The sequence below is a fragment of the Drosophila sechellia genome, chromosome X (genome assembly GCF_004382195.2).
Source record: "Drosophila sechellia strain sech25 chromosome X, ASM438219v1, whole genome shotgun sequence".
NCBI classification, from domain to species: Eukaryota; Metazoa; Arthropoda; class Insecta; order Diptera; family Drosophilidae; genus Drosophila; species Drosophila sechellia.
Window position 1 is genome coordinate 20,664,766 of NC_045954.1, and position 69,576 is coordinate 20,734,341.

At 42.7% G+C, this 69,576-nt stretch overlaps 6 protein-coding genes and 1 long non-coding RNA gene across 11 annotated transcripts; 4 read left to right on the forward strand and 3 right to left on the reverse strand.

The window, feature by feature from the left end:
* Nucleotides 1–3,214: 3,214 nt before the first annotated feature.
* LOC6615150 (probable cytochrome P450 6v1) lies at nt 3,215–7,346 on the forward strand. Its single transcript, XM_032724859.1, has 3 exons — nt 3,215–4,870; nt 5,776–6,594; nt 6,929–7,346. Exons 1-3 carry the CDS (start codon nt 4,403–4,405, stop codon nt 7,202–7,204), a joined length of 1,563 nt encoding a protein of 520 aa, XP_032580750.1. The 5' UTR covers nt 3,215–4,402; the 3' UTR covers nt 7,205–7,346.
* A 6,757-nt stretch (nt 7,347–14,103) lies between these two features.
* On the forward strand, nt 14,104–20,358 carry LOC116802079. Its single transcript, XM_032725174.1, has 5 exons — nt 14,104–14,366; nt 14,969–15,076; nt 15,182–15,286; nt 20,078–20,194; nt 20,259–20,358. The coding sequence occupies exons 1-5, from the start codon at nt 14,306–14,308 to the stop codon at nt 20,339–20,341; spliced, it is 474 nt and encodes a 157-aa protein (XP_032581065.1). The 5' UTR covers nt 14,104–14,305; the 3' UTR covers nt 20,342–20,358.
* LOC6621191 lies at nt 15,355–18,083 on the reverse strand. Of its 2 annotated transcripts, none has more exons than XM_032724865.1 (4): nt 17,273–17,395; nt 16,697–16,938; nt 16,249–16,623; nt 15,355–16,130 (listed from the first exon to the last, which is right to left on the reverse strand). In XM_032724865.1, the coding sequence occupies exons 1-4, from the start codon at nt 17,298–17,300 to the stop codon at nt 15,933–15,935; spliced, it is 843 nt and encodes a 280-aa protein (XP_032580756.1). In that variant the 5' UTR covers nt 17,301–17,395; the 3' UTR covers nt 15,355–15,932. The 2 variants fall into 2 exon arrangements, with proteins under 2 accessions (XP_032580756.1, XP_032580755.1); XM_032724864.1 differs by lacking the exon at nt 17,273–17,395 and adding an exon at nt 17,956–18,083 and having other exon boundaries at nt 15,356–16,130.
* Nucleotides 20,359–20,450: 92 nt separating the features above from the next.
* LOC116802018 lies at nt 20,451–23,160 on the reverse strand. 2 transcript variants are annotated; one of them, XM_032724860.1, is made up of 4 exons: nt 23,035–23,160; nt 21,776–22,017; nt 21,328–21,702; nt 20,451–21,209 (listed from the first exon to the last, which is right to left on the reverse strand). In XM_032724860.1, the coding sequence occupies exons 1-4, from the start codon at nt 23,060–23,062 to the stop codon at nt 21,012–21,014; spliced, it is 843 nt and encodes a 280-aa protein (XP_032580751.1). In that variant the 5' UTR covers nt 23,063–23,160; the 3' UTR covers nt 20,451–21,011. The 2 variants fall into 2 exon arrangements, with proteins under 2 accessions (XP_032580751.1, XP_032580752.1); XM_032724861.1 differs by lacking the exon at nt 23,035–23,160 and adding an exon at nt 22,352–22,474.
* Nucleotides 23,161–25,274: 2,114 nt separating this feature from the next.
* On the reverse strand, nt 25,275–27,526 carry LOC6615152. Of its 2 annotated transcripts, none has more exons than XM_032724862.1 (4): nt 27,411–27,526; nt 26,138–26,379; nt 25,690–26,064; nt 25,275–25,571 (listed from the first exon to the last, which is right to left on the reverse strand). In XM_032724862.1, exons 1-4 carry the CDS (start codon nt 27,436–27,438, stop codon nt 25,374–25,376), a joined length of 843 nt encoding a protein of 280 aa, XP_032580753.1. In that variant the 5' UTR covers nt 27,439–27,526; the 3' UTR covers nt 25,275–25,373. The 2 variants fall into 2 exon arrangements, with proteins under 2 accessions (XP_032580753.1, XP_032580754.1); XM_032724863.1 differs by lacking the exon at nt 27,411–27,526 and adding an exon at nt 26,714–26,824.
* A 13,487-nt stretch (nt 27,527–41,013) lies between these two features.
* LOC116802194 lies at nt 41,014–44,430 on the forward strand. The gene is made up of 3 exons (XR_004362559.1): nt 41,014–41,273; nt 43,692–44,001; nt 44,285–44,430. It is a non-coding gene; the product is annotated as an uncharacterized LOC116802194 (long non-coding RNA).
* Nucleotides 44,431–44,615: 185 nt separating this feature from the next.
* On the forward strand, nt 44,616–47,486 carry LOC6615154 (segmentation protein Runt). 2 transcript variants are annotated; one of them, XM_002039534.2, is made up of 2 exons: nt 44,616–45,570; nt 45,976–47,486. In XM_002039534.2, exons 1-2 carry the CDS (start codon nt 44,862–44,864, stop codon nt 46,797–46,799), a joined length of 1,533 nt encoding a protein of 510 aa, XP_002039570.1. In that variant the 5' UTR covers nt 44,616–44,861; the 3' UTR covers nt 46,800–47,486. The 2 variants fall into 2 exon arrangements, with proteins under 2 accessions (XP_002039570.1, XP_032581661.1); XM_032725770.1 differs by having other exon boundaries at nt 44,616–45,561.
* Nucleotides 47,487–69,576: the final 22,090 nt, after the last annotated feature.

The following is a 69,576-nucleotide window of genomic DNA, read 5'->3' on the forward strand; positions in this document are numbered from 1 at the left end:
AGGTGGAGGAATGTGTATCTCATAGATACGGATTCTGATGCAAGTACGGTAGCCCACCGATGTGTGCAATTGCTTTGGCTAATGAGGCGTTCAGGCGCATATCTGGGAAATCTCGAAGGATATGTGCATATGCACATACATATGTAGATGTGGAAAATGTATTTGGAAAATGATGCAAAAAGACAACGGCAGAAAAAATGGGGAAATGCTATGCAAATATTTAAAGTTGAAACAATTCTCCTATATTCAAAACTCGTTTGTCTTTGAATAAATCATAAGATATTGTAGAGAAAAAACCAATATATCAGTAACGTCAAGTAGCTTGGCTCGACTACCAGATACCCGTTACTCGCATTGATTTGCAGACAGCAATGAGTTATTAACTAAGGAAATTATGACCTTTCCACCTTTTTATACATTTTTCGTACTTACCCATCAAATTTAAACACAAGCTTACAGTAAGCGGGAAAGTTCAAGGAGCGCCATAATGAGACCGGGCAAATCGACCTTTTCCCCAAAGAATAAATATCGACATTAATCCCCGGAAAAGTACGCCACCTGACGCAACTCCCACAAGCGGAAAATCAGGGGCGGGAAAACTACTTTTCCGAAGGCGTGGATGCGTGACAATAATTAAAAGATCTCCAATGCAAACAGCGCAAATGGAATGAAAACAAGGTCGCAGGCCGAAAACTAATAGCTAAAGCAAATTCAGCCACCCTCCCTCCTCCCATCGCTTCAACCTGCCACCCCAACCTGCCACGCCCACCGCTTAACCCACTGCAGCCAGCGCCTTGAAATGCGCACGCAAATCTTTGTATGTTTGTCTGTTTGTCTGTTTGACTGTTTGCCTGTCTATTTGTTTGTTTGTTGATTGAGACGGCTTTGATTTGCGCTGAGCTGATTTTGATGGGTGGACGAGGGGGTGCTGGGCTGCGCTGGGCGGGATGGGATGGGTGGGTTTTTGGGTTGGTTAAGACAAGTGCGCTGGTGTTTGCAGAGCCGTTGTGTGCATAAGCAACGGCGATTATTGACACACCGCCGAGCGATGCCACAGCTACAGTGAGCCCTCGCATTGGGCGCCTTAGAACATAAAGAGCAGCGCAAGCTCTGTAAAATCATAACTGAATAGCATTTTATCATCAATTAATTATTACACCGACACTCTGCAGCTCGCAGGTGTTGCATTCGCAGAGGTTTCACCGTACGTCCCACCCTGGAAAAACGCAAATCGAACTGCAGCGCGTGATTTTCGGAAGGTAAGGCCCCGGAAAGTCTCGAAATCGAAATCGCCCGCCCGCCCAGAGCCACGCCCCTTCGTCAGTTGGCGGAAAACCCTTTCTGTGCGGTCGTGCGTGAAATTTAATCAAAGCAAGACTTAACCCCACGACGCCCCCAAACCAATCGGCCGGCGTCCCCTTAACCCCCATGTGAGCCATCAATGTGGCCAACAGTTTTCGGTGTCCCAAAAGTAGACGACATACAAACAACCGGAAATGTTGCACATTTGTAACTTCAGCACACTTTTCCAGAAGGAGTTGAGCGTGTGGGGAAAGTGGGAAAACTGCTCAACAGAGGACTGAGGAGTGGACGTGAAAGTTTTCCATCCGCAGCAAGTGCAAATTTCTGTCAATTGTTGTAAATGGAGTTTCCTTTCTCCACCGAGCGGCAATTTGTGTGGTAGTGTTTCTTTTTTTTTAACAAAAAACAAGGGAAAGTGGTTCAGTACTGGCCTCATAACCAACTGTTTTTGGAATCAATTTTACGAAAATTCAAAGGTTTAATTTTGGATAAGTCGAGATCAACATTTTTGGTTGTTTTCGTTTGTTATAAAAGAAATTTCAGGCAATAACAAGCAAAAGATACAAGCACACGAATTTACATAAAAGCTCTTATTAACTTTAGTATTCTTTATAATATACTTTACATGATGTCCATGTGGTTTTTATTAGATGTAAAATGCCACATGCAAATGCATATCCAAGCTGCTTTGCTTACTCACGAAAAAGTTGTTAAGTTTTTTCGCCTATTAGGTAGATATGTTATATCAAAACCTATCCATATTCAGCATTTATTTAATTTTGTGCCAGCTTTTTGATTTGGCGCCCACATTGCGCAGAGATGCCTCCTTCGTTGGTTATCGATATCCCCAGCTGCAAACAGAAGAATACGCGAAAATCAAATCAGCTGAACCGCAACAACAAATGCACGTAACAGAGAAAGAAGCGAAAAGCAGAGGCAACGAAAGGCAGGGGACAGCCAAAACGTTTATTTATAAATCGTCGCAGGCGACACAAAATAAGAAATCGAAAAGAACACAATAAAAGCTACAATGAAAAGCCCAAACAACGAGAACTGACCATTGTCTTTGTCTTGTACTGCACCCGCTAACAAAAACAAATTTCCGCTCTCTTCGCTCTCTTTGTTTTCATCGAAAGATTCGCGGTCACCGTCGCGTCACGTCATTGTTGTTGTTTTGCAGTTTCGCTTTTAATCGTCACTTTTATTTGCGGTCTACTTTGCGCTTTGGCATCTCTCTGTCACCAACAGTGGGACAAACCGAAACCGCTGGCACACACGTTGAATACAAATATATGAAGTTTTTCTGAATAAGACTAAAACACAACACAAATTTCAATAAATTAAGAATTTAATGTATAAATAAAATGAAATATACGTACATATATATTTTTTCAATTGTTTTAATAGGCATTCCAGCTAAACGTTAGAACTACAAAATAGATGTTTTTATAATGGATTGCTGTGGGATGTGATTGATTGGAGAAATCACATTTGACCATCACATCACATCAAATTTTAATTATTTTTAGAATTTTTAAAATTAATATTAAAAAATATGGGTTTTAGTCTTGTGTGATGGGTTGCTGTGCATTTGGTTACCTAGACAAAACCGCATTTGAGCACCACTCGCTAAAATGCGTTTCACTGTGCGAACCAGAACATGTGCCTCATGACATGACTGTTCAAATTCTTCGCAAAGCTCTCTTTTTGCGCTCTCTTCTGTATCTGTGTACTATCCGGCCGAAAGATCTCTCCCTCTCTCTTTTGTCTCCCGCAAACTTGCGGTTAATAAAATAAAGCACAAAAGAACAACATACGTTGATGGGGGCGTCGTCGCCGCTCTGTCGGCGTCTCTGTCGACGTCGCTGCCTTCGTGGGGCTTTGGTCGTTGACGTCGCGTCAGTTAAAAAGCGTCGCTTGGTGGAGCTAGCAAGCGATTTTATTTATATTTTTAGACTTATTTTTTGTAATTCGTTGTTTGTAAATTGTATTCGCGGTTTTTCGCATTTCTTTTGCGACTTTTGTCTCTCTCTATCCCTCTCTCTGTGTCTTTCTGCGCGGTGCTCTTCTTCTTTCCGTTCGGCGTGGCTGTTTCTTCTTCTTTCGCCTCTCCCATTTGTTGTTGACGTCGCGTTGTTGTGCATTTAATTCTTCATTGTGGTCTTTTTTAGTCATTTTTTTTAAATATTTTTTTTGTAGTTGTCGTTTTAAATGTGATATAATTAGTTAAGTATTTATTTATAAAACACGCGACGCGACTGAGAAAAGCAAGAAAGCCCGATAAAGGGACATTGAGGATTGCTAACGAAACAACAACTACAACGATTGGCGGAAAAGAGAGCAACGCAAAGGAGCTGCGAAAGCAAAAAAGGCAAAGAGAATCAACAAATAACGGCAAAGCCCCACGCGGAGGAGCGCCAAAAAAGATAAGAAAAAAAGTAAAGCTAAAGCAAAAGCAGAAACAAAAACAACCATAAAACAACGGAAAATGCAGAATATCATTAAAGCGCGCAGATAAAATAAAATTTGTCAACCATTATTTGAAAGCTAAATAAATTGGAAACAAGACTTGAAGAAAGACTACCGGACGATCTTCGAAGAAGAAATATTGCTGGGAAAATAGAACGCTCTTTGGAGAAATGAAAGCAGAAAAGTTTAAAAAGATTTTCAACAGAAGTTAAAAATGAATCGGATGAATTGAAGATCTCTGTGCAACTTAAAAAAACACACCAGAAATACGAAGAAATCAAAGAATCATTACAAAGAAAATACAATTGAATTTTCTCTTAATAAAAACCCTTAAAAGCTCTTTAGTAATTTAAATATATATCAAATCAAAGAACAACTAATAGCTATAGCCTGAAAAATCAACTTTTACAACATAGCAAATTAACTACGGTCGTATAACAAATACCTTCTCCGAAGTCATTGTTGCTTACAACAAACAGACGATCAAAACAAAAGCGAAGAGGTCACAACTGCTGGAACGCACGCTCCCCAGAATAATCTAAGATCTAAGATCGGTCTATCCAAGGCACTATACGCCTATCCCTGCACGATTCAGCCACCGCTGGACCCGACGTCGGATCCCGCGTCCGAGATGGTGTACTCCACGAACATCCTGCTGGCGATCGTGACGATCCTGACGGGCGTGTTCATCTGGTCCCGGCGCACCTACGTCTACTGGCAGCGCCGGCGGGTGAAGTTCGTCCAGCCGACCCACCTGCTGGGCAACCTGAGCCGGGTGCTCCGACTGGAGGAGTCCTTTGCGCTCCAGTTGCGCCGCTTCTACTTCGACGAGCGGTTCCGCAACGAGCCCGTCGTGGGTATCTATCTGTTCCACCAGCCAGCCCTGCTCATCCGCGATCTCCAGCTGGTGCGCACCGTTCTGGTTGAGGATTTCGTCAGCTTCTCCAACCGTTTCGCCAAGTGCGACGGGCGCAGCGATAAAATGGGCGCCTTAACGCTATTTTTGGCCAAACAACCCGAGTGGCGCGAGATCCGCACCCGTTTAGCACCAGCCTTCGCCGGCGCCAAGCTGAAACAGATGTTCTCGCTGATGGAGGAGGTGAGTCACCCAACCAGCCGGGTCCAAGTTGCAAACTCCCGCTCCCAGGTCCACGACACACGTTGGGAACACTTACACCGACCAACACAACACAACTTTCCATGCTCCATTCAATTCCATTCCCTTCCAATCGAAGTGCCAGCGTAAAGTAGTTATAACTAATATTTCAATTGCTATAGTTTCATAATTTTATTTTGGATCATAGTTAAATGTTACACCAAGCTACAGGATAAAAATTATGAAATTCAATTTTGCAGGCTTCACGAAATTCCCCCTCTGATTATTTCCAATTCTGATCAATGAGTTACGAAATGGCATATCTGATATTATTGATTTTTAATACAGGTTGCACTTAGAGAAGGCATGTGGCTGATAAAAGAACCTCTCTAAGTGCCTATGTTGGTTTCTGGGGCTTATCAAATCGAACCTGTTTATTGTTACCGACTTTTTGTATCTTATCAAAGGTCAGCAACTACGGCGTTACTACGAAAAAAAAAACCATAACGTGTATAACTCAAAACTTTTGCTCTCCTCTGTTTAGTTTGCCTAGTCTGTCTAGTCGAACCGAAAGTTCTATGCAAATTAATGCTAAGAAATCACAAACTGTGTGCGTTTCAGTAAAACAAATCGAAATGACTAATCATTGTGATAATGCAAATTCCCATGACAAAGCTGAATCTCATGTCTAAACGGTTGGCGAGTCTCTGAGGTTTTTCTGTTGTATATCTGTTATGCAAATATCAAGAATCACATCGAGGCACTAATTAATATTTTCCACAAATAATGAAACAAACACTTAATGAAGCACTGATTAGTTCTAGCACCTACATTTGGATGCCTATTTATTGATTAACAATCTGTTTGCTCTGTGCTCTGCGCTTGTGGCATGTTCCATATCCCCGTAGATCGGCTGCGACTTGGAGTGGTATCTGAAGCGTCTGACTCGAGATCTTAGACGCGGCGACGCGGAGCGTGGGGCGATTGTGAGCATCAAGGATGTGTGTGATCTGTACAACACCGACATGATAGCCAGCATCGCGTTCGGACTGAGATCGTACAGCCTGCGGAACACGCAATCGGAGATCGGCTCACATTGTCAGGACCTGTTTCGGCCGAATGTGCGTCGAGTAATCGACTTGTTTCTGATCTTTTACCTGCCAAAACTGGTGCCGCTGCTGCGGCCCAAACTTTTCACGGAGCCGCATGCGGAATTCCTGCGCCGAGTCATCCAGCTGGTGATCGAGGAGCGGGAGCGCGGCGGCGATCTGCGCAACGATCTCATCGAGATGCTGCTGACGCTCAAAAAGGAGGCGGATCTGCAGCAGGACAAGTCGCACTTTACGCACCATCGGGACTTCTTGGCCGCTCAGGCGGCATCCTTTGAGGTGGCCGGCATTGAGACCTGCTCGGCGAGCATGTCCTTCGCCCTCTACGAGTTGGCCAAACAACCCCTGATGCAGTCGCGCTTGCGCCGCGAAATACGCGAGGCTTTCGCCGGCAATCCCAATGGGAGGCTCACCTACGAGGCCGTCGCCCGCATGCAGTTCCTCGACATGGTCGTGGAGGAGACTCTGCGCAAGTATCCAATCGTGCCGCTCTTGGAGCGCGAGTGCACGCCGATCAACAAGAAGCGCTTCTACTCGCTGAGGCCACATGCCGAGTGCTACGCCCGCCGTGGGATGCCCGTGTTCATATCCAATCTGGCCATACATCACGATCCCAAGGTGAGTGACTATGACTAGTTATGGATTAGGCTATTGCCTAAAGTAACTCATTTAAAACGAATGTTCAATTTGCTGAATTACTCTGCCAGTAGTTTGATTCATAGAGCGTTCAGCTAGGAAAGTTCTGTACAGTCAGATATCGAAAAGACTATCTGTATTAGAAACGAGTTCCTAATATGCATGAAACATATCCTTATACTAAAGAACCTTTTAACTTGTATCTCATATTTAACATAAATAAATTGGGGGAATGATTCATGTTTAATCATAAAGAGTAGGCAAAGTAATATTCCTTTCTAGAATTGCGTTATTCATTGGGCTATTTCCTTTGCAGTACTGGCCGGACCCGGACCGATTCGACCCGGAGCGCTTCAGTGCGGCGAACAAGGCGCTGCAGGCGCCCATGTCCTACATGCCCTTTGGGGCGGGGCCGCACAATTGCATCGGGATGCAGATCGGACTGCTGCAGATAAAGCTGGGCCTCGTTTACTTCTTGCACCGACACCGCGTCGAGATTTGCGACCGCACCGTGGAGCGGATTCAATTCGACGCCAAGTTCGCGGTGCTGGCCAGTGAGCAACGCATATACCTCAAGGTCGACTGCTTATAGCCGCCGATCCCATCCAATATCAGCAGCATTACGCTATGGGTTCCTGAAGGGCGGGAGCAGAGCCCCATCGTCATTGTTTTTGTAAATATTTCGGCCTGCCTCAAATAAACTTTGCTACGATCTTTTTTTTTCTAATCATTAATACAGCTGGCTTGTTTTATGATCTATTCGCGAATTTTAGAGCTACTTAGAGCTATATATTGTAAGGTGTGTGCAGTACCATGGATTCTCTTTAGTAGAGATATTAGCTGTAGAAGAAAATGTGCAAATTATTCTGAATGTATTTTCTCCTCCCACTCGAACTTTAAAATGCTCCATATGCCTCATACCATATGCCATATACTAGTATTAACCTCATTTCAGGGTTAATATCGCTCTCATCTCGTTCGCCATTATTCTAAAGGTGTAGTGGGGGAATAGTGGAGGCTCATCGGACTCCATTGAGAGGGAGCAGTGCCCCCGATCTTGCTTTTATTTTTTATGGGCCCGATTTTCTCCACATGCCACCTCAGCGAACTCGAATTTAATATTTATTCGCAGGGGGTCGACGTGGGAGGGTCCGCTGCGTTCCGTTTCGTTTCGTTTCGTACCGCTGATAACTTATCAGTCACCCGGGTCTCGGAGGCCTTTGCCCGGTGGCCTGATCATTTCTATTCGGATTCGGATTTGGTTTCGTATTTCGGTCGCGGATCCGATGGGCTGGCCGCCTACGTCACTGCCATCGCCCACTGGAGAGCTTCGGAAGCAAAGTTCAGGTTTCTCGGCGTCTAGAGTTCTAGTGGATTAGAGTGGACCGCAGAAGTGCTCAACGTGAATGTGGCACTCAATAAGTTGGACTTCGCATCGTTTAGTTGACTGGCACTTTAAGCAAGTACCAATTTTTAGTAGCTCTTTATAAGTTTTAACTGATTTTAAAAAAAGGTGGCCCGAGCTAAACTTTTGGAACCGTTAACAATCAAATTTTGAGTGGGCTAACCTCTTGTATAATGTAATGTTTGAAAAGATGTGAAGAGAATTACGTGGGTATGTAACTTTCGTACATAACAACCTAACTTTTATACAATTTGGTGATCCGAACATTATGTTTTGAACCATTCAATATCGCTCTGATCAAATATATAATGAAAATAATACTAAATTATAATGCTTAGCTAGGAAAATAAAGAACAAATGTGGTTCAACCAGTTGCTGATCCCCCGCAAAGCTTAAAGTTCAAGTTCAAACCTCATTCGATCTTTCGATCTTCGTGCGAAAACCGGTTGCAAATAGCTAATTTGTGGTCAATTAAAATTACCATAAATCGAAGCGACGGAATTGGGTAATCAGTGCTTGTCCGGCCCCGATGAAAATGAAAAACAGTTGACAGCTGTCATTCGATTACAGGGAATACATCAAGCATCAGCGTTGATTTGTACACTACAAGAAAATAATAATTAAAACTAAAAAGTTGTGAAAAGAAATTATATATTTGTAATAAATCACCTTATCTCCAATATTAAAAACTATAACTAATATATTTAATAGTAATACTTTATTAACCAAATATCGTGTCATAAAGTACGAAGAGGCCGAGGCTACTTTTTCCGTGTACTTAATTCTTCTTAAATGTTTTTTCTTTCTATATAACAAGCCGACATCGGCGTTGGCGGCGTTATGCAAATGCTCACACCCAAAGGATGGAAAACAAGCGGAAAACCGAAGGGTTTTCGTGATTTCCTCGGAAAAGTGCGTGCGCAACTCTTTGAGGGGAAAACCCAACCCGCTCGTTTTTCCACTGTGCTGGTCAGTTTTTATTAGACCGCGAAAAATCAACAGTGGCCGGCTCGTCGGGGTGGTCTGCTTTCCGTTTTTCCGATCAGATCCTTTGGCATCGAGCCGCCTTTCTTGTTTTTGGTCCTTACGCGCACGCCGCTAAAAGGGTTTTATTACAGCCTCCTGTAAAATGTAATGTCATAAAGTTCCGAGAGCAAATATTGCAGCAAGCTACACCGCGCAAAAATGTGTGTTGCTATGGAAAGTAAATAAGTTAGGCACCATGTCTAAAAAGTTAAGTGCGGATGCGTAAGACAAGAACTACTGTGCTTAATAGAGTTGCGGTTGCGATAAGAATTGTGAGAAATTGTGATAAAAATACTTATGGCTTGTATTTAAATTTAAAATAATGTTTTTTTTAACTTAACCACTCATTGAAGTTCTAAGTTGCATTTATAGTGTAAGTATGCATTTATAGTGGTAGTATATTCGCTTGTATATATGCAAGATTAGTGCCTGTGTGCAATCTTTCGAGTAATTGAAATTTAAAATAAACTTTTTTGCTCAGTGTACGATTTGGACTAACATTTACTTTTCGCGTCGAGTGAATGAAAGGGGAAAGAGTTGCACTCAGCCTCCTTCAGCAGTTGCAGTTGCAGTTGCTGTTGCCTTCTGGGAATCAGTTGCGCCCTCGACCTTCCGCTGACCCATCGACCTGGGCTAATTTACATAAACCTACGCAAACATCCCAGGAACAACAAACAGTGCGTTCCCGAAAGGGTGAACCGACATCCCAGATGTTGTTCTGCACCGAAAGAAACCTGTATTGAGTGCAACTTTCAAAAAGACTGATTAAATGGAAATGAATGGGTAACAATCATATAAATAATCAAGTAATTTGTTGGAAGTGGTCAAATGCTGATCAAGGATATATTAATTTGATTCCTTGACTTATGATGCTTAAACTTACTTATGATGCTTAAAAGCTTACACTTAATCCCAAAAGATGTATATTTCCAAAGCAGCTCCAAAATTTTCGCTAATTGCTTTGGCCATGTAAAAAGCCTGAAGTAACCTTATATAAGTGAAAACATTGGTAGTGCATTTTTTCCAATGCAGTCCGTAGTTTTGGACCCAATTAGAGCCCCTACTCCCACGCACGTGTCTTTTTTCGGCCCTGCACTTGTCGGCTCCCATTCCCTAACTTCTTCGGTTTTTTGGACGGATCCCTCTGACAGTTGCTGTTGTTACGGTTCACCATGACCAACGCCAACAATTACCGCCGCAATTCTATTGTCTCTCGATTTCCTGGCCCCTGCACATGTAGATATGTACATGTATGTATGGGTTTTTTATAGCTCATTTCCCACATGTCGCGGAGTTGGCCCTCTTCGGGAATGACACTTCGGAACCATTTTAATGAGCCCAAATTACTCGCTCGAAAAAGGGAGAAGGCACTGGATGCACATGTCCAGTCGATCGGGCGGAAGTTGCCATTAGCCGTTAACCATTGTCCATTAACCATTCACCATTCACCACGCACCATTCACCAGTTGGCATCGATCCTCACGATCCTCATCCTCATCGATCTGCGAGGACAAAACCAATTAAGACTGTCAAACAAATTTTAAGCGCCAACGGAATTATGATTATTAATGAGGGTTCATTGTTTATGACTCTATTTAAGGTATGTATGTTCCGAATATATGTATGGGAAAAAGTACAATTTTAATTAGTCAGCCACTCATGTGCTCAAGTTTTTATTGGAATAGAGCACCATCTTTAATATTATATGCACGTTTTAAACTTAGTTCAGTATGGGGTACTTTTGAAATACTTGCTCATGCGATTACAGAATAATTTGTGATCAGTCTTATTATTAGCTCATAACTTTCTGTATTTGCAACAAAGTTCTGTTCATTTACGATATAAATACGATGCTTTGATGTTCTGTTTCCCTGGATATCCCTTACAAGTGGCCGGAATCCGTTTTACGAGCTCATCTGGCGGATCGTTTCGCACATTTCGCACAATCTGTAACTCGATTTGTGTATCTGTGCGGTAAACAAACTCTAACTCAGACGCAGTCCATCGGATGCACAAAAGATGCGACAGATATTTATGAATGAATGCGGCAACTTGTGTGCCTTCCAGATTTCCCGATTTTCCCATTTTCCGATTCGCATCTTAATTCGAAGGGGATGGCCATATGGATCATGGAAATAGATAATGGAATGTCATGTAACCCAAGAAGCAGGCTCACTTCTCTACGCTTCGTTTATCAGTTACATTTCCATGCGTATCTCTCGGATACTTCCGCCTTGCTCTTTGGCTCTTTTTACCTGGCGCTTCTTGGGTTCGGTTTGGGTTTTCCTCGAGGACTCGACATCCTCGTCCTCGTCCTCGTGTTCGTCTTCGTCATTATTTTCATCGCAGCTCCCAGAGGAAGTTCCAATTTGCTACATCAATGAACCATGGCCCTGATTTGCTCATCAAGTGCCTTTCCCCTCCTGTTCCCTGATCCCAATTTCCACTACCCAGTTCCCAGTTCCCTGGGCTCTCATCGTCCTGCGTCCTGGGCTTGTATATTTTTTATACTTTTCATACTCCACCCCAGGACCTTCTTCGCATTTCTTTATTCCATTCGCTTGTTGTGTTGGGTGCTTTTTTTTTGGCCTCTGATTTCTGACACGGCGCTGACTGTCGGCTGTCAGCAAAAATCATCTTTGGATGCGGACTAGCGAGGGGAGGCATTAAAGTTTTCATCTAGCGCACTTCCACTTAATAGTTACACTAAACGTAGAATAAGAAGGTATATCGAATTTTAATATACTTTAGATAGATATTAATCATATATTTTTATTATATTAAATGTCAAACTGGTCGAGCCGTTCTTGTATTCATTAATGAGTCCTAATAATCTCAAAATTTCAAGAAGTTTCTGAAGTTTCAAAATATTTAAATCAAATAAAATTCAAGATGTGCCCTCGTAAACTTAAATAAATTAATTTGTTTTTTTTTTAATCCTTTATTGACCATTTGGCTTGACCGTTTGTCCGTTTAACGGAATCTGAAAGATGGCGTTTCAAACTCCTCGAACTACTCTCAAAGCCTTATATCCTTGTTACATGTCTTGGGGCTTCGTCTTTACTACTGCTCAAAAAGCTGCGCCAAATTGTCTGTTTACATTAAATGCATAAATTATGCAGCATTCCATTTACTTATTTATGTTTGTTATTTGCCCTGCGAACAATCGCTTTGATTCCGCCACTTCAGCCAAAATGCCAAATGCATAAAATATGTCAGTCGGCCATGGGAATATACATATATATCTGTATATACACACAAACATAACATTGCTCAATTTCATTTTGTATGCATTTCACTGCTGATGATTTTTCACGGATATTCATGGTTGTTGCCGGGTTTTGGCCCATTCTGATGCCCTAATGATGATGTCTCTCAGTTTTGGGTCATTTGCCGTTGGGTCGAAAACCCTCCCTTTCCGCCACTGTTTCCACTGCTCCTGGGCTTCAATTTAACCACCGCGTCTACAAATCTCGAGGAGCAACCCCCTGGAACGATAGTAAAAGTTGACAGTTATGTGTTGATGACAATGTCGACACCGCCCAGCGAAAACCCTCCATCTGTACTATGTACCACGTATCTCAGTCCCGCTGACTTTTCATCTCATCCCATCTTGGGTGGCTTGTTTTCGATGCTACTTATTCGTGTAATGACCAACTTAGTGAGCACAGCAGCCCAAAGATAAATCGGTTTTTAGGCAGACATATTGAAAAGTATCTGAAAGGCTTGATAATAATTTTCATGTTTTACGGTTGTTTAGTTAACCCTAGTTAACTAGGTATTAATATGCCATCAACCAATAAAGTACGAGAAAAATTTCTGGCAAATTTCAATATGTAATATAATAATACTTATTTATAATTTATTAAATAGGAAAAATAAGGGGTCACATATGACACTCCCACTTGTTTTTATCTGCCGGCATGATTAGCGATTCCTTTCTGTTTTCGCAGAATTTTCCAGTTACACTTTGTAGTTGTTTAGTTTTCATGTGTGTGTTCCGCCGACTTGAAAGGGCTGCCGACTCAAAATATTTTCATTAGGCGTTAATTATGCCCGAGCCAAAATATTTTCTTTGACTCGCTGGATTCCGTGTAAACTGGGCGAAAGGACATGGCAGGACATTTGTACATCGGCGTGATTGGCATTTTTGCATTGACCACGGCACTAATGACTGCGTTTCGTATGCATCCTTGGCTCGCTTCTTGCTTTTTTGCCAATCATCCGGACACCAAAGGGTGGAACAGAAATAGAAACCGGCATCCCGAAAGGAAGTTGCCCGCCAAACGTAATTTATAACCAGACGATCCGGAGGTCCTGACAATGCAACTGCGAAGTTGCAAAGCGGACTTTAAACAATTTTAGTTTCTCTTTTGGGGGAAGAGCGAACAGAAGTTGGCACTGAAATTAAAACGAAAAACTGCAATCCACCCTGTCATTAGACGGCATCAATTGTTTGGTCCCGGCGCACAAGGGACTCTGTATGCCGAAGGACCAAAGGACTCTTTTGTCCTAGAATCACACACGGAATCGAACGGCCAAACGGGGCTCGTTGACAGGGGGATATAAATGTTGTGATTTCTTAATTTTTGTTTGCATTTTTCTCGAATTTAGTAGGCTGTTGAGGTAATTACACTAATTATATGGCCCCGGGCCCGATTTAGGGGTTGTTCCCCATATCCACACCCCGTGCAAGGTCATCGAGAGCTGTGTCAAACGGCACTAGACCCCGTAAATTGGAACAGCAGTCCGGGATCACTTGAGTGATATGTTTTCATTTTAGGCTAGTGGCACATTTCCAACCATTCCAGCCATTTATGCATATATAGGGAAAGTGCTTGACTAATTTAGGGGTCATTTCGAGGGGATTCCCAACGAGAAACTAGGCCCAACTAAGTTCTTCCCATAAAATGGCATTTATATAGAATTACTACCTATGTATATTTAACATGATTTAATCAGGCAAGGGAAATTTCAATAATTTGTTTCTCAATATTTCTCTGTATTAATTATTTTTAAACTATTATATTACTAATTTTTAATTTTAAATTTTCGCTTTCTTTCTAATTTCAAAATAATGAACATATATTCATTTATAACTGTGCGCCTTGATTTTAGGGCCAGTTCAACTACCTATTTATATTTAAGCAAATTTCATTGTTTTTTTTCTCCCGTCGAGTAAGATCAGAAATCTTACAAAATTCCAGTCAGCTATATAGTATTTCTTTATCAATTTTGAATTCAAATTATTGCGAGTAAACTATGCAGCCCCGAAATAAATTAAGCAAGTGTTCGACCAATATAACGCCCTGCGTGCAGCAAAGTAAGTTTTTCAACGATTCGCTAAAGGATTTGGCAAATTGCTGGAATGCAATATTATCTTTAGCGAAAGATAACGCAATCGGATATAAAATTAAAGTAATCCGTTTACTATAGTTGGTACAGATGCAGTAAAGTTCTTAAAAGACAAGCCAATTATACATTTGAATATTTAAATTTTATTGGAAATTACAATATTAGTAATATTATATCTATATTAAAACATTTAGGAACGATCTGGTTGAGTGCATCGACTATCAGATACCTCCTACTGCTTGAAAATAACGACATCTGGTGGTAATTTTAATTTCATACAAGAATGCGTTCCACACCGTCTCAACTATGTAAATAGATTTAATTAATTACAACTAGAACAAATAATTTAACTTGCGTTTTGATAGATAATCATTAAGTATTTGGTATGATTAGCCAGTTAATGGCTTACATCCACAAAAACATTGCATATTTAGTGAACACGTGAAATGTTACTAAACATGATTTCACTTCTTAATTGCATTTTTTTCATTATTTACTGTTTTTTAAGATAGGCCAATAGACTTGATCTCAAACTGGACTCAATCTGAAACTATTTGGTTTTTTTTTCAGTGTGTTTCTATGGCACTAGACGACATTTATTGGCTATGCAGGCTATGTCCGCTCAAAAGAATCGGAATTGGACAGAAGTGCCCGGAAGCTATATAAGAATGCCCGGCTAAGGAGTTTGCCTTTGAGGAAGCCCATGCGAGGAAAAACCAATAGAAACTTAGTCTCCAAATCACAAGAAGGGGTATGTTGATCAATCCTGTCTATTCCTTTCAGATGACCCTGATGCAACCCTTAAGAGTACCGGTGCCCAGTGCTTGGGCAATGTCCGAGCAGTATTATCCCTCTGGAAAATAGGTGGCAGAAGAAGAAGCGATGAGTGTAATTTTACTTAAGTCTGTATATTTGTTTTATCCAAGTATAGTTTTCGCTAAAAATTGTGCAAAATGTTTAAATGTGTGTTATTTTATTTTATTTGCTTTATCCAAAAATATATTTTCTAAAAACAGTATAAATAATATTTATAAAATTTGGTTTGCTTTTCCGAAAAGTCACAATTAAAAGAGAGTTCTGTAATGGGGTCTAATGATACAAGTCAGGATCGAGTATGGATCTGTTGTGATTTGCTCCCATTTCGGGATATTTTCGAAACGGAATGTTGAGATGTCTTAGGAATATGGTTTGCTCCCTTGTTTCGCTATCCCTCCTAAGAGTCACACTTAAAAGAGAGTCCTGTATAATGTGGTCCAATGCTACAAGTCAGGATTGAGTCAGGATCTATGGGGGTTTGCTCCCATTTCGGGATATTTTAAAAACGGAATGTTGAGATGTCACAGGAAAATGGTTTGCGTCTTTTTTCGCGCTGCCTCCGAAATGTCACACTGAAAAGAGAGTCCTGTAATGAGGTTCAAAGCTACAAGTCAGGATCGATTTGTTCAAACTCCAGGATATTTTCGAAACGGAATGTTAAGGTGTCGCATTGTCTAGTGATGTCTCGATCTCCGCATAGCAGAATGTTCACTCAACTTCAGTCAGATTCATTTGAGTATCCTTCCAGAGATAGGATATCGTCCATTCGCTTGGCGCGAATTTTGTGCAACTCCAAGACGTTCTTGGCCCATTTCACACGACTGGGCATGTCGTAATTGGTCTGATTGGGTTCGCCAGATGTGGTGCCGTTGGCCGGATTCCCTGGAACTGATTTCCTCGGCTGTTGAACCTCGGCCTAGGGATTGATTAGAAAAAGATGGTCATAAGATTAATCTAAAGTTCTACATACAAATGTATTAGTTACTATCATGTACATATAAAACGTGGCATTAGAATATGATGGATGTACTCACCTCTACTTTGATTGGGTTCCGCTTCAGAGGAGTCTGCATGTATCTATGTTGCTGCATCCTTCCCGTTGCCGCCAAAACGGTGGCTGACACCCAGGGTACTGGTTTGCACGTCTCCCGGTTGCGGACAGGAGAGTACTCTTGTGATGTTTGCTTTCTGGCCGGCTCCCGCTCGACAAGGACCTCCTTCCTGATCACACGATCATTCTCCTCCTGGATTCGCTCGTCGTGCATGTGCTGCTCATCCATGAGGGCTCGCATCTTATTCTGGATTTTAAGCCGCTCCTCTATGCGCCTCACTTTGTCCAGGGCACTGATGACTTCATTCGAATCGGTATTCACGTCGAAATTGGCGGGCTGATAGCCGCGGAGGCTGTTCTGCTTTCCGGATTATTAAGCCCATTACAATTGATCTGTGGTAAATATCTAATTGGCAAACAATGTAACACACCTGCTCTTTGGCCGCAATTCTGGACCTTTGCCACATATCCTGGATTCGATCGACTTTAAATGTGGAATAGGGCTTCTTCTTATTGACGTCATGATCGATTGGAATCCTCTGGAGTGTTGGCCACTTAGGGAGCCGGCATGCAAAAGCTACACCCGAGCGTAGCTGCATTCCTGAATTCTTCCAGGAATTTCCCGAAACATTGCGGCAAAGTAAAGTAACCGACTTCGCTATAGGTCGGACTCCTAAAATTAGTTATAACGTTTTCATTATTCTTAAGCGTATAAGTATATAGGTTAGAACAATATAATCGTTTATAACAAAATATTCCTGTAATTGCCTGTCAAACATAAAAACCCACATTGTTAGAAAATTGGGTGAAAATGAAAACGCACTAGATCTTGTTGCCAAGTGTACAAACGCAAGGTAGATAGCTGATTAGGAATAAGAGCAATAATCTTCAGCAATTTAATATTTACGCGTAATCATTGGTCTATAATCAATATGTATTCTTGTGAATCGAAGAAGACTTTAGTGGTATATCACTGTTTCTTATATATGCAGCTGTTTCCTACTTACTCAATGTCTTTAAATCACCAGGAAACATATTGTAGCTGAATGTAAGAGCGTATTGAAAAATTTATGTGAAACAAGATTTTCAGTCTGACTGAATTTGATGATTTCGAATGAGTATAACGGTTGAGAGTAAAGTCACTGGCTCCTTTGACCCAAATTTTACTAACTGATGCAACAAAGGTGATTGGATGTTTTAAGTGTTTCCTAATATCAATCGTAGAATATACTCGTTGGTAAATATATATATATATATTCTTGATCAGGGTTAATAGCCGAGTCGATCTAGCCATGTCCGTCTGTCCGCACGAACGTCGAGATCTCAAGAACCACTAAAGCTACCATGACCCATGGTCACACCCACTCTAACGCCCTAAAACCGCTAAAAACTGCCACGTCCACACTTTTGCAAAATGTTGATATTATTTCATTACTGAATTAGTCGTGTAAATTTCTATCGATTTGCGAAAAACTTTTTGACACGCCCATTCTAACGACCTAAAGCCGCCAAACCGGTCACAGCCACAATTTTGAACAATTTTTAAATGTTTCCTCATTTTATTCCCCAATATCTATTGATATCCCAGAAAATGATTACAATTCGCGTTCGCATTAACACTAGCTGAGTAACGGGTGTATCTGATAGTCGGAGAACTCGACTATAGCATTCTCTCTTGTTTCGTACTTACCCAATGTCCTTAAATTACCAGGAAACATATTGTATCTGAATGTAAAAACGGATTGAAAAATTTAGGTGTAACAAATTTAAGATTTCAGAGAGGTCTGACTGAATTTGATGATTACGAATGAGTATAACGGATGATAGAAAAGTCAATGACTCCTTTGACCGAAATTTTACTAAATGATGCAACACAAGGTGATTGGTTCTTTTAAGTGTTACCTAATATCAATCCTGCCACATATCCTGATGACACCGCGGTACTGGGCTCAGACGCACTGCAAGAGTGCGAATGGACGAATTCCAGAATTGAGCAAAGTTGTGGAACGTCTGCATCAATGCTGACAAATGTGCAAACGTCACAAAGCGTAAAGGTAGTTGCCGTTGTGACCACAAGTCATCATACAAATATCTTGGAGTGATTTAAGATAGAAGTTTAACCTTCGGAAGGCATGTTACGGCGATACAGCAGTCCTTTAAAAATAAGTTTTCTAAAATGTCCTGGTTAGTTGCTGCCCGCAGCAAACTTTCCTTCGCCAACAAGGTTAAAATTTACAAGACCATCTTAGCTCCTGGTCTATTCTATGCCATACAGGTGTATGGAATCGCTGCCTGAATAAAATTCGGGTTCTTTAGACCAAAACTGTGATGAAGATCACAGGCGCTCCTTGGTACATAAGGACCAGAGATATCGTACGTGATCTGAAGGAGCCATAAATTGGAGACAGGATTCAGGAAATAGCGAAAAAATACAATAACAAACTAGAAACTCATCCTAATAGTCTAGATAGACGACTAAGTATCGCAGCCCAAAGTCATCGGACAAAAACGAGAAGAAGATTGAAACGCCACCACCCTCAAGACCTGACTGACCGGGACATAAATCCTACTAAATTATAATCATCTAAATATTATTGCCTAAACATTCCGTTTCTTTAATACTCATTATAATATAATCTTTGTAAATATCTTACATATTAAGAAGTATTTAAATTGATATCGATTAGATTAAGTTGTCCAAGAAGGGAAAGTGCGCTAGTCAATTAAATAATTTCGTTTAATAAATTTAATAAAACAAAATAAAAAATATCAATCCTAGAAAATAAATTGTTATAGCCGTTACTCGTAGATTAACGACTGTCCGCACGAACGTCGAGATCTCAAGAACTACTTGAAGGTACAGATTCTAGAGACAGAGACGCAGCTCAAGTTTGTTCATGTTGCCGCGTTGACTCTAAAGCCCACAAACCGACCAATACTGCCGCGCCAACACTTTTGCAAAATGTGTTTATATTTTTTTATTAGTCGTAAAAATTTCTATCAATTTGCAAAAAAACTTCTTGCCACGCCCACTCTAACGCTCTAAAGCCGACAAACCGTTCACACTTTTGAACAATTTTTAAATTTTTTATCAATTAATTTTCCAATATCTATTGATATCCCAGAAAAATGATAAAATTTCGCGCTCGCATTCACACTAGCAGATTATAGGGTATCTGATAGTCGGGGAACTCGACTATAACATTCTCTCTTGTTTTAAGTATAAATTTATGTTTTGTACTTACCCAATGCCCTTAAATCACCAGGAAACATATTGTAGCTCAATGTAAAAACGGATTGTAAAATTTGGGTGTATCAAATTTTTGATTTCAGAGAGGTCTGACTGAATTTGATGATTACGAATGAGTATAACGGATGATAGAAAAGGCAATGGCTCCTTTGACCCAAATTTTTACTAAATTATGCAACAAAAGGTGATTGGTTGTTTTAAGTGTTACCTAATATCAATCGTAGAATATACTCGTTGGTATATATATATATATATTCTTGATCAGGATTAATAGCCGAGTCGATCTAGCCATGTCCGTCTGTCCGCACGAACGTCGAGATCTCAAGAACTACTAAAGCTAGAAGGTTAAGATTCAGCATACAGATTCTAGAGACATAGAATAAAGTTCTTGAAAGACAAGCCAATTATACATTTGAATATTTAAATTTTATTGGAAATTACAATATTAGTAATATTATATCTATATTAAAACATTTAGGAACGATCTGGTTGAGTGCATCGACTATCAGATACCTCCTACTGCTTGAAAATAACGACATCTGGTGGTAATTTTAATTTCATACAAGAATGCGTTCCACACACTCAAAAGAATCGGAATTGGACAGAAGTGCCCGGAAGCTATATAAGAATGCCCGGCTAAGGAGTTTGCCTTTGAGGAAGCCCATGCGAGGAAAAACCAATAGAAACTTAGTCTCCAAATCACAAGAAGGGGTATGTTGATCAATCCTGTCTATTCCTTTCAGATGACCCTGATGCAAGACCCCTAAGAGTACCGGTGCCCAGTGCTTGGGCAATGTCCGAGCAGTATTATCCCTCTGGAAAATAGGTGGCAGAAGAAGAAGCGATGAGTGTAACTTTACTTAAGTCTGTATATTTGTTTTATCCAAGTATAGTTTTCGCTAAAAATTGTGCAAAATGTTTAAATGTGTGTTATTTTATTTTATTTGCTTTATCCAAAAATATATTTTCTAAAAACAGTATAAATAATATTTATAAAATTTGGTTTGCTTTTCCGAAAAGTCACAATTAAAAGAGAGTTCTGTAATGGGGTCTAATGATACAAGTCAGGATCGAGTATGGATCTGTTGTGATTTGCTCCCATTTCGGGATATTTTCGAAACGGAATGTTGAGATGTCTTAGGAATATGGTTTGCTCCCTTGTTTCGCTATGCCTCCTAAGAGTCACACTTAAAAGAGAGTCCTGTATAATGTGGTCCAATGCTACAAGTCAGGATTGAGTCAGGATCTATGGGGGTTTGCTCCCATTTCGGGATATTTTAAAATCGGAATGTTGAGATGTCACAGGAAAATGGTTTGCGTCTTTTTTCGCGCTGCCTCCGAAATGTCACACTGAAAAGAGAGTCCTGTAATGAGGTTCAAAGCTACAAGTCAGGATCGATTTGTTCAAACTCCAGGATATTTTCGAAACGGAATGTTAAGGTGTCGCATTGTCTAGTGATGTCTCGATCTCCGCATAGCAGAATGTTCACTCAACTTCAGGCAGATTCATTGGAGTATCCTTCCAGAGATAGGATATCGTCCATTCGCTTGGCGCGAATTTTGTGCAACTCCAAGACGTTCTTGGCCCATTTCACACGACTGGGCATGTCGTAATTGGTCTGATTGGGTTCGCCAGATGTGGTGCCGTTACCCGGATTCCCTGGAACTGATTTCCTCGGCTGTTGAACCTCGGCCTAGGGATTGATTAGAAAAAGATGGTCATAAGATTAATCTAAAGTTCTACATACAAATGTATTAGTTACTATCATGTACATATAAAACGTGGCATTAGAATATGATGGATGTACTCACCTCTACTTTGATTGGGTTCCGCTTCAGAGGAGTCTGCATGTATCTATGTTGCTGCATCCTTCCCGTTGCCGCCAAAACGGTGGCTGACACCCAGGGTACTGGTTTGCACGTCTCCCGGTTGCGGACAGGAGAGTACTCTTGTGATGTTTGCTTTCTGGCCGGCTCCCGCTCGACAAGGACCTCCTTCCTGATCACACGATCATTCTCCTCCTGGATTCGCTCGTCGTGCATGTGCTGCTCATCCATGAGGGCTCGCATCTTATTCTGGATTTTAAGCCGCTCCTCTATGCGCCTCACTTTGTCCAGGGCACTGATGACTTCATTCGAATCGGTATTCACGTCGAAATTGGCGGGCTGATAGCCGCGGAGGCTGTTCTGCTTTCCGGATTATTAAGCCCATTACAATTGATCTGTGGTAAATATCTAATTGGCAAACAATGTAACACACCTGCTCTTTGGCCCCAATTCTGGACCTTTGCCACATATCCTGGATTCGATCGACTTTAAATGTGGAATAGGGCTTCTTCTTATTGACGTCATGATCGATTGGAATCCTCTGGAGTGTTGGCCACTTAGGGAGCCGGCATGCAAAAGCTACACCCGAGCGTAGCTGCATTCCTGAATTCTTCCAGGAATTTCCCGAAACATTGCGGCAAAGTAAAGTAACCGACTTCGCTATAGGTCGGACTCCTAAAATTAGTTATAACGTTTTCATTATTCTTAAGCGTATAAGTATATAGGTTAGAACAATATAATCGTTTATAACAAAATATTCCTGTAATTGCCTGTCAAACATAAAAACCCACATTGTTAGAAAATTGGGTGAAAATGAAAACGCACTAGATCTTGTTGCCAAGTGTACAAACGCAAGGTAGATAGCTGATTAGGAATAAGAGCAATAATCTTCAGCAATTTAATATTTAGGCGTAATCATTGGTCTATAATCAATATGTATTCTTGTGAATCGAAGAAGACTTTAGTGGTATATCACTGTTTCTTATATATGCAGCTGTTTCCTACTTACTCAATGTCTTTAAATCACCAGGAAACATATTGTAGCTGAATGTAAGAGCGTATTGAAAAATTTATGTGAAACAAGATTTTCAGTCTGACTGAATTTGATGATTTCGAATGAGTATAACGGTTGAGAGTAAAGTCACTGGCTCCTTTGACCCAAATTTTACTAACTGATGCAACAAAGGTGATTGGATGTTTTAAGTGTTTCCTAATATCAATCGTAGAATATACTCGTTGGTATATATATATATATATATTCTTGATCAGGGTTAATAGCCGAGTCGATCTAGCCATGTCCGTCTGTCCGCACGAACGTCGAGATCTCAAGAACCACTAAAGCTACCATGACCCATGGTCACACCCACTCTAACGCCCTAAAACCGCTAAAAACTGCCACGTCCACACTTTTGCAAAATGTTGATATTATTTCATTACTGAATTAGTCGTGTAAATTTCTATCGATTTGCGAAAAACTTTTTGACACGCCCATTCTAACGACCTAAAGCCGCCAAACCGGTCACAGCCACAATTTTGAACAATTTTTAAATGTTTCCTCATTTTATTCCCCAATATCTATTGATATCCCAGAAAATGATTACATTTCGCGTTCGCATTAACACTAGCTGAGTAACGGGTGTATCTGATAGTCGGAGAACTCGACTATAGCATTCTCTCTTGTTTCGTACTTACCCAATGTCCTTAAATTACCAGGAAACATATTGTATCTGAATGTAAAAACGGATTGAAAAATTTAGGTGTAACAAATTTAAGATTTCAGAGAGGTCTGACTGAATTTGATGATTACGAATGAGTATAACGGATGATAGAAAAGTCAATGACTCCTTTGACCGAAATTTTACTAAATGATGCAACACAAGGTGATTGGTTCTTTTAAGTGTTACCTAATATCAATCCTGCCACATATCCTGATGACACCGCGGTACTGGGCTCAGACGCACTGCAAGAGTGCGAATGGACGAATTCCAGAATTGAGCAAAGTTGTGGAACGTCTGCATCAATGCTGACAAATGTGCAAACGTCACAAAGCGTAAAGGTAGTTGCCGTTGTGACCACAAGTCATCATACAAATATCTTGGAGTGATTTAAGATAGAAGTTTAACCTTCGGAAGGCATGTTACGGCGATACAGCAGTCCTTTAAAAATAAGTTTTCTAAAATGTCCTGGTTAGTTGCTGCCCGCAGCAAACTTTCCTTCGCCAACAAGGTTAAAATTTACAAGACCATCTTAGCTCCTGGTCTATTCTATGCCATACAGGTGTATGGAATCGCTGCCTGAATAAAATTCGGGTTCTTTAGACCAAAACTGTGATGAAGATCACAGGCGCTCCTTGGTACATAAGGACCAGAGATATCGTACGTGATCTGAAGGAGGTGATTGGTTGTTTTAAGTGTTACCTAATATCAATCGTAGAATATACTCGTTGGTATATATATATATATATATTCTTGATCAGGATTAATAGCCGAGTCGATCTAGCCATGTCCGTCTGTCCGCACGAACGTCGAGATCTCAAGAACTACTAAAGCTAGAAGGTTAAGATTCAGCATACAGATTCTAGAGACATAGAATAAAGTTCTTGAAAGACAAGCCAATTATACATTTGAATATTTAAATTTTATTGGAAATTACAATATTAGTAATATTATATCTATATTAAAACATTTAGGAACGATCTGGTTGAGTGCATCGACTATCAGATACCTCCTACTGCTTGAAAATAACGACATCTGGTGGTAATTTTAATTTCATACAAGAATGCGTTCCACACCGTCTCAACTATGTAAATAGATTTAATTAATTACAACTAGAACAAATAATTTAACTTGCGTTTTGATAGAAAATCATTTAGTATTTGGTATGATTAGCCAGTTAATGGCTTACATCCACAAAAACATTGCATATTTAGTGAACACGTGAAATGTTACTAAACATGATTTCACTTCTTAATTGCATTTTTTTCATTATTTACTGATTTTTAAGATAGGCCAATAGACTTGATCTCAAACTGGACTCAATCTGAAACTATTTGGTTTTTTTTTCAGTGTGTTTCTATGGCACTAGACGACATTTATTGGCTATGCAGGCTATGTCCGCTCAAAAGAATCGGAATTGGACAGAAGTGCCCGGAAGCTATATAAGAATGCCCGGCTAAGGAGTTTGCCTTTGAGGAAGCCCATGCGAGGAAAAACCAATAGAAACTTAGTCTCCAAATCACAAGAAGGGGTATGTTGATCAATCCTGTCTATTCCTTTCAGATGACCCTGATGCAAGACCCCTAAGAGTACCGGTGCCCAGTGCTTGGGCAATGTCCGAGCAGTATTATCCCTCTGGAAAATAGGTGGCAGAAGAAGAAGCGATGAGTGTAACTTTACTTAAGTCTGTATATTTGTTTTATCCAAGTATAGTTTTCGCTAAAAATTGTGCAAAATGTTTAAATGTGTGTTATTTTATTTTATTTGCTTTATCCAAAAATATATTTTCTAAAAACAGTATAAATAATATTTATAAAATTTGGTTTGCTTTTCCGAAAAGTCACAATTAAAAGAGAGTTCTGTAATGGGGTCTAATGATACAAGTCAGGATCGAGTATGGATCTGTTGTGATTTGCTCCCATTTCGGGATATTTTCGAAACGGAATGTTGAGATGTCTTAGGAATATGGTTTGCTCCCTTGTTTCGCTATGCCTCCTAAGAGTCACACTTAAAAGAGAGTCCTGTATAATGTGGTCCAATGCTACAAGTCAGGATTGAGTCAGGATCTATGGGGGTTTGCTCCCATTTCGGGATATTTTAAAAACGGAATGTTGAGATGTCACAGGAAAATGGTTTGCGTCTTTTTTCGCGCTGCCTCCGAAATGTCACACTGAAAAGAGAGTCCTGTAATGAGGTTCAAAGCTACAAGTCAGGATCGATTTGTTCAAACTCCAGGATATTTTCGAAACGGAATGTTAAGGTGTCGCATTGTCTAGTGATGTCTCGATCTCCGCATAGCAGAATGTTCACTCAACTTCAGGCAGATTCATTGGAGTATCCTTCCAGAGATAGGATATCGTCCATTCGCTTGGCGCGAATTTTGTGCAACTCCAAGACGTTCTTGGCCCATTTCACACGACTGGGCATGTCGTAATTGGTCTGATTGGGTTCGCCAGATGTGGTGCCGTTACCCGGATTCCCTGGAACTGATTTCCTCGGCTGTTGAACCTCGGCCTAGGGATTGATTAGAAAAAGATGGTCATAAGATTAATCTAAAGTTCTACATACAAATGTATTAGTTACTATCATGTACATATAAAACGTGGCATTAGAATATGATGGATGTACTCACCTCTACTTTGATTGGGTTCCGCTTCAGAGGAGTCTGCATGTATCTATGTTGCTGCATCCTTCCCGTTGCCGCCAAAACGGTGGCTGACACCCAGGGTACTGGTTTGCACGTCTCCCGGTTGCGGACAGGAGAGTACTCTTGTGATGTTTGCTTTCTGGCCGGCTCCCGCTCGACAAGGACCTCCTTCCTGATCACACGATCATTCTCCTCCTGGATTCGCTCGTCGTGCATGTGCTGCTCATCCATGAGGGCTCGCATCTTATTCTGGATTTTAAGCCGCTCCTCTATGCGCCTCACTTTGTCCAGGGCACTGATGACTTCATTCGAATCGGTATTCACGTCGAAATTGGCGGGCTGATAGCCGCGGAGGCTGTTCTGCTTTCCGGATTATTAAGCCCATTACAATTGATCTGTGGTAAATATCTAATTGGCAAACAATGTAACACACCTGCTCTTTGGCCCCAATTCTGGACCTTTGCCACATATCCTGGATTCGATCGACTTTAAATGTGGAATAGGGCTTCTTCTTATTGACGTCATGATCGATTGGAATCCTCTGGAGTGTTGGCCACTTAGGGAGCCGGCATGCAAAAGCTACACCCGAGCGTAGCTGCATTCCTGAATTCTTCCAGGAATTTCCCGAAACATTGCGGCAAAGTAAAGTAACCGACTTCGCTATAGGTCGGACTCCTAAAATTAGTTATAACGTTTTCATTATTCTTAAGCGTATAAGTATATAGGTTAGAACAATATAATCGTTTATAACAAAATATTCCTGTAATTGCCTGTCAAACATAAAAACCCACATTGTTAGAAAATTGGGTGAAAATGAAAACGCACTAGATCTTGTTGCCAAGTGTACAAACGCAAGGTAGATAGCTGATTAGGAATAAGAGCAATAATCTTCAGCAATTTAATATTTAGGCGTAATCATTGGTCTATAATCAATATGTATTCTTGTGAATCGAAGAAGACTTTAGTGGTATATCACTGTTTCTTATATATGCAGCTGTTTCCTACTTACTCAATGTCTTTAAATCACCAGGAAACATATTGTAGCTGAATGTAAGAGCGTATTGAAAAATTTATGTGTAACAAGATTTTCATTTAAGAGAGGTCTGACTGAATTTGATGATTTCGAATGAGTATAACGGATGAGAGTAAAGTCACTGGCTCCTTTGACCCAAATTTTACTAACTGATGCAACAAAGGTGATTGGATGTTTTAAGTGTTTCCTAATATCAATCGTAGAATATACTCGTTGGTATATATATATATATATATATATTCTTGATCAGGGTTAATAGCCGAGTCGATCTAGCCATGTCCGTCTGTCCGCACGAACGTCGAGATCTCAAGAACCACTAAAGCTACCATGACCCATGGTCACACCCACTCTAACGCCCTAAAACCGCTAAAAACTGCCACGTCCACACTTTTGCAAAATGTTGATATTATTTCATTACTGAATTAGTCGTGTAAATTTCTATCGATTTGCGAAAAACTTTTTGACACGCCCATTCTAACGACCTAAAGCCGCCAAACCGGTCACAGCCACAATTTTGAACAATTTTTAAATGTTTCCTCATTTTATTCCCCAATATCTATTGATATCCCAGAAAATGATTACATTTCGCGTTCGCATTAACACTAGCTGAGTAACGGGTGTATCTGATAGTCGGAGAACTCGACTATAGCATTCTCTCTTGTTTCGTACTTACCCAATGTCCTTAAATTACCAGGAAACATATTGTATCTGAATGTAAAAACGGATTGAAAAATTTAGGTGTAACAAATTTAAGATTTCAGAGAGGTCTGACTGAATTTGATGATTACGAATGAGTATAACGGATAATAGAAAAGTCAATGACTCCTTTGACCGAAATTTTTACTAAATTATGCAACATTTCTAAGTGTTACCTAATATTAATCGTAGAAATCAAGTTGTCGTAAGTATAAATTGATGTTCTGTAGCCTCCAGTAATATCCATGATATCCGTAATATCCGTCCCTTTCCATCCAGCAGCTCATTAGCAGCCGCACATTTTACGGTACGCGATTTTTGCCGAGGATCCTACGGTTACATCATCTAGACCTGGGCCATAAATCCTGATCCGAAAATCGTAAACAGATTCGCGTTTTTTCTGTCGCTTTTTTCGCCGTAATTTGGTGAGGAAAAAACTGAGCTACAGAACTAAAAAACTGAACTCAAGACTCACCGTAACCAAGGCAAGTTTCGTTATTTTTTTGTTCGTTCGCGGCGATTTTTTATTATTTGATTTACAGTCTCGGTTCGCCGATTGCGTTTTGCGTAATGTTGTCTAGAGATTTTCAATTTTTCAGTAGAATTTTCCTTGCCTTTTTATGACGCGTGGATATATCCTTTTTGTGCCTCGCTTTTTTGTGTTCATTTTTTCCATCCGTGCAGTTTCAGTTTTTTAGGCTGACACGCGAAGATCCGTGTTCGCAGAAGGATCCTGGCCTGGATTTTTATGGCTTACGCAATCCGAGATGCCGATCCCAAAAATCCTTAGCCGAAAATACAGGCAGAAGGCCAACAACAGCTGCCCGGAAAAGTGTGCGGAAAAAATAAAGACCTTGTCGACATAGTAAAACAAATTTGCGAACAAAAATAATATCAAATTTCAATTGTATAAAGTAGTTGTTTGTTGATTCAATAATCAGCCTCAAGACAGAATCCTTGCCAGCACGCATTTGCTTTATCTGAATCTAGTGTGGTGTTAGTTTGTTATTTAGTTATGAGATTAGACTGGGAAGTCGTACGATTCCATAGACTCTTAATTAATAATGCTATATATCGAATAAAAATATGTTAGTACTTATGGGATGTTACCAAAATTATAGCGTGCGTCTAAAATAAAAGGACATCTAATCCTGTCTGCGTCCTTACTGTAAATTTAAAAAAAGTCTACATATACGGGTAAATAGGGTTCCCCGTTGATCTGGAAAACAATGCGGGGTCCTCGAGTTCCTTTCTGTTTACCTTGGCTTCCGGGGTGGCTTCCTTGGATTCCGACTCGCAGCTCTGCTGCTCATCCATTGACTTTTGTGTCAAATTGAGTTATTCACATTGCACATGGGCAGATTTTGATAATGCTTCAGTGAATTGATATCCTGTTGCGTTGTTTGCACAAAAATATTTACCCAACTCATAATTGAAGTGTCTGCAATTTTTGCGCCATTTGTGCATGTATGCATGTCCTGGTGATTTCGATGCGATTTTGAGCATTTGAGCATTTGAGCACTTGGACACCCCACGTGGCAGTTGGCTGCCTGATTATGTCGTCGAGTGTCCTGCCGAAGTCCTGGGGAAATCTTGTTTAGTCACCGAGCGAGTTCCGGCTGCCCTAATTGTTGCCATTAGGTGAGGTGTGTTTTGGGCTCTCAATTCGCCGCTTGTGTGTGGCCAACGCAGAAAACTGGCATTCATTCTTGCCCGAGAGCAGAAACACTCGAAGGACCCGAGGTGCAGGGCCACCTGCGTTGGCTTTGTCCTCGATCCAGGCCATTAGTTAATGGCCAAATCGGCACAAAAGAGTTTTGGCCAATTTGGGTGGCATCTGCCGATGAAGATGTCTTTTTTTCATGAATGGCAAACACCTTCCAGCAATTCTGCAGCTTCTTTGAAAGTCAAGAAACTCTCGAAGAGGCACTTGACAACTATTGAAAAATCAGACGACATGATAGTTAGCTGCAAATTAAAGCATAAAAACGCCAGTCATATGTATGAACCTTTTCGAAATGTATCATATTATATTTTCTTTAGCTACGCCCATTTGATATGCCCAATTTCCCGTCCTTTGTCTGGTAAAGACGCGGACTTAGGGAAACATATACGTATGTTCTGCATATCCCTGACTGATTCCCATGCGGATGTCGCTCCGGTTATCTTGAGCGATTTTTCAACGACTTAGACGCGGCATATCTGAAAATCAAACAGATAAATTGCCGGCATTTTCCGCTCACGTGTGTCTCTGCCTCACAAAAACCCTTTTGCAACCCCTTTCTTTTTATTGGATGCTCCGCTTTTCTGCGCTTTTTTCCAGCCATGAAAATAAATTGGCATTATTAGGCGAAGCGGCTCAGCGAAAATTGATTATTGACAAGAGTCGCATTAAGCGCCGTTTTATGAGCGAAAAGGAAAAGTGCAAAAGCCTGGCATTAGGGTTCGTAATGCGGTTCGAGCTGTCCTTGAAAAATCCCACGACACCCCCGAAAAAACAGGACGAAGGGTGGGGTCTCTATGTCTGTAACTTGTATGCCCTAGACTGCCAGTGTAGTCAGAATCCTTTTTAGCTATTCCAGTTGACGAATATATTACTTAAATGATATTTATTATGCATTTTAAATGAAAAAACTAAATTATATATTTCTTTAAAGTCAAGACGCCTAGAAAACCAACCAATCAATCCGTTCAGTAGAAGTTACTTGGAACTGTAAGCTGAACTCATTTAAAGGGTATTCCTATTCTCGACTTGATCCTTGAATTTGCTTAACCCCTTCACTTCACTCATCGCCTGCATTAATTATGGGTGTGAAAAACTTCTCAAAGTTGCTGCTTGCATAATTGAACAGGTCGCACACTTAAGGGCCCCCGCATAATTAATTTCAATTAAGCCCTTAAGAAGCCGAGAGCTCCAGTTCGGCAGTTCAGACTCGCGTTTTTACCGATTTTCCGTATCTCTTCATTTAGACATTTCAGCATCTCAGCATTTCACCATTTGATGATTTTCCCGCATCGGCCTACCTGCGTCTAATTTCGTTTTAATCCTTTCGCTAGCTGTACGCCACTAATCCGGCCGAATTTTACGGGTGCCGGCGGCCGAGGGACAATGGCATCATCTATAAAGATGACAATTGCAAACAACAATGACGACAATCGCGGCAAGGACAAACAGTAGTGCCATACTCCTTTCGCGGCCCGGTTCCCGGCAGTTTTCCCTTTTCCCGCCTCGGTTCTCACTCCGTTTGCCACTATTCATAATTAGTTGCAGGCAATTAAGGCAGCCCCCGCGGTCGCGAGCAAGGACACTCACGTCCTCGCCCACCCGAAAATCGAAACCGAAGTCCTATCTTCCACAGCCCACATCCCACATCCTACGTCCCTCGTCCCTCGTAGGAGGACAACTAGGTCAATGCGTGGAAATCCTGGGCGTTGCCCCTTGCACTTTTGCGATTTTTGTTTACGAGTATTTTGAAAACACAGCCGCACCCCTTTCGCCCAGTGATCCCCGGATTCAGGATTGAGGATTCCGCACTCCTAATCCTTTGACTTTCGCTCCCAAGGATCGCCGCTAGTCCGGCTTTCCGGAAAGTGTGGCTTACTTTGGTTCCGCTCGGCTCTACGCATCCCAAAAATTCGGCAATTAACGCGGCTGATTCGCCCGAAGTCGAGAATCCTAAATCCCGATCGCTTCTATGGGTGGGTACCGCGCAAAAGGGTTTAGTTTTAATTAGTCGACTTTGGACGCGCCTCATCGAAATGGTCACCGAAGATTGGGAGGACGAAAGTCACGGGGGCGGGGCGATTAGGGAAGTTTCAAAACATTCAAATCGAACGAAAATCAGTGGATCCATAGCCTTTTTGCGCTACAATTTAGAAAAAAATTATAGGAACTTGTAAATAATAATAAATAGTTTACGCACTCGATTCGCACATTGGGAAACTACTGTTTTAGAAACACTATTTATGCTAGATTTTTTATTAAATAAAACCTATGACAAACAAATTAAAAATGTTTATAATATTTTTATGTATATTTAGGGAGTGTGCAGCTGGAATAATATTAAGATTAAAGTGGGCAAATGGCTAAGCACTAAGAAAGGATACGAATCTCTTAAGTTTTAATGATCTCCTCCGTTAGTTTAATCAATTCACCATTTCCGTTGGCAGAATTTCCCAAAAACTGCCGCCGCTGTCATTTAATTTGGTGATTAAGTTTTATTAAATGCTGCAACTGGCGAAGAGCGGCAAATGCCGCGTAATCCCCCTCGCCCAAAACAAAACCCCAGGACGACACACACGAAAAAAGAAGAAACTGAGGCGAAACCTCCGCACCGAGTGTCAAATTAATTAAAATGTCAGCGAAATATGTTCAATTGTCGGCTGGTCAGATGGATGGGATCGAAATCGGATTCGGGATTGGGAATCGGGCTTAACTTCGGCTGGCTGTCAAACAGTTTTTGCCGGAGCCGGGCATAGCCGGAAGGAAGGAAAAGTCGGAAAATTGTGAAAGGGACGGCGAGAGAGCGCCCTAAGCAGCGGGTTTTTCCCAAAAACGGGGATCCTCTGTTGTCATATTTTCAATTTTGCAATCTGCCTGTCACTCATTGTCCGACTTTGTCCGATTTTCCGGGTGTGCTGGTGTGCTGGTGTTTGGCAATCTCATGCTCATTGCCATTTCCCCCTCCAGATTTTCCGATTTTCCGAGTCCCCGAGTTCCCGTTTAACGTTTAACGTTTCCCATTTCGCATTTCCCTCAACCCCCATCAAAACGGGCCTGTGTGTTTTTGTGTGTCCGTTAATGTGCATTTGACATTTGGCGAAATGAGAATCTGGGCAAATGATAGGGATTTATGGCAAATTTGTCGAGCGATTTGTGTCGATTTACATGAGTGCCAAAGCCAAGTGGCCACTCAAGGCTGCCACATGGGATGTCGAGCGGATTGGTACCGAAACGCTGCCCAACTCGAGCTGTTATGTTAATGATACCCGACCTCGACAAGAGGTCCTTTTTCTGACTCTGACGGACAGTTGACAGCGGACCAGATGGGTTGGCTCCTTCTCGAAGGCGATTCATGGCCACCTTTTCGACGGACTTGTGGATGGTATTTTGGAAATTATTTCAATTATGTTCAAGCAGTTGATTTGCGCAATTTCAGTGGTATATGTATAATTTCAATATAGTTGGCTCAGAGGAAACCGCTAGACAGAATATAAATTCTATTTGTATTCTCCATTTTGCCTATTTAACTAAATAACCCAACTTTACTTACCTTCAAGAAATACTTGCAACTTTTATTACTCCTTTGACAAAACGCCAAGATACAAGGAACTCGTATCCTTTCATTGAAGAGAAGACGCTAACATTGCATGAACGCAAATTTCCGCGGAATATTCGAGTTAATTTTGCGATTCTCCCTACAGTTTCCTTACAGTTTCTTTGACACTTTCCTATTTTCCCGAGAGCGCGCAAGTCAAGGACACTTTCCCGCTAACTCTTGCCAATCCCTTCCTTCTTTGCAATCCTTCCATTTATTTGCCCTTCCTGTTTTCCGGCTACCTCCACTGCTGCTTATATAACGTTGCGTTTTGTTAAACAAACCATAAAAATTTGCAAAAAAAAGTGAAAAGAGTGGGAGGGGGTGTTCATGCCCGAGCAAATCCTTTTTTTGCCCTTTGTCCTTTTTGCCGGCGCGTTTGTTGTTGGTGTTGTTGTTCGGTTTTGGCGAAAAATGTTCAACTGTCGCGGAGTTGCGAGTTGAGTTCTGAAGTCAACAACAATGGTAGGTATGTATGCAGGTGTGTGCTTGGTTATAGAGTGGGTGAGGGCACTGAGAAAAAATACGACCACATTCCATTAAAAAATTCCTAAAGTAGTGGTCTATATTAATTAATATTTATTTGTGTAAGTCACTTTAGAGGTTTTGCAGATTGTCAAAAGACGCATAGAATTTAGTATTTTTTGCATGTGACATTATATGGGCAGATATTTTTTGCAGTACCTGAAGGAGATGCCTTTGAGTTTGGCAATTGTTTGGTTTACTGAATGCGCCATAAAATCGTCAACGGAATTCGCAATCGCAATCACCTTTTGTGCCGCTTGAGTGTTGCCAAAACCCCACCCGCCGCGAGGTTTCACCACCATTTTCCGCCCATTTTCCATCCACCTTTGCCGCGGCTCCTTGTGAATGCAAAATGGAATGACAGCCGGCAAGGACGTTGCTGACAAACCCGAAACGCGAAAATGTCAGCAAACAGGGCCAAGAAAGGTTGCAAGCGGGAAATGGCGGGGACAGCGGGAAAGCGGAAAGGGGGAATGGCAGTTGAGCACTTGCAGCCCCGGAAAGGATTACTTTGCAACGGGAGGCGCGAATAAATAAACAACAACCGAACACGAAACGTTTTGCATACGGAACTCGACTTTGGGGGTAGCCCAATGTAATCATGCTAAGCATACAAACGAGCCCGGAAACTTGCACTGTCTGTAAGGACCTGGGGGATACCCTGTTTCAAGAACTTTTGGCAATACGATCCTAACTATGTTATGTTTCAGACTTATGGTAAAACTGGGTGCTGGAAAGATTTATCGCAGAGCACATTGAATTAAAGTGTTAACAATGTACAAGAAAGCTTACACTTCTAAAAAAAAAGTATGACTCTTAAGATATTCAACAGGCATTTGTCCTAGCCCATTATTATAAGAATTATATTACAATTACATAATGAAATGCATTGTATTTTTATTTCTCCTCAGTCTCTTAATTTTTTGCCACCCAACCTATACCCTATACCCAACATACCCCACTATACCCTAGAAAACACCACAGAAATGGCAGCCCCCGTCACCTGTGACTGTGCGAAGTGCCTTGTGCAATCGGTGTCCATATATTATGACACCTCCGTAACCCAAACCCCAAAGCTCGGATCCCCGACCCCAGATCCCCGATCCCAGAAACCAATCCCAACTCGTATGCCAAACAAATTACATGAACATGAGAATTTTTAGCGATTATGCGCTTTATCGGGGGAGCACTTCGATTCCGTTTGGGGTTTATTTTCAACAGTCTGTGAGGAAGGGTCAATGCGAATGCAAAATGGCTATAAAACTTTACCTTTATGCGCCGATTTGCTGGTATTCAATAACAATTTGCTTAGACTAATCAGGAGGGCATTTACACAAGGATTTCCTTGCAATTGTGCATTGGTTTTTGGGACAAAGATGGTAGTTTCCGTAGATTGCAATTATTGTTTATTTTCTGTACATGGAGAAAATAAAGGTCTAACCCTTGCTCAACCTTTAATCAAATGTCTGGCAAATTGTAATCCCGTTTAAATGCTGTGTAATTGGCAAAAAACACTGGAAGCGCGACTTTCGCAACACTTGATGAAGTATTTTGTGAATTTGCACATTTGCCCCACTTGACTACTGTCATAAATCCCTTTGTGCAAACTTTTCACGCCGTCTGGAGGAAGCAGGGCTTTCCATTTTCCGCTTTCCTTGCGCTTTGTTTACTTTTTTATAGCCCAAGTGTTGTCATTTTTGATTGTTTGCCCCGCAGATTTCTTCTTTTTGACAAATAAAATGTCAAATTATTAACACAACAAGAGTTCCCCACATCCTTCGTCGCTTCCTCTTCTGTAGCTGTTGTTGCTGTTGTTTTTGTTTTTTTCTAGCCTTCCTAACGAGCAGCTCACTGTTTTTGGGGGTTAGACTGCGAACTCCCACCTCATTTTTTATGGTGTACGAAAAAATCGCGACATGTTGGCAATAAACAGCAGGTGGCGCTGCTGCAGGGATACTGAACAAAAAATAAAAATACAAATGCAAATAAAAAAACACAAAGGTATGGCAATTTCGCTGTATCTGCTCCAGTTTCTGACCAGTTTTTAGTGTTCTATTTTTTGGTCGCGCAGCGTAAGTTCTTTATATTGTTTTTTCCTATTTTTGGAAATTTTTATGAGGTCAGTCGAGGGGCGAGGGCCGGGATCAGGGATCAATCCATCATAAAGAGGCACTACGCACCACCCGCCTCAATTAGTTCGAATCTTCGGCTCCCTCCAATCTTTTTAGGACGAAAAAAATTCGGAAATCCTCGACGACAGGATTTTTATTGCTCGAAAAACATGCAAAAAAGTAGGACATCGACGCAGCAGGACGCCCGAGGGTCCTTTATGGCTGCTCTCGTTTTACGCTTCTTAGGTAATTTTTGGGCCAATTTCATGGGCCCATGAATGAAGCAGCGCAAAAAGAGAAGAACGCCCACGGCCAGCACACAAAAAATTCCTTCTAAGAGGCGCAGAAAAAAATGCAAATTATTACGCAAGTCCTGCGGCTTCTGGGAATTTCGCCATTTGTAGGTCAGCTCAGCAGATTTATGAGGTCCTCGCTGAGGACCTGATCTAGATCTAAATAATTTTTATGATTCTTTTTTAACAAGCCGGCCATAAAGCAGAACAGAGGGCGAGGAGGAAAAAACTGTAGCAAAGTTGAGAATTCCTGCTCTGCTTTTCCGCATAATTGCTGCACAGGATCCCTCGTCCTTCGCTGGAAGTGATCCTCGCCTTTGTTGGCCCATAGAAAAAACGATGGCCTCACAAAAAACTGCACTAAAAATTGGTCAAAAAACTGGAGCAAGCGTTTTATGGATGCGGCCCATTGTCCCTTGGCTTTGGCTTTTTAGCCACAATTTCGATCTTCCTTTGTCCACTGATCGTCTTTTTTTTTCGCACAGTGTCCTTCTTTCTATTTTCTGCGGTTGAGGTGTAAAAAAGTCGAGCAGTTTGTTGTAGGTCGGTGAATTACCTTAGAAGTTCAATGGGAAAGTAATTAAAGGTTCATTACTTTATTGGTACAACATCTTGTAAGGATGCATTACGATAAGTAGTTTATATACTCGTAAATAGTTATTCGGTAAATAATATAATTGTGATTAAACGGGTTCCATTTGAATATTTAAATATAAATATTAAATATCCGCTTGCATTGGGTTGAGATTATGTCGTTTTAACTTATGTTATTCGGTTAGCCATTCCCATTAAACTCGGGAAAATAATCGGAATACAAGTTAACTACTCTACAAACCGATGATAAAATTCTTGAGTCTACATAGAATACCATTGAATTACAAATTAAGCCATTTTTGTCCGACATCATTGCCCCTTTGTGGACATGTGTGCATCGATTATAGCCATCCTGATTTTTCGCCATAACTCTTCGTGGTCATTCGTATATACATACATATGATTGTATTGCAGACCTCCATTGTTTGCCATCCGATTTAATGTGCGTATTTAAATCGAGACGCGAGTTAATCAAGCATTTTTGGTCAAGTTAATATTTTTTTAGCGGTTTACTCCATTGACAAACTTTCGACCCACTCGCTTCCTATCATGCCCTCTCATTCCCACTCGATCGCCCCATCTCTTTCGGTGTTGACCAATAACCAACCACGGTTAACCAGACAAAAGGCCACAAAAATGCCACGAAAATCCCAAACTAAAATTGCACACAAACAACAGAACGGCAAACAAATGGCTTAACCCCACAGTGCCGGGCAGGCCAAGCCCCAAGAGAGAGAGAGACAGCAATATGGGGGAGTGACAGAGACGGGGAGAAGAGAGAGCGTAAAAAACTGCGCAAGCTGGGCATAAAAATTCAAGGCAATTATGCATACAAGTTGACAACTTCCAGTGAGAGAGGGGCTACAAGTGTGATATGGGGTGACGGGGGTTAACCCCCCAAACATTGCTCAAAAAAATACGTTTCATACAACTATGTTAAATTATGGTTCACCTTTTCTATTAATTAATCATGTTATGTTTGTATTTATGTTTTTATTAACTTGAATTAGTGCGAAGTTTTAGATTCAATTTTGCACAAGAATGCCAAAAACATTTCAATAAAGAAAGTAGTGTTTTTTGTTAGCGATTCAATCTTAATCTAAAATGTATATTAAAATTTTGGTTTTTGTTTTCGGTGCACCCAAGTGTCAATAATGGCGCTGAGAACTCTTTAATGTCGAGCGTTGCTTCCTTGGTTTTATTTTTTAACCCCACATCCCTGGCTCTGTCTCCGTCTCTCTTGCACCCGTCTACCCGTCTCTTTCCTGCGCGGAGATGCTTGAAAAGTTACGACGACTTTGGCCAGAAATACAAACCAGCAAACCGCGTTTTGATTTGCAACCCTTGGCGGGCTAAGACGGTCGACCAGAGGAAAAACCAGAAAAGTGGGTGGAAAATATGGTTTAACCCCCGCCCCGTTCGCCCACTCGTGCCGTCTCGCTCTGTTCGCCCAAGCACCAAAAGGGCCAAAGGACCGAAGGCCGAAGGACCTCTCTCTCTCTGGCAAAGCCAAAGCCAAACTAGTTTTGTGGCCGCAGCTGCCGCCGCCCTTAACCCCCGCGCGCCCCCAGTGCCGGCGGAAGACCACCCCTTTAACCCACTCGGTGTCTGGCTTTTCGGGGTGGAAAGGAAAAGGAAATGCCAAGCGAACGGGGAAAACAAAAAAAGAAATACAAAATTGAAACATGAAACGTGCGACGGACAGGAGCGTTTTCCAAGACGCGCTCTCCGTTTTTCCAGCCAGATAGAGACGGGACGTGCCAAACGGACAGAGAGAGCGATACAAGCTTGGTAAAAAAGAGTTGTCATGGAGACGCGAACGAGCAGGGGCGTCCTTTTTCTGGGGCTAAAGGCAACATAACCAAAGACCTAAATAAAACTGGTTACGTTTTGTAAAAATTACGAAAATAAATATATATACATAGTTGAAAAACATTTGGAAATAAATAAGTTTTTTTTTAAATAAAATGAATTTTTAATTCATCATTAGCCAACTAACTAACAATAAGTAGAAAGATTTAATACGAAAGTATAAAGCAGGAGAATTTAAATAATCGGAGGCAAAGCCCCTTCTGTAGTCTAAGCCACTGTTGGAAAAGGAAGCAAAACACAATAGCAGCTGGAAAAAGTGGGGAAAATGGCAGGAAAATGCAAAAAATGTGGAAAAAATCAAGGAGAATCCGGGGACGAAGGCGCAGCAGAGGAGCCAGCCAAGTCTCCCTCCGACCATTCAAGCCACGCAATACCCTACAACCGAATGGCGCGGCATATGCCACTTCAAAATGGCCGCCAATTATGCGAAATTCGATACCCAGCCGGAGTGCGTTTTTTACATATCAAATGGGAACAGATCTCAAAACTGGTACCTGGCTTCCTGCCCGCTATCCAAAAGGGGTCGCAATCGCATTAAGGACGCACTCCTCGGGCGGACTTAACGGATTTCCAGCTCTAATCTGCACATTGTCTGCCCATCGGAAGTTCGAGGGCATGTGTGTGTGCGGAGCGTGCTGGCTGTATATAGCCGCGATTTCGATATATGTAAGTATGTGCATATATACCCATTTACAAAGCCAAAAGTTGCAGTTCACAAGTTAGCGCCGGGGAGGTTCCCATGCCTCCGGGTTTCATAAAGATGAAAGGGGATGAGGAGGCGGCATAAAATGGAGGATCGTTTGATGGGAAAACGTATTTAATCGAGGACAGATCGACCTTCTGCAGAGGGTGGCCGATGCATTGAGTGCCAACCCGTTTTAGGCATTTCAAAATTCAATTTCCTACTGAAACAAGAAATATATATAAACAGAATAAAGAGAAATGATCCCCTATCAACACATTCAGTAACTTTAAAATAGAAATAACAGGCAGGTCTCGAATAAGAAACCATAAATCAAATGATCCGTATTGATAGAAAACTTACTATAAATATCAAAAGATAAAATAAAACGATGCCGATGATATCGAAAAGTGTCCTTTGATCACAAACAGCCCAAAACATAACCGAAGAACCTTTGTTGTGCCAACAAATGGAAACAACTTGCACACTCCTCCGACTTTTCTTCAGAGTTTTTCCGTTTTTTCGGGAGTTTTTTGTAAACAATTTGTAGGGGACATGTGTAACAATCGCCAGAGATCATTAGGATTTCAACGCCGATCGGACAGCTGCGCCTTCCCCCCACCAATTTTCCCCTCTTCCATTTTCCCTTGGCTAATTGTCGCGGGCCCAAAAGAAAGTCCATTCAAAATGGTTACGGATCGCTCCTGCCAAAAATCCATTGTTGTAGAAGTAAATAGAGAGGGGCCAAGTCAACGAAAACTGAGGAAATGTGTATGTGCAAACAAGGAGCACAAATGATCGCTGAAAAATCCATGACATGAGTCCCAAGCATTCCAAGGATCCTGGGATTCGGGCAAGATGGAGTAGCGCACACGGGCCAAAGAACAGCTGGCAGCCGGAAAAGTGTGTGGAAAACGGTGGAAAGCCAGCCAATGCATGGCCACCTAACCAAAACACAATTTTGTGGGAGTGTCGCAAAGGCAAAGAAAAAAAAGAAAACCAAAAAAAGGAAAAGGAAAAGGTAAAAAGAAAAACAGAAGGAAACCCGAAACACACTCATTCCCCGTTTCTCACCACACGAAAGAAAATAAAAAACACCCCCAGAATGCAGAAAAAAATCACTCAAACAAGCGTTTTCCAATGGAAAGTGGTGAACCGGCTGTGGTGTAATTTTTTCCGAGGGTTGAAGGACGTCGTCGCCAGCGGGGGAGGGGGATGGGGAGGAGCGGTCGGAAGCCGCTGCCGACGTCGCTGCCGGCAGCACTGCCAGCGCCACAACCAAAACAACAAACCACAATTCACTTACACAACGCCGCAGCCGCAGTCGCTCCGCTGCCGCCGCGCTGCCCGCTTTTCCACTGCTGCTGCCTTTTGTAAATAAAGAACAATGCGCAAATTGGCGGCACAAATTGTTAAATACACTTTTCAGCATATTTCCAAATATATTCATTAGGAATTAATAAGTTTGTTTCCCCTTAAAATAGCATTTATGCACATTTTATTCTACTTAACAAATTTGCTATTTATTATAAACGCCTTTGAGCTATTAAAAAATATTTTATTTTTTACTACCAAATATGTTTTATGTGTATGTTGAATAGTTTAAATAGTTAAAATATATAATATAATAGTTAAAATAGTTAAAAAAATAGTTAAAGTTATCAATATTGTTATCTTCACTTGCCATTTGAAATAGTTAAATTAACCAAACACCGAAGGGTACAAAAATGTTCCTCGATTGGCAGTCGCTTTTGTTTTTTATTCTCCTGTGCCAGTGAGCATTTCCCCTGCGCCACTGGAATTTCCACGGTGGCTGAGTTTTCCGCTCTCTGTCGGTGATTTTCGGTGGGGTTCTGGGCTTCTCCTTGGGTTCTGGCTCCTGGCTCCTGGTAACTGGTAACTGGGATCCCTGTGCATTCAGTATTGCCTGGCTAACGGATGAGCGAGGAGCTCCATGAGCAGAGGCGGAGCCACGATCGGCGCAGCCGTCTCGCTCGCTCCCACAACGATCGCCCTAGTAATAAATCATCCCCTCTTGGATGTCAGCTATTTCCGTAGCATCTGCTCGCCAACGGTTGGCCGATCTCTGCGGTTACCCCAGCCCCTCGAGCGTAGCTGCCTCTCTTTCGTTCGCCTGGTGTCGTCTCTTTCTGCGAGGGGGAGGGATCTCGCGCACGTTTATGAATAATGCAAATGATCGCCGTGGTGATTGGGGGATGAACGGAGTACTCGTTTGTCCGCTCCTCGGAGGTGCGGAATGCACAGATCTCCCAGCGATCGTAGTTCCGATAGCCATTCATTTGGAGGAAATTTATTCAGGAGCGGCACGGCATTTGCATAAGTGAAATCGTATCTCACAGTTAGCAGCCTGTATCGTAGCTTGATTACTAAAATACTATTCTGAATAATCTGTACTAAGAACTAGTTAAGATTGCGTTTTTAGGGGTAAGTACAGACATTTTTAATCACACTGATATAGTATCTTACAGATTCGAGTAGCTTGCGTACTAAACTAAAGCACCAAAAATATCTGCATTTAGAAATAGCCGGGACTGATTTTTTAGGGTCAATTTAAGAAGTAAATTTAGCTAACTAAGCCGCGCTCTTTTTTTTAATTAACTGCTCAACAACAGCGAGAAAAACTTTGCATATATTGAGTACATGAATACAGGTTACCTTAGTCTCCCATCGGTTGGTTAATCCCGCTAAAAAGCGAAGTCCTTCGAGTTTTTGGTTGCCAGGTAGGTAAGCATTTTCCGTATCAGATGCTCGTAGTTTATTTTTTGGGACAATATTTTATGGCCCGTGGCGGCGGCTAATCGGCCAAAATATTTGCGGGGCGTGCTGCTTAATCCGGGCGATTGACTTTCATAAGCAAAGGATTAAGATTGCGCGGTTGGACTACCTGTTTTGAGGTGCGATATATGTACGATGGCACATCTGAGGGCCAGGTTCTTCAGAGCCAGTAAGTACGTAGTTTTCCACCTTTTTTGGGGCCGCAAAAAAGCATCGGAGGGCCCATAAAAAAGGGTTGATCCTTTTGGCTCCTGTGGGCTCGCTGGTAGTTCGGTATGGAGAGCAGGTAATGCCTGGTGCTCGGTGATCCCTATGAGGCACTCCGGCGGGTCCTGCGATGCGCGTGCTGCGGCAGCTCCTGTCGCAAATTGCCAAGGAATCGCAGCAGGATCCAAGCGGCGACGACAGGAGCGCTGATTTCCCGGGAAACCGGCAATCGTCAATCGGCCATCGGCAATCGCGTCCTTGTCGCACGCCCGCTCAACCTGCGCTGTCCTGCCATATATCCCGGGGCTATATGGTGTGGAATCGGTGTAGGGACACGAGGTCCTTCGCAGCGAGCGGCCGCGCACGTACAAAAGGCAGCGCTGCCGATACACTGGATTTACTGGAAGTGTGCGTCTATAATGTCCAGCTGAGAGCGGCGCGTTCTCGCGACATTTTGGTTGGTCTTGCCTCGTGGTTCCCCTACCAGTATGGCCATGCTCCCCATTCCTGCCGCTCCTCCTCCTCCTCGTGGTGCCTGGAAGAGTCCTCCACCTCGGAAAACTCGCGGGTCCTGTGTGGCCTCGTTTTTAAGGTTGTTTTGGTGGGCCGCAATTTTTTGGCCAGTCAGGCACTTGATTTGCGTTCCACTGCACGAAATGGGGGTTCAAGGAATTGCAAATATTTAAATTGCTGTCAAGTGTTATTCTGTAGCACTTAAGAATTTAATAACTTATTTAATATACAGTATAAAGTAGTTAGTTTTTGAAGCTAAGTTCCATAATCTGAATTACTATTCAAGTGCTAGACACTTAGCCAAACGTAGATTAGCTTGAAGAGAGTTCAACTGCGGTGCAGAGGCGTGGGCAGCCAAAGATACTCGATGTTTCTCCAAGTATGACACTTCCGCATCAGATTAAATCCGATCAGCTAGCTAAACCTGATCCAATCAAGGATCGGCGATCGCAGGCAGCGAAAATGGAAATGAAATCGAGCCGGATTGCGCCACACGAGCTGAGAGGCGCACAAATATTTACAGGACTAATCGCAGGATAATCGCCCGATCAGCATTAGGATTAAGTTCGATCCCCGGAGAGATCGGTGGCACTGCATCTTAGATAGTACTGGAAGCGGACCGGACCTGACAATGGGTGTTAGTTGGACAGATCCAGATCGGAGATTGCAGATCAGTTGATCGAGTTCCGAGTTCCGACATCGGCGATAAAGTAAATTTGGGCGGAATCGAGAAAAACATTGAGCAACACTGAGGGATCAGTGTGCCGTAATATGATCAGCCGGGGATTTCTGATTATTTTGAATGAAACACTAATTTTTGGGACATTTTCAAACAATGGGACGCAATGTTATTATGCACGTGTGTATGTTTATTAATTATATCTGTTCTTAAAGTACTTAACTAACTTACTTTGAATAAAATTATGTGGATAATGGTTAGTTTTCTGAACAGATTATTAAAACGATTAAGCCTGAAAAACAAATTAGTGGTAGCACTAGAAGTTATGTATTTAATATATATTGCTAATGTTGTAGTTGTATTATTATAACTATTATGTGTCCTTAAGATGTTATATTTTAATCCATAAATTTTCCTTTCGAACAGTGTGATTGTGATATACCGTAAAGATCATAGTATTTCTAAAGCAAATGTATGATAATAAATAGAAATATAAATGAAAATATAATTCATTTTATGGTAGTATGCGATAGTGTGTACCTCATCTGGGGAGAATCCTGCCATTATGTACTATATATAGATTATTATCATAATTGGAAGTCCCATGTTCCAAAATCATATGGTTAATGAAATTTAAAGGCTTGTATCCTTTTATCCGAAAATCGTAGTGATAGCTCTCCTGATGCTTGTGATAATATTTATGATAATTTCGCAACCTGATCCCTCCTCGCACGGACTAATTGAGTCCTCATGTCCTGTCGGCAGGACGCCCCTGGCATCCTAGCAACTCGGGGAAGGGAAGGCAAGGGAACGAGAAGGAGAGGTGAAGGAAGGGAACCCCCCGTTTGGTCATGGGTGCCTACCTGTACCGCCCGCCCCCGCCCCCCTCGACGACCGCCTCCGCGGGAGGGCCGCCAAAACACGCGCGCCGCTGGAAGTGGAAAATGGGAAACTGTTGCACGGCCGTTTTCTTTTGGCGTGCGTGGCGAAAAAAATAAAATTCAAAGCGAAGAAAAGGAAAACGCACACAATTTCCAGACCGCCCGTGGGGAAAAGCGAGAGAGGGAGCGAGAGCCAGAGCCAGAGCGAGAGAGTGGAAAAGTCTCGGTGTATTTCTTTTTTGAGTTTTTCTTTGGTGCAATTTCCAGGCCATCACTCTCTCTCTCTTTCTCGCTCTCGCCCATGCGATTTTCCTTTTTTCCGCTGTTATTTTTTCCTTTTTGGCCACAAGTAACAAGCGACTTCTCTCTCACGTACACAGGCACACTCGCACACAGCCACACACACACAAACACACAGACAGACCGCAATGGAAAAATGGGAAATTTTTTGCTGTGGTTGTTGTTGCGGCGGCAATGGTGGTTGCTCGATATACCGATATATACCTGCCCCGGCACCCTTAAAGGCGCGCCTGTGTGCGTAGGTAGCCAACCACACCACCATACCGCCCAGGATAATGGGCGGGAAAGAGACGGCGCTAGCGCCGTGCAAGTGGGACGGGGCACAAACGCCGGCAGAGCCGTCGACAGAGGCGGCGAGCAGCGCATTCCACTTTAAATACTGCCAACGATCGCAGCAGAGAATCAGTTCACTCAGCGACTTTAGCGTGTCGAGAACGCACAGAGAAATATATCAATTTCGACTTTGGAAAACAGAAACAGGCTCGAAATAAGCAGAGTTCGAAATCGCGAAACAATCCAATCCAATCCAAAGACCAAACGAATTTTTTCCAAGTGACCCTTGATATAGTGAAGTGCATACCGAGAATCCGCAATAGAAATCCGGCAACCGTCGACAGCCCCAGGATTACGGCTACGATTTCCACATTCGGATACGAGATGCATCTGCCAGCGGGTCCAACGATGGTGGCCAACAACACACAGGTCCTGGCCGCTGCCGCCGCCGCAGCAGCCGCCGCAGCGGCCGCGGTAGCCCAGGGTCCTGGGCCGCAGCAGAGTAACAACGTTGCCACCGCCTCCGCAATCGCCATCAATCCCGCCCAGAGTCTGGCCAACACGAGCACCCACTCGGCCAGCAGCACGGGCAGCTCCACACCAGATCTCAGCACGAACAACACCAGCTCGAGCAGCAACGCCACCACCAGTCCGCAGAACTCCGCCAAGATGCCCAGCTCGATGACCGACATGTTTGCCAGCCTGCACGAGATGCTGCAGGAGTACCACGGCGAGCTGGCCCAGACCGGATCGCCCTCGATCCTCTGCAGCGCCCTGCCCAACCACTGGCGGTCGAACAAGTCGCTGCCCGGAGCCTTCAAGGTGATCGCCCTGGACGACGTGCCCGATGGCACCCTGGTGTCCATCAAGTGCGGCAACGACGAGAACTACTGCGGCGAGCTGAGGAACTGCACCACGACCATGAAGAACCAGGTGGCCAAGTTCAACGATCTGCGCTTCGTGGGCCGATCGGGACGCGGCAAGTCCTTCACGCTGACCATCACCATCGCCACCTATCCGGTGCAGATCGCCAGCTACAGTAAAGCCATCAAGGTGACCGTCGACGGGCCACGGGAGCCAAGAAGTAAGCAAAGTGAGTTTTTTAGTTTCCATTATGTTTTCAGTTTGATCCACCACTCCCAAAGATCCCCAAAAACCAATTCAGAAACCGTTTGCATATCTTCAATTTCAATCTTCATAGTTTTTAAAACATTTGCCAATACTAACTAGTTATGATCTTAAATAACTAATGCCATTTTTAAACACAACTTTAAATGATCGGTCACTTTTGAAACAATTTCATTGATTACTGTATCTTAAAGATAATATCATCATATTTGCGTAACCTTTTGCCATTTGGTTTTGATACATATATCCAAGGATCTTGAGATCCATTACCGCCAATCAAATCCCCCACCCCAACCCTTTTTAAAACGCATTCCGATGAAATACGAGTTGTGCTTTACTGACTTCCCGCCTTTTTTCTTTATCCTTCCAGGCTATGGCTATCCCCATCCCGGCGCGTTCAACCCGTTCATGCTGAATCCCGCTTGGCTGGATGCGGCGTACATGACCTACGGCTATGCGGACTACTTCCGCCACCAGGCAGCCGCCCAGGCAGCCCAGGTGCATCATCCGGCCCTGGCCAAGTCGTCGGCCTCCTCGGTGTCGCCAAATCCCAATCCATCGGTGGCCACCAGCTCCTCGTCGGCGGTTCAGCCATCTGAGTATCCACATCCGGCGGCAGCAGTGGCGGCGGCGGCGGGACAACCTGCGGCCATGATGCCATCACCACCGGGAGCGGCGCCTGCCACGCCCTATGCCATTCCCCAGTTCCCATTCAACCATGTGGCCGCCGCAGCCGCCGCCAAGGCAGCCACGCCACACGCCTTCCATCCGTATAACTTTGCCGCGGCAGCAGGCCTGCGGGCCCGCAATGCTGCACTGCACCACCAGAGCGAGCCGGTCCACGTCAGCCCCGCCTCCTCCAGGCCCTCCAGCTCCTCGCCCACCCAGCAACACGTCCTGCTGAAGCTGAACACCTCCATCGAGACGAGCTCCATCCACGAGCAGTCCGCCAGCGACGGCGACTCCGACGACGAGCAGATCGACGTGGTCAAGTCTGAGTTCGACCTGGACAAGAGCCTGGATGTGGCGCCCCTTCGCATGCGCTGCGACCTGAAGGCGCCCTCGGCCATGAAGCCGCTCTACCACGAGAGCGGTCCAGGAGCGGTCGCCAACAGCCGCCAGCCGTCGCCGGAAACGACCACCAAGATCAAGAGCGCCGCCGTGCAGCAGAAGACCGTGTGGCGGCCCTACTAGGGCATCTGATCCCCAAAATCTGGAGGAATGAAGAAAACAAAGTGATAAAACAGCGGCGGCGCAGAGCGGCAAGCGGGCAAAATTATAATTGTGATATAGTGTTATAAGTTACGACGCCTCCGGCCGGCAAACGGAGCAGCCTCATCAGTGGGATAGATGGATAAACGGCAGCGGGAGCAGCAGCATCGACTAGCTGAGCAAAAGTTATGGATAGAGGATAGTGGATAATGGATAGAGGACAAAGGACCCCATCCTGGAAATCAGACTCCGGCGAAGTTTTATGCTCGGACTCATAAAATCGTGCGACGAGTTTGAATCACAGGCCCTCGATTTTCACCAGGATTTTTTACAAATCCCAGCAGAAAACGCGAAAACTCAAAAACTCAGCCCAAAAAGAAAATACCAAGAAAGCAAACTTTAGTTCAATTTCATTTCAACACAAAACAACAACACAATTTGTACATAGCTAACTAGTTGTAACACTCATAACTTTTTTTTTGAGAACCTATTTTTTTCGATGGATAATATGCGAATTTAGCTATTTTTAATCATTATGTTTAACTAGTCGTCTAAGCGAGAAATCAATTTTTTTGTCTAGCCATAAGTTTTAGCGCGAAAAGAGATCTAACACAAAAATCGAATTTGAAACAAAACCAAATAAAAAACAAAAATCACACACAAAAAGTATTTACAAAAATATTACGTATTTGTTTTCATTTCTCAAAAGGTTTTCCCAATACCTTTAGGAAATCTCTTTCAGCTTAACTGCGAAGCATTTAAAAACTATCCAATCCCTGACTCTAAATGAATAGCTAAAAAACTAAAACGCGTATTTTAAGTTGGACTTACCCTCTCAACAAATGAACTTCCTATCAAATCGAAAATTAAATGATTATAAAATGCGACCGTGAATTGCCTCCGCATTCTGTGGAATCAAAATAAAATTATCAGACCAAAACAATTGGAAAACCCAACCGCGAATTAATATTTTCATTTTAACTTATCTCCGAGCAGTGGTGATAACAACTATTTGTGGTTGTTGGCTGGGGGGAAAATTCAAGTGTCTGGGCACTTTCATCAAATATCAAAAATCTCTTTTCTAATCAATCAAAATAATGGTTGAGTATCCCCAAAGAGAGCGAAAACGATTCGAATTAGAATAGTTTATACACACAACTACTAAAGTTTAATAATTCCAATCACGATCGATGTGATCTGGTTTTACTTAGGTTTTCCCATTAATTTGGTACTCGGGTATTTTGATATTTTAAAGAACCATCTAGTTTTAGAAAAAAGTTCGAACAGAAATATAAACAAGAGGAAAATATTAGTTTTTTTCAGTGTATCATAACATTTTATGCTGGACATTGGACCATTGATTCTTGCTCATACAGAAAGAAACTGTAGTGATTTTTTAAAATCCTGAAATATTTCAGCAATCTGCCCGCTGGTGGTCCTCGAAAATCGAAGGACATCTGCTGACCGCAGGACATGGACATGGCCAAAGCCCAAATTGATGGCAATTAATGCGGATTATTGGTGATTAGGGAACCTCGTTGAGTCGGCAGGAGCTCGCTTTTCGACAATTGCCGCATTAATTGGCATAACTAACTCGATTTCGTAGCCAGGACTCGGATGCAGCATGCAGATACACAGATGCCAACGCAGGGGAAAGGACATTCAGGACACGCTGGATGCAGCACATGCAGTTGGCCAACCGCAGTGAAATTGGTCGGGGCCATTAACCGCACAGTCGCGTTGAGTTATCTCCTTTTGCTGGTCAACACCTTGGTCCATTTGGTTAGTGTGGCCCTTTCAAGGTCGTCCGCTGCCGCCCGACCTTGCCTGCGATTGGTCAAGGTCGCAGGTCCTCGATTTGGTGACAGAACGATGGGGTTTCTACCTTGGCCAAATCGCCGTGGGTGAGCTGTCAGAGGGAAACTATTTTGAAGACATCTCCATCTTGACAACAAGCGGATGGGAATAAATAGAAGACATAAACTTGATTGAAAAACACAACAAGTTTTAACACAATAAAACTCCACTCACTGATTGATTGTTTAATTTCGTTAGTTATTAGGAATAATTAAAAGGAAGTTGCGCTGTGCAGACACATTTCAAGGGAATTCAACTCGTCCAAGCGAATCCGATTGAAGCTGCGAATTTCGAATTTTCATCACTGGCATTTGCTCAAATATTTTTCCGAAAAATAGTTGCAGCCGTAATGATTTCACTACCCGTTGCACCATATCACTTTTCCAGCCCACCACTTGCATTTTCGCATTTAATCAATGGAAAATTTACATTTTCACAATGTGTTCTACACTTTTCCCTCATGTTTTTTTCAGCGCCCAGTACTCGGCTCTTGTTTTCCTCTTTTCAGGCAAAAAGTGTACGCCGCTTTTTGTTAAAACAAAAGTAATGGCCTCTTGCTCGTTTATTTTTGGCATTCGTGTATTTTCGCTGCGTTTGTTTTTTGACTCTGTGTTTGATTTTGTTAGGCATTAATGCTTTGCTTTTGTTGCTCGCTGTTCGGTTATTTGTAGGCGGTTTTATTTTATTTTCTTGAAACGAAACAGCCCTTATTTTTGTTGGTAAATAAATTGTAAGCCCATGTATGCATGCGTTAAAATATAAAGTATATGTTAAAATTTGTTTGAAGAATGCATGCACCTCTGTTCGCTGTCATATATAAATATGAGATATTCTTCATTCCTACAAGCTCTACTAGATTTGCAATTTCACAATTGGTTGGATTCGTCGAAGTTTCGTATTAAGTCGCCGCTTTAATTGTTGTCGCTTCTGAGGTTGCTTGCGTGTGATTGCCGGCGGTTTGGATCGCCAGTCGGAAAAGTGCACACATGGATGCACATTCAGATACAGAGACATGCATATGTACAGATACAGATGAAGATACACCGTGAAAAGATACAAAGATACGCGAAACCGCGCCACGCGAAACGAATCAAATCACAAGCGAAACAAAACAAAACAAACAAGATGGGGAAAATGGGCGATGGATGGGGCGGAAAATTCAGGGGGAGGGGCCAGCGAAATGAACCGAAAATATAAAAATGGCCAATGGAAAATGCTTGGCCAGAAATTACAAAGAGGCACGGGGCCGTGATATTGGGGGCTTCTCCGCCGAAAAGGTAAATGAACTGTTGTGCGCCCACCCCCAGTTTTTCCACCAATTTCCCCCGAACAAATTACAATCGAAATGACGCTAGCTCGTTTTGTTTTTTCTTCTTTGTTTTTCATTTTGACCAAACGAAATGCAATTGCCTTTGAGGGGAGAACCCTTTGTACGGAGTACGTCAATAAAGCTCCCAAAATGTGAACAGCTGTGACCCAGAAACTAGTGGCAGTCGCGAGTCTAAACATTTTATTTAAATGATGATAAACGCATTATAAACCGAGCTTAAAATGTTAAAAGTGTTTACTAGACCAATTAAAATTTTAACTTATATTTAAATGCTACTGAGCAGCTGTTATAACCACATTTCGTAGTATATTTCCATCTTTTGGAAAAGCTTTTCTAACAATAGAAGTTAAAAGTTTATGCAGATAAATAGCTTTATAGATTAACTAATATTTTTTTATTTAAATTCAAAGCGGTAGCGAACCTTTTCAATACGATCGTAACTATTAGCTTGACCGCAGCTGTATGGCTCCTAAAATACGACTCTTTTTTTGCTCGCTTCCTTTTTTGGGTGATTTTTGCTTAATTTGGTGCTAATGAAATGCGTCGGTTGGCGCTGATTGCATGTGGCCATGGCCGTGGGTTTAGGGGGGTCGAGTTGCCCGCAAAATCCAAAGTGTCACGCGAGCAAAGTCAATTGTCTGGGAAAACTTTAAACGGGCCTTTAAAAGGGCATTACAATTTAAGTGCCAATGTTGGCAATTTGTTAGCTGTCACGGGAAATACGTAGGCACATTTGGCCGGGGATACCACCTATAAATAGCAGCCTAAGGGCCTTGGCGGTTAACCCGCAACGCAGACTGCTTTTCCTCTGCTTTTCTAATGCGCTTAGATTGAGCCGGAAAATGGAAGCCCAGGAAAACAACTCCAATTAGTCGCTGCTCCGACATAATCCCCAATAGCCGAGATTTCCTCAACAAAATCCAAGTCTGTCGCGTATTTTGCAATGGCCGGGGATTAGAGATCCCCAGCCGAAACGCCGATGATTTCGGACCGAGCCACTTAATTTGCGAAATTAAAATGCTGCGCACAAAATAATTCACGCTAATTGAATGTCCTTCAAAGGGGCAGCTTCCGCCAAAGAAGTTCGACGTGGGAATGTCCTTACTTGGGCACATCAATCAATGGTTTCTCTTTAAAAATATTTATTTAAAATTATAAATGAAACAGGTTTTGTATTTAGTATACTACAGCTTAACTTATTAACTATTTGAGCTTAATTGACACGCACTTATTGATGCCAAAAAAAAAAAAAAGGGCAACCAAATATTTGCGGAGCCGAAGACCATTGAATCCTTTCGACAGCATTTTTCCGAGTCTTTTGTTCATTGTCAGGCGCTTGAGTATTTCTGATTGAGTGACGGATGAAAGGGTTCGTGATTGAGGTGGGACTTTGATTGGGCGTGGGGCTAGACGTTGTCCTTGTCGGCGCTTAACCGCATTTAATTTTATTGAATTTATTAAGTGATTAAAAAGTTGTCAATATCAACGAGTCAGTGTTGCTGTTCGCTTTTGTTAGCCACATTGTCACAACAAATGGCCGCTTTACTGTCCGCTTTAATCCTCGCTGTGGTTGCCCGGCAAAAACAAGGACACCCCGCAGCAATAACAACTGCAACTGCAGAAGCAGCAGTAACAGCATTGAAAAGGCAAAAATAAAATGAAAAGTAATGCAAAAAGTGTCCACTTTATGGACAATTGTGTAGAGATCGCTTTTTCAATATTTTTCAGCTTTTTGCCAGAGCAAATTTATTAATGCGCCACCGTGTGGCCTTTGTGGTCGCTGTGGATTATGCGGTCGTCTCACTTGTTGCCGAATCACCTGCCTTTTAAGCGGCACAATTACAGTCCATTCCCACCGTTCCCACCAGCCATCAGTTCGTCGAATTCCTCCGAAATGCTCAGCCACTCGCCAAGGAAATTTCGCTGGGGGAAATCCTAGTTAGCTTTCGCCCTTTCTGTACGCCCCCCCCCCCCCACCCCTTTGCGGTCAGTCAATGTCAACTGGGAAACTGTTCGTGGAAATTACTTAACTAGAGATGAAGGCAAACACAAAGAGCTAGAGAGAGGGTTGCTTGAAGAATCTTGAGTAAGCTTAGGTAGTTCGGCAATAATAGAGTATCAATCAACACAAACATTTTTGAAAATTTAAGATTTCCTTAAATAGACATAACCAGTAATAATAATAATAGATAACAAAGTAAATCTCTTTTATTTATATTAAATTTATATATAGTGGTCTATGATTCCAAATAATAGTGAATTGTGATAATATGGCTCCGAAATTAGTACCATCTCCATTTTAATAGAATACATTTTCATGCTGGAATGATAAGCCGAAGAATGATTTGCGGCAGTCCTTCATCATCCTCCTACACCCTTTTCGTCCCTCTTCCCGTTGCATTTTTGGGCAATTCGTTAAAACCCCGACGCCATTGTTTAACAAACCAATTAGCAATCAAAATGAACTAACACGTCGCTCCGTCCGTCCGTCCGTCTGTCCGTTAGTCCTCCAACGCGACTCCGTCCGGACTCAGATTCAGATACAGATACAGGTTCAGATTCAGATTCGGATTCCCCGTCCGTTTGTCGCATCGGTGTGGAAACTGTTCTCGGCAGCCAATCTTTGGGATGGAGGCACTCTGTTGACATGTCGACGAGGAATTATGGCAGTGCCCCACCAAAAAACCCCATCCCGAAAAAAGCGACGAGGGGGCAACGTTAAGAGTTAAATTTTCAGAAGTCCCAATTTGAAAGACAGGAAAACCAAACCAAACCAAACCGAGCCGAACCGAACTGAACTGAGCTGAATTGGAAAAGGAGTGAGGATGGCACAACTCCTACGGTAGCCATGTTAACAAGCAGAAATCATGACAACGTTGATGCCACTTGATGGCTGAACTACACTGAACGAAATTGGACGTTCTGAATAGTATTGTAATTGTAGCATTGTAAGTACGATACCCCTCAGCCTAAGAAAATGCTTATAGTATCTGTATTTATGCACTTTTGTATGCTGCTTTTCGCTAGTAATTTACTTTCTGGCCTAGTAGCTGGTTTTTTTTTCCAGTGTGGGTGAATTCCACCTCGCACTTTTCCCCCCAGAGCGAGTTCATTAGGAGACGAGTGCCGAAATAAAACAAAAAAGCAAGCGAGCGAGCTGTGCAAAAACAAAAGGCAAACTGCAGTCGGGGATGTGGATTCAAATAGAGTTTCAGGTGCACACTGTACAGGTGACTCCAGGCGGACGGACAAGCAGACATGCAGACGGGTCGTTCCATCGTTCACTGATTGCACTTATTAGTGATCCCTGATCCGACCCACCGCCCCACCCCCTCGAGCTGCATTAGGGTGTTTAAATTTCGGAGCATTACATTTTTAATTTGATGGATCAACAGAATAAACGAATCGTAAGCGAGGTAGTCGGAGTTTAGCACCGGGTAATTGGGAATCTGCTTCAGTTTGGCTTTCGGAATTTTCCAGCACCCATTTCCCGCTCCTCGCTTTCCCACCCCCCGTCCGTTCGATTTCCATTGATTGGCTGACTGACTGGGAAAGGAAAGGAAAGGAGTTTCGAGTCCAGGAGTCAAGAGTTAAGAGCTCCCGTCTGAGTGTGTCATATTTGCGGAGACACTTTATGGAGTTCCTGGGATGGCAGATTGAACTAATTGGGAGTCATTTGCATAGCGGAAATGTGTCAAATTTTATGGCTTTCAAAGAACTGGCTGTGAAGGAAGGTGGGGGGTGGGTCTCTCCAGGTGAAAATGGAGCCCGCAAAAAACGTCAGCAAGCTTGATTTGTGGGAAATGCACTTTTCAAGGGCTGCTTAACAAAAGCTGAAATTAACTTTGCAATACTTACGGATATCAAAAATAAATCTAGCAAATTATGATATTTTCACTTAAAAACTTGAACTATTATATTATAAAATATTTACTGAAATTTATATTTTTGTAGAGAAAAAACTAATTTCATTATATATAGTGGTTAGGGCTTAAATAGAGGTATTATAATGTAAGATCTATGGAAAAGGCTTACACTTAGTTTAAAAGAAGTATCATTAGTGTTATATTAAAAATAAAACCACTGTGTATTTTAAAGGAGTGCCTTTCCATATAACTTAGTTATATTATATAATTAATAAAATAAGCGATAATAAGGATAATTCTAGGCCAGATCAGCTGTGAACATTACAAATATATTCATTTAATATCTAAGATATCTTAATCTCTAATATCTTAATATCTAAGATAATTACTTGTACTTGTATTGCTCGCTTGGTGTTTCATGACTTGAATAGGCCTAATTTGAGCCGAGCTATAGTGCTCTTTGGATCCCACTGACAAGTTGCCTCTTTGGTTTTGGGGGGACAGTGAGCCCCTTAAGCGAAACCCCCTTTTCATGACAGTGGCAGCTGCTTTGATGCAACTTGCGATGATGATGGTGCTGATGGAGCTGCGTTTTAAATCCGCCTTCTGGTCAACATTTGCCGGCGTGTCCATTGTCCTGGCACCCCCCTCTCCTTTACACCCCACCCATTTCTCCAACACACACTCCTCCGCACAACAACCCCCCTCCATCGGGCTTTCCCTTCATTCTTGCCGCTATTGGAGCCCATTAATCATGTCATGTAATGCCGCCATAAATCCAACAACAATTTTGCTGCCCAGCATTGTAATAAAGCAGATCGCGGTGGGCGTTCCGCCCCCCTTTTCCGCAACCCCCTCCATCTACGCCTCTGACTGCACCCCCGCCCCCTTTTTCTCCACATGGCGGCTGGGCATTGCATTTTATTAAATGACCAAATGAAAAGTCGCGCTTGTTGTCTGCCTTACTGACAGGAGGGAAAGCGCAAAAGCGGGGATGGGGCCGGAAAATCACGAGAGGGGTTGGTGGAAAATTGGGCGAAAATGGGGGTGGTGCGGGGCGGTACATTGGGTGGCCTTGCATATTTGCGGCGCGCATTAAATTTGGCTGACAACGGCGCATGAAACATGGCCATCAATACACTCTTGTCAATGCGAGTGTGTGAGTGTTTGAGTGTGTGAGTATGTGATTGTGTGCGTGTGTGTGTGTTGGGGGGTGGGTTGGACTGTGGGGCTAGTATCCGTGTGAGGCTATCGCATCTCTTGTGTGTGTGTGTGTGTTTGGCATGTGGGCGTGTATGCAAACGCAATATGGCGACCGCAATGCTTCGGGTATTTCACAAACGAGCTGCAAAAAGGGGGTCGAAAATGCAGTTGGCACGGGCGCCAGTGGCGCGAAATTCAACGGGGGGTCTTTGCCACATTGCAGTGCGCAAAAAACCCAGCAATATCCGTACGAAAATGGACAACAAGACGGCAAGTCCACAAATAAAAATGAGTATTAAAAATAGGCCCAAAAAGACGATGGATATGTCATAATGTGAGGCAGTGGCCATAACAACAACGGCCGCAACAATAACAACAAAACCAATAGAGTGATAAAAACCAACAACATGCAAACAAATAACAATGGCCAAGAAGGAGTGCCACAGTTGTTAGCACTCAGACGGCCAAAAGAAATAAAATTCACCCTCGAAAATCATGAAAACGCCATTACCAAACCAAATAAAGCCAAAAATGAGAGAAACCTCTTTTAAATCCTTTGAAAGTGGCCTGTTTATTTCAAATACACATGATTTTTTTCTTAGCCTTAAATCAGAAAAATTCATAAATATAAACAAATGTATTTTATAAACTCTTACGAAATGAGTTTTTAGTTTCCAATTTGCCTTAAGTTTTGGGATTTTTGGATTGCATTTTGATTTTTATTAATTTCGTATTCAATTAAACTATCATATTTTAAAGAGGGGGATTTCCTCATTTTCCCGAATAAAAAACAATCTCTAAAGTTGTAAATAATGAAACTTCTTACCCATTTTTAAAGTCCATTTTGGCCATCTAAACCGTCCAAATCGCCAACCGCGAATCCAGCGAATTCTCTGCTGAAGTTTTTGTCATTTGTCCATGTGGCCGAAAACCGCGGCACAACAAAAATGCGGGGGTGGCTAACGCGCCGCGCCCCTGCCAATTTAACCCCCATCGTTTAACCCTCCTAAGCCCCACACTTTGTGACAGCCGCATAACACTTGATTCGATGAATGACAGGCAGCGGCTAATGCACTTTTGCAACCGCAGCAACGTCGGCAACTTGAAGCCGTCAAATAAATTGCCAAAAAATTCCGCCAGCCGGGTGTGGAGCGGGGGCAGTTGGGGGGGTTGAAAGGTGAAACAATTGCAGTGGCCAGACGAAGGGGGCGTGGCAGGGACTGGGGCTGGGGGTCGAGTGTTGGCCGGAAACTTTTTATGGCTGGTGGAAAAGAAAGCGCTGCGACGGCGAATGAATGTCACTGTGAACATGGAGCGACATGTGCACTTTATGGGTGGAAAATGGTGGGCGTCGGCGGGTGGTCGGGCAACGGGGGCGTGGCAGTGGTGCATGAGCCATGAAGCGACAAAATCAAATTGCGTTGCAACTGATTGCGCATTGCTGCAGAGCCAGAGATCGAGCAGAGGTTTTTACGCTTTTCCTTCGGGTACTTTCATTTCGACCAGCAGCCTATGAAACAGTGTGATGGGTATACACAATATCAAATCTATTCGATGCATTTTTAAATTATCATAATTAAAGTGCTATAATTAGAGATCGGGATAATTGGGAGGACTGATAAAATAGCTTTCTAATGATTGTATTTCATTCATAAAGAGTTACCTAGAATATTTGTGGAAGGGCATTCACAGCCGGATAGCTCGAATGCGATCCACCTTTGCTTTTTTTGTCCCTTTTTGTTTTTGGCCAGGCTTTTTTCCAGGGCGGTTGGCTGACAGTCACGGCGGCAGCTGTCACTTGGACAGTTGTACGAGCGGCGGCAGCAACAACAGCAGCAGCAGAAGCATCAACTGCACGGCAGCAACATCAACGGAGTGAAGCGGAGCAAACACTAGAGAAACAAAAAGCGTCGCGACAGTGACATGAAGGCATTTTATTGGCGGCCGAGAGGGCGGGGAAATCATGTCGGAGTCCAGGAGCTGCATTTTCCGGGGCGGACAGCGGTCAGAACTTTTGCGCCGGCTGGACTGAAAACTGCAGTGGCGGTCAGTCAGCAAATCAAGCCAAATTAGAGTCAAACCTTTTTCCTAATTGTTAGCCCAACACGTCGCTCTTTCCGGGAAATCGTTTTGGCCATTGAACCGACGGAGCCGACAATTTGCGGCTAATTAGGGCCAACTCTTGGCCAAATGTTCTCGCTTAGCGTGCCATCCCTGCACTTTCATTTCTCGCTCAACTCATCTCGGGCGTAACATGCGGCGTATGCGTAATTTAGATGGATCGGAAATTGGCTTAATTTGCTTGGGGGGGAAGCGGCAAGCGAAGCTGGCTATTTGGGATTTTGTATGCATTTTAGGCACATTTATTGCTTGTCCTGTTTGTAGTCCTGTTTAAGCTCCGGCCATGGGCAAAATGGGCTTGCTAAGTTAATCGGCCCAAAGGTAAGTCGTCCTTGACTTTTCTCTCGGTATTTAATCAGATATTGCCTCATTTCACTCGACTCATCTCTTTTACACCTCGATCGGAGCAATTTATGATTAATGCCCTTCTGGCGGCTCGAAAGGCTCTTTGTGAAAATGAAATCTCCGCAGGCAAATAATGAATAATCTGTCTCCAGTAGCACCCTCTTTTAGCCCTTTTCTCGTTTTCCTATCGAGTTAGTTCGAGTTAAGTTGTTCGAAAGTGCGCGGTTTTAGATGAAAATAAATCTTGACTAAGTTATTGAACTGTATATAATAAAAATAATATTCAATAGTACATTTTATAGGATAAATCTATTGCCAATGATGGTTTTTGTTCTCATTTCTCAATTAAGGCAAACTGAAAATTAAATATTATTTTTTTAAATTTTTGATGACAAAGTTTTTGGTGTATTTTGGAAATATTGTGCCCTTCTTTTTTCTGTGCATTCACGCATATGAAAATGGAATCCTGGCTGCTGGCTAGCCACAGACAACACTTCACTTGCAGTTGCAGTTTGCAGTTAGCTGGCATCCTGCACCGCTCGAACCGCCCGAACCACCCAACCACCCAGCCACCCAACCACCCAACCGCCCTCAACCCTTCTCCACCCCATTAACCTCCTCTTGTCAGCTTAGCAGCGCCATTTTGTGTGTTTGTTGTGTCTGTCCGTTGGGTCCGTGTGGATTATTTGCGCGAGTGAATATTAAATTTGAACCGCAACCGAACGAGCCAAGCCGCCAGCAACAGCAATATCACCCGGGGGCCGTGGGCGGGTTAAGGTGCGAGTGCCCTCGGCGGGTGGCTCTGCAGTGGGCGTTGGGGTAGCTGGGCTGGTAGGGCGGCTCTGTGGCGCCCGGCACGCAAGTTAACTTCCGCTCTTGTGGCTAGACAGAGATGGAAATCCGGGCAGATTTTGCGTATTGCTTCTGCATAAGGTCCAATTATTTGGCATTGTTCGGCTGGCGGGCAGTGGGGGGTTAAGGGGTGCTTTTCACTCATTTCGTTTTGCCTTCATTTTTTTTAACCCACTGCAGCTGCTAATGTAGTGGCGTTGTTTGGCGGTCACGGTAGGCACTTTTTCGAGCGAAAATCGCGGACTTCTTTTTTGAATGAAAACAAATTTGCAACTTGTTAGTCAAAGGTCAAACATGTAAATGGTCGCTGGGGGTTCAATTCGGGTATTTCAGCGCGTTTTCAAGGGGTTATGAGGTGATGCTAATGGATTTAATAAATGCTGATGGCTTTAATAAAGTTATATCAACTTGAGTTGCATTTTTGGTTGAGGGGGCTTCAGCATTATTTGAATGGTTGGGTGGAATGTTTTCAGGGCAATGAGACCTCAAATTAAGGAAGAATATTTACAATACATTAATTAATTCATAATCAAGTATTAATTTTGCAATTATGAAGGGCTCATATATGTTATGTTTGTCGAACACGCAATTAATAATTCCGTTCACTTATTCGACTTGCGATCAACCATATTTGATCCGCGTTTTGTTTATAAAGAACCCTTGATGACTCGTGGTATTCATCATAGTTCCGCTACCAAGTTCCCCGCCTCTGGCTATTTATTCGAGCGAACAGAGTTCATATTAATATTATGTTTATGATGTTGTTGCCTCGCATAATGCGGAAAAGGCAGCGAACTTATAAATATTTATTTACATCCGGCCGAAATCGTTAGGCGAAAACAGGAGGATTACAAGCGGGGATATGGGATGTACGTCGTATATATGGGAGTTATAGAAGAGATTCGCGACCAGAGTAAATAAAATGCTGCGACCCTCTCGAAAACCAACCCCTCCCATTTGCGTTATCTTTTTGGGAAAATCGCTAACAATAAATTATTTATGTGCAGCGGCAAATGATAATGAAAAAGCCACCCCACCGAAGGGCCAATGGCTCGACCTTCTTCCTGCCATTATACAAATGTATCTCTGTGCGGATACAGATACGGATACAGATACAGCTACAGCTACAACTACAGCTACAGCTACAGATACATTTGCGGATACGGATGCGCGGATGCGGGGTAAAGGACTTTTTAAGGCGATTTTCCCAGCGGCCAGTTGAGTGGCATTGAAATCGCAAATTCCAAATCCAAAACGTACAACCAACCACTTCAACCGGGTGGTTCCGTTCCGTACGGTTCGGCTTGGTTTGGTTTGGCTAGGTTGGGTTGGTTTTGGGTGGCTTGGGTGGTTGGGCGGTTCCAGAATTCCAGGGTTTCGGCATTATCGGGCATATGCAGACGCACTTATGACGAATGTACTCCCTTCGCTTTTTTATTGCCATTTTCGACCCCCCGGCGGGTATTAGATAACCAAACAATGGCATCGCAGCCTCTCGACTCGAGAGATTTGGGGTAACTGCAACAAAGCCGAATGGAAACAGTGGCCAGCGTATCCGAAAAAGCAAAGAAGATAGATATTGCGAAGTCCTTCCAGGAGCTGCGGCCATTTGCACAAAATCTGTGTCAAGGCCGGTTATTAAAATCGGGAAAATCATTTCATATTTAAAGTCTTTAGATTGTCTAACTAATAATTGCAAATATCCGAGAAATATTCTAGGTCGGCGACTTAGTTATTTATAGTTATAAAATTAAAGCATTCAAATTAAGTAGGAGTATTTTATTCTGATTTTAAATCTGAGAGGAAATAAGTGATAAAAGAAATAAAATTCGTGTGAGTAACGAATGCATCCCTGTAAAAATGAATACATATCTAAACCAGTGCTAATGACACTACGAAAAACAAACGAAAAACAATTTAAGGTATTTGTTAATATCCCTACGCTTCCGCTTCGTTTTGCGAATGCTTGTTTTGAGGCAAATTAGTTCCCCGCTGCTAAAAATATTAATTCGCAGCCTGCTCATATTACGCATACGCAGCGTGGCGCCGTCTCATTAGGCGCACAACACTTTTGCGGCTAATTAAAAAAGCAGGCCGACTTGTGCTTACGTTTTATGCCCTCGGAAATAACACTTTGCGGTTAATAGCAGTAGGCTGTGAATCCAAAATTAAACATTGTGTAACCAGATGTGAAATTTATGCGCCATAGAACACACAAGTTGTATCGTTTGGAATAATATTTAAGTACATACATTTTAAAATAATGAGCTCGATCAATTGCTGGATTTTAGAATGCCCAAATATTTTACCTTACCTTACATTTTTGTAGACTGTGGGTATTTGTGTAAAAATTATGAGGTAACTCGTTATTATTTTTAAAGTATATACTTCTGTCAAGATGATATTTCATATTTCTCAAGCATATAAGTAGGTATACTCAACTCCTGACTTCTCAACCTTTTACAATTTTCGACAATGATTGTTTGTGGAAAACTCGCGTCATAGAAGTTTTTGGGTTTAATTCTGCTCTGCCAACAACTTAACGTTCGCTGCTTTCCTCGTTGTTGGTGGTGTGGTTGTTATTATATCCTTGTTGCCATATCCTTGAAACTTTTTTCGGCGCCAGGCATGTGCTCGTTGTAGTCAGTGACGTATATTTAACATGCCGCACCGCAACTCCGAACCGCCGACACCCATCACGGAAAGGAGCCACCCACTCCGCCGTGCACTTTTCCACGAGGTTTTCCAGGACTCGACGCCAAAAAGCATGCTACGACTTCTGAGTGTTGGCATGTTTGCTGTCAGAAAATTGTCAGAATCGTATGCAACATTTTCGCCTGGCGGCTGGCCTAGTGGTTCCCCCAATTTTCCAGCTGCCTCGAATGCCAGCGAGCTAGATTTTTCATTAGGCCTGATGATTGGAAAAATTGACAGGCGCTTTTCCCCAAAAGCGATAACTTTATAGTATGGCTGTGTGTGTGAGTGTGTGCCAGACAATTGACGAAAATCCATAACAACAACATTGTACGTGTGGGGGCCAATGCACATGGCAATAAACTTTAACATGCCAATGCATTTGGAGAGGCGATTTCCAATCCCAAAATGGAAGTAAATCAGGATGACGATAAGCCTGATTTTTCCTGATTTTCAGACTAATTGGTGAGCAAAAATTCAAATGACTTTTTCCACTTGATTACATGGCCTGGATTCAATATATTCTTTTTGGCTAATTACATGTTCATTTTTGTAGATATAAATATTTCAAATTATCAACTATTTTTGTGGAATAATCTATCTAAATGTTAACCAAATTTTGTATAAATAACTTAATTTACCTTTATTAAGTGACCAACATACATATTTTATATTTAAATGGATCCTACGAAAACGATTTCAGTTTAGGCCTCAGGAATGTGAGGTCTTGTCGTGTATTTATTGATTTCATTGTATTTCATTAAAAGTAAAACTTAAAACCGACAATGCCACTAAAAAACGAACCCTTTTCGCCGGTAATTTCCACCCCATTTCGGGAGGACCAAAATTAGCCCCAAGTGAGGTGAGCACAATGCCGAAAAGGACGGGAGAAGGGAACGAGAGTCCTGGGGGTTGACCAACGCAGTGTCCTTGCTCCGGCTGCTCCTCATATTTCACAGACGCCGTCCGCCGGTCGCAGGGACATCGACACTTATTGTTATTAGCATCCCTGGGTCCCGGGACCGGGCCAAAAAGCCAAAAGGACCTGGCCAAAAACGTGTTAACCCTTGGCCGCCGGTCGTTGGAGGCGCGTCCATTTCAAAAGCCAATTACATGCGCTTTTAAGCGTGTAAAGTTTTGTAATATGATTTGTTGGCCAGCTCGAATGTCCTTGTTTTTATGAGCATGTCCTGGCCAAGGTCCTGTTCGTGCTCCTGGCAACTCGCAGCAGGTAATATATTTGGATTTTTCAAGCAAAAGTGTATGCAGGGTTATATAATAAATTTGTTAATTGTTCTGCATATCTAAGGGGTTTAAGTTATAAAATGGTGGCATTAAAATTATACCATAGTTATTAAGCTAAATACATTTAATATTTTATGTTTGGTTCTGGGAATGGATTTAATATTTCGACAGTTTTGCACATAAGGTAGGTAGGTAATATTATTTGGGAAATAGACGTATTGTTGTGTGGTATATAGGGATATAGGAAGGTGCATCTATAGGATGGTTCATTAGGATTGTGGGGTTATAGGGTTAAGACCTGCCTTGAGCCACTTGCCTTTTTCCTTGGCAAATAATATTTACTCAAGTGGAATTGCAAATTGTCGCCCTGTCGAGGTACGACAGGTGAAGAATTAGAAGAAACGAATAAAACCCCTTAAAAACAAGACGGCTAGGGCTAAAAAAGCATGGATGAAAAGAATATTATTTCACTTTTAGTATAAACATAAGCATACAATTTGAATAGTTTTTAATTTTACTATATCAATACACTTTACAATAACGTAGAGCACAATATTTAAATAAAAACATTCATTTATTACACTCCAATAAAATATTTTACAAAGGAGTAAAGGTAAATCGTGGAGTTCCCTGTAAATTTCTGAGCCACCCTCGTTTTCGGGCATTTCGTGCACGAATTTCAAGAGTGTTAAAGAAATGACATGCAAATTAGTTTTGTTCAAATGACTGACAAGTTGCAAAAAGCGAAAAACGCGGGAGAAGGCGCGGTAAAGGCGGCGGCAAAAGAACGAGTTGAAAGGGTAACGAATTTCCCGCGAAACGGACAGCAGAGAAGTGGAACGGGAAATCAGTTCGGAAAATACAGTTTACTTTCGCCACACAATGCAAGTGCATAAATAAACACGAATTTTCAGCGATGGGCGGGAAGAAAGGGTTTTTATGGCCTCACTCCTTTGGGTTCGCGTTTTCTGACCGCAGCCCAAGGAAAAAGGATTGATCCCGATCCCGATCCAGATCCCCTCTCCTACCTGCACTTCTCGGACACGAATGCACGCCCCTGCGAAACGAAAATATTTGACAATTTAATTAGTCGAACGTTTTGGTATTATCGCTGGACACACATCGCAGCGCATTAAGCTAAACAAACCGCCCCACACACTAGTCCTCGAGCACTGCAGAGGGTACAATACTAGGAGCGCTGCATGTAAGTCTATAAAATATTTAGATTTCCAATCACTAAACAGCATTTTCGAACACTGTTTGAATTTATAGAGTGCAACATATATATTGAGACGTCTTGATTATCTATCCAATAGTATCATTACATATTGCACAGATTTATGTAACCATAAGCTTAATAATGTTAATTTATTTTATAATTTTATAATTAATATTTTAATTTATTTAAATTTCAAACTCGTGCTGTTTGCTGCGACCCTGGCTGTCAACACACACATGATTCTAATCCTGGGGAGTGGGTGGTTGGGCGGTGTTCGTGCTCGTGTCCTTGTGGTCGCCAGTTGCCGCATCTGCGATAGCGATAGCATTTGATCCACGCTCCTGCTTAGTGGAAATTTTTTAATTAAAATGCTGCCGGCTCATTTGCCTTTGACCTTTGACTTCGGCGAACGGGCTTTGTGCCCCCCTTTGGCGACCCCGACCGCGTGGCCGAAATTTAATTAGCTTAGCTGCTTCAGCTCCTTTGACAAGAAGCCAAAAAGAAACACTTCGCCGAGGAATCTCCGTTGGCTGCAGAGGAGCGGGCAAAAAACAGTCGAAATTTGCATGTGCGAGTATCTAACTCACTTCCGGTTCCGTTGGCATTCCTCTCTGCTTTTTTCTTGTTTGGGATTTTCGGATTTTGCATTAGAAATGTGCTGGATGGACGAGCGGATTTGTCAGTTGCCCCAACACGCTGCGAATATCCTGAAATGGTAATGGGAACTTCAATAAAAAAGATGCAAATGACCAGGCCAAAATATGCACACACTGCAAAAATCTGACAGCATGTCTCTTATTTGTAAGAGAAATTAAAATTTACTATGATTTAATGAAAATGATGGAAAGGAAACCTATACAAATGGGTGTAAAAAGAATTATTTAAAATTTTGTATTTTTAATTACTAAACCTAATATTTGTTAACTACCTGATAATTTTAAATAAAACTCGTGAACAAGGACATCTAGTAGCGCTCAGTTTAAAGTGACAGCTTTTGAGCGAACCTTGGAGGATTTCGCCGTTTCCTGCAGCCTTTTGAAGGTATTTGTGGCCATATCCGCAGCCCACCTTCGGCCACTCATCCATCAGACATTCAACGTGTATTCCCCGGGCACCACCAGCGCCACCCGCACCACCCACACCGCCGAGTGGATGCACCACCCAGTGATTGCAGTGGTGCACGTACATTTTAAAAACGGAAGCGCACGAAATCGAACAGCAAACAACAAACAACGGTTGCAAAAATAACAAAAAGCAGCTGGAAAAATTGGCAAAAACAACTGCAACAAATGGCAAACAACCAGCAGCAGCAACAAACAAACAAATTTCAATTCGTTAGCGCCCAGCCTATTGTAGATGTTGCCGTTGTTGCTGTTGCTGCTGTTGATGTTGCTACTGCTGCTGCTGCTGCTGATGTAGCTGCAACAGCAACACAAGCGGCAGCAACAAATTGCGGCAGAGTGAGCGACCCGAAAAAAGGGCTCAAAAAAGGACAGCGGCGAGGCGAAAAAAGGCGGCAAGGATGACAAGGACAAGCGGCCAAGTGCCGTTAAGTTTTTTGCATGTTTTCTAAACAACAACAGCAACATGAATTGCCTGCTGCACTTTTTCGCCAATGCAATCTAAACCGTAATCCAATAAAATCGACTGCAGGAATGTTGCCGTCCGAAAAAAAGCAGCAAAGGCGGTGGCCCAAAAAAAGCAGCATTTTTGACAGTTCATTGTGCGAAACCCCGGCTAAAATACCGCACCCCCTCCCGCCTAAATTTCAGTGCCCCAAAAAAGCCAAAAACTGTTATAGGAAAACCCGCGGCAATCTTCATCCCCTGTGATTGCGTTTGGAGCAACAACAACCAGCCAAGTCAATGGATGCAAAGAATGTTGCATGTGGCACATATCGAAGAGGGGGCAACAATAGGGGCTTACGCTGGAAAAAATTCACAGTTGCAGCCTTGGCAAGTCTATAAGAAAGTTCTCCCATCAAGGTTCGGGTCGTATAAAAGATATAACTTATTCTTCTATCATACAAATGTATCTTATTCATTAAATATCGCGCAATTCCTACCTATACGAATATATTATATATATAACTTGTTATGATGGGCCGTAGTTGGATGTTTGAGAAGAGATTGTATTTGTTTTTCGAGTGCATGTAAGGGGTTGGGGAATCTCGGCCTAAAGTGCTGAAAGCAAAAACGAGCTGCAAAAAAATCTGCACCGAGATGAGAGAACGAGAAGAGATTCGGCAGAATTGTTGCGAAATTGCTATTTGCACTCAATAACACCCAGCACCAGCCGCACCCCCTTCCCCGTGGACCACCGCCCTCAGCCCCCGCACCGACGAACGCGGTGGAGTTGGCAACCAGAACCGTTCTGGCCACAAGCGCTGACCCAACTATATCGGATACCCGCAAAAAAAGTATGAGAGCGCACTGAAAAGCGGAGGGAAATCGGAACAAATGTGAGGTGGATGGGGATGGGGGGGAGTTCTGGAAAATGGGGGCGTGGATGCGGGTGTGGCACAATTGCAGCATGTTGCAGAAGCAGCAGAGAAACTGCAAGGAAGCGCAAAAAGCAGCAAAGAAACGAACAAAATTTGCACCATAAAGCATTCAGAAAGGAAAATCACACAAAAAAGCGTCATTTCTTCTTCTACACTTTTTTTGAATGGCTGACAAAGCGCAACAGAATGGGTTAAGAGCAGCATGAGTTAAGGGGTTAAAGGTTAAAGGCGGGTTCGACCGACCTACACTGCATCAGCCGTTAGCAATTTGGGGCCGCAGGAGCGGGATCCTTGTTGCCCTCGAGCCAAGCCGATTCCAGAAAAACCTGAAGATGGGCGGGCACATGGGGGTTAAGGGTGGGGTCCGCCCGGGGGTTAAGGAAGGAAAAGCCTGTGACAGTGAGGAACATTTATTGTGGATGCATCTGGGGAATAAGTGTGATATGAGGCGGCTTTAATTTATGGCCGCGCTTAGCCGAACAATAAAGTGAATGGCTAAAATGCTTCTTGGGAAGAAGAAGTAATAAAAAATGGCTAGAAGCAGCCCATAGCCTCTATCTTGAATTTCAGTTAACTTGAAATATAGCAGTTCATAACAAGCCCACAACTAAGTTTACCATTAGATATAGCACGTTTCTCAAACCAACAACAACGAAATATACATACATACGTATCTGATAGATGCAAAAAGAAAACCAACTATTAGTCTATGAATTTATCGCTTGGCTCTGAACATAATTTCTGGTCATTAGGTGGTGTTTGATTGTGTACTTTAATTAAGACCCTGTGAAAATCACTTTAGCTGCGCCGAAAAGCGTAGTCACGGGAAATCAATTGCTCGGCATGAGGCTGCTTGTCGACATGTTTGAATGTATCTGCATTTAGCGAGGGCCAGCCACGCCTTCGACGCCCATTTGTACCCGATTTTCCGCCGTCCTCTCCATAGGTGAATACGTACACAAATCTATATGAGTTCTAGTTTGCACGCGCTCAGCGGGCGGAATGCACGCGACTGTCGCAGCGGGTCTTGCGCAGCTTGCGAGATCCTTCGGCAGGACATCCCGCAGATCCGGCGTATCCGAGGGATGCGAGATATGTGCCAGATATCCGAGATATCCGAGGGATTGCGTTCCAGCTAAGCGCAGATTGTAAAGCCATAGGCGCGAGCTGCCTTCGCAGAATGTCCTGTTCGCTCGCTCTCACTCTCCGCAGAGAGCCCATCCGAAATCTCCCAAGTATTTCTCTGGTTGCAATTCGCGTGCGCAGCCCAGCGGGCCCTGCGATTCTCCTCGACTGGCTGCCGTTTTGGTGTCCTGCCGAGTGTTGACAGATACTGGCAGAGGAAACACCGAGAATATCTGGAGGAAAATGAAGAGAAAATCAGGGAGAAATCGAGGGAAAATTGAGAAAAGGTACATGGCTTCTGTGCACGCGTGCAAAGGTTTCAGCAAGGACATCGAACAGCGGGCACCTCGTAGTCCTCTCATTAGCGTCCGCCCAAGGCCGAACATAACAAACGCCCAAAATAGGGGGCGGCGGGCGGTCCGCAGAGGGCGTGGCCAACGCGATTCGTTGCGCAGCAGACGCGGCACACGCCACCTAGCGGAAAGGACCTCTGCCCCTAGTTAAAGGCCTAAGGACTCGGTATCTATTAGGAAAATTTCGTATGCACTTAGTGCTAAATAGCTGCTAAACGAAAATATTGTATCAAGCATCTCAGGTTGACATGTTTTGTGTAAATATATAACTGAAAAATTGTTAATCTATATATTTCGACACTTGAGCTCCTCTGCACTTTTCAGAGTAACCAGGCCTTTTTCTCAAAGATCCTGAACCAGTTTGCTGTTTGAAAATCCATTCCCAGGTCGGAAGTTGGAAAGGATATTAACACATGTTGCCGGCGGAGTTAATTGATTTGCTGACCCCAGTTCGGGGGCAAAATGAGCTAGACATCCGCCCGTCCCGCCGCCACCGCCGCCACCGTCGCCCCCTTTTCTGGGTGGGCGTGGCAATGACCAGCGGCCATAAAATGTGCCACATGTGTGTGTCTCAAAAGGGGTGGCTAAGCACATGAAACGCAAAAGAAAAAAGTGCAAAAAAGAAGCCGAGTCAAAAGCGAAATTTGCTGGACCTTTGTCTGGGCTCGAAACATAAAAACTCAATTAGACTCGTTACACGCCCAATTATGTAATATGAAATAAAGCTGAGGTTCAGGTGGACAGTTTACATTTACCGCCTCCTCCGAACCTCTTTGCCTTCGAACTTTTCCCGTGAGTTTTCCAGTGCTTTTTGGCCCTCTCAGCATTTAGCTTTGGGCATCTCTTCACGGCCCAGTTGAGCAGCAAAATGCCAAATCGTAAATCGTCAAGCAACTCCACTACACCCGAACCACCCAGCACCCAGCACCACCCGGATCCACCCATTGCACCACCCGCCCACTTCATCATTGACTAGGTGAAATCCCGCTGCCAGGTCTTGTTTCATTGTTTTGCTTTTGGCTCGCCTCGCTTTTTATGAGCTTGACCAAGCGCCCCAGCCACCGGCACTGCCACTGCACCACCCAGTGCACCACCCACAGCCACACAGGGATTCCTAGCAGCACCAGCATATAACGGGGTACTCAACTAAATTGCCAAAGCGTTGAACATTTTTCACCCGATGTGGGCCAATAAATATAACGAAACTACCAAAGTAACTAAACAACAGGAGCAGTGGCGAAATCGGCGGCAGGAGCCAAAGGACATGCCCGAGATGACACGGCAAAATAAGCAAAAGAGGGCAGCAAGCACCGGAGGCTCAAGGGTTAAGGGGGAAAGGCCACTTTACGAGACACTGCCGCCAGTTTAAGCACGAATGAGCAATGCCCTACAAATATTCAGATATCGTGAGTTGGCATATGTATGTATGTATTTTTAAGCATGGAGAGGTATAGATAAGTAAGAAAATTAGTTTTTAAATGTTCTTAAAAAAATAAAATATATCTTAAAGATATGAAATGTCCGTTGTATAAGAATAAATACTCTATATTTAGTTGTTATTGAGTTGATTATTCCAATATTCAGTTCCCTCCAAAAATAAACATGTTACTAAATATATTAATTAATAAGATATACAGGTTTTTGCTAAGTTAAATTTCGAAAAGATTCAATTGTTATTTAATGGTAAATTTCTGAACAATTGTAGATATTTACATATGCGAAATACCGTGAATAATACGATATGTGGATAAGTCAGGGATAAACAATGTTCTAGGTATCAAATAAATTGGCTAAACAATTTTATTCGTTCGTATCGAGTTACCTGAAAGGGTATCCGAATAGTCGGAGCAATCCCGTGACCCACGGCAAGCATATGCACACACCCACAGCATCGCGCCCACACACATTCGGTTAGCCATTTTTTAGTGCACCACCCCGCCCACTTTGGCCGCTGGATCTGGATGGGAGGCTTGGGGTGGTTTGGGGTGGTGCTGCTGCTGGTGGGTTCAATTGCAACTCTGCTGGCGTATTTTTTGTGCGATGCGG

What these genes read in the sequence shown, in the direction of transcription:
- LOC6615150 (XM_032724859.1), top strand. Translation starts at nt 4,403, where the DNA reads ATGGTGTACTCCACGAACATCCTGCTGGCGATCGTGACGATCCTGACG. An exon ending in TGTTCTCGCTGATGGAGGAG is followed by an intron (nt 4,871 to 5,775) that starts GTGAGTCACCCA and finishes ATATCCCCGTAG; the next exon opens with ATCGGCTGCGACTTGGAGTG. An exon ending in CCATACATCACGATCCCAAG is followed by an intron (nt 6,595 to 6,928) that starts GTGAGTGACTAT and finishes TTTCCTTTGCAG; the next exon opens with TACTGGCCGGACCCGGACCG.
- LOC116802079 (XM_032725174.1), top strand. Translation starts at nt 14,306, where the DNA reads ATGCAGCCCCGAAATAAATTAAGCAAGTGTTCGACCAATATAACGCCC. An exon ending in AACGCCCTGCGTGCAGCAAA is followed by an intron (nt 14,367 to 14,968) that starts GTAAGTTTTTCA and finishes TTTTTTTTTCAG; the next exon opens with TGTGTTTCTATGGCACTAGA. An exon ending in GCCCATGCGAGGAAAAACCA is followed by an intron (nt 20,195 to 20,258) that starts ATAGAAACTTAG and finishes TATTCCTTTCAG; the next exon opens with ATGACCCTGATGCAAGACCC.
- LOC6621191 (XM_032724865.1), bottom strand. Translation starts at nt 17,300, where the DNA reads ATGTTTCCTGGTGATTTAAAGACATTGA. An exon ending in TGGTGATTTAAAGACATTGA is followed by an intron (nt 16,939 to 17,272) that starts GTAAGTAGGAAA and finishes AACTAATTTTAG; the next exon opens with GAGTCCGACCTATAGCGAAG. An exon ending in GGAACCCAATCAAAGTAGAG is followed by an intron (nt 16,131 to 16,248) that starts GTGAGTACATCC and finishes ATCAATCCCTAG; the next exon opens with GCCGAGGTTCAACAGCCGAG.
- LOC116802018 (XM_032724860.1), bottom strand. Translation starts at nt 23,062, where the DNA reads ATGTTTCCTGGTAATTTAAGGACATTGG. An exon ending in TGGTAATTTAAGGACATTGG is followed by an intron (nt 22,018 to 23,034) that starts GTAAGTACGAAA and finishes AACTAATTTTAG; the next exon opens with GAGTCCGACCTATAGCGAAG. An exon ending in GGAACCCAATCAAAGTAGAG is followed by an intron (nt 21,210 to 21,327) that starts GTGAGTACATCC and finishes ATCAATCCCTAG; the next exon opens with GCCGAGGTTCAACAGCCGAG.
- LOC6615152 (XM_032724862.1), bottom strand. Translation starts at nt 27,438, where the DNA reads ATGTTTCCTGGTAATTTAAGGACATTGG. An exon ending in GAATTGGGGCCAAAGAGCAG is followed by an intron (nt 26,065 to 26,137) that starts GTGTGTTACATT and finishes TCCGGAAAGCAG; the next exon opens with AACAGCCTCCGCGGCTATCA. An exon ending in GGAACCCAATCAAAGTAGAG is followed by an intron (nt 25,572 to 25,689) that starts GTGAGTACATCC and finishes ATCAATCCCTAG; the next exon opens with GCCGAGGTTCAACAGCCGAG.
- LOC6615154 (XM_002039534.2), top strand. Translation starts at nt 44,862, where the DNA reads ATGCATCTGCCAGCGGGTCCAACGATGGTGGCCAACAACACACAGGTC. An exon ending in GGAGCCAAGAAGTAAGCAAA is followed by an intron (nt 45,571 to 45,975) that starts GTGAGTTTTTTA and finishes TTATCCTTCCAG; the next exon opens with GCTATGGCTATCCCCATCCC.